Consider the following 72,089-nt stretch of genomic DNA (forward strand, 5'->3'; position numbering starts at 1 on the left):
AGAAACCTGGGAGGAAGCCTAAAGACCCTACCACCATACATGTGATGGGGAAATTATCTGAATTAATGTCTTCTTAGCCTCTTCTAACTAAGTATAATGATCCAAGAAATCCTATAGTTACTGTCTACATTAATGATCAGCCCATAGCTAACACGTTGATCGATCTTGGGGCTACCATTAATGTAATGACAAAGGACCTCTTTACCACTCTCAGGCTACAGGGACTTAGACATACTCCTACTGTACTTGAATTACTGGGCAGGTTCCATGTTAAAACCGAGGGGGTACTATAGGATATTGTGATTACGATAGCTTCCTGGAGGTATCCGTCTGACTTTCTTATCTTACAGCCCAAATCCAATTTGGGGGGACATCCTTTGATCTTAGGGAGACCTTGGTTGGCCACTGCGGATGCATTTATAGGTTGCAGATCTGGATCTATGGTGATCTTGGATGGCCAGGCGATAAAGAACCTTAATCTTTAGCCCCCAAAACCAAATGTGGATTTATGCAACCCTTGGTGGGATGAGTTTGAGCCTGAGTCAGATCTTTCCCTACCACTCCTCACTCTGGGGAAAGCCTGGTATTTCAAAGATGAGACAGAAAATGATGTCATTAATGGTTTTATTAGTAACTCGCTTTATGTCACTTCTGTTAAAAATGTGAATGAGGAAGAAGAGGTGGAAGATATAGATTTTGAAAAAATGAGAACCACTCTAAATATTGACAGCAATCCAATTGAAATAGAACCAAGAATTTTTTTTTATATTAACCCCAACCTGACTGCTGAGCAAAACCAACTGTTGTTACAGCTGTTATAGAGATACAAAAAGGAATTTGCATGGGACTATACAGATATGAAAGGGATCCAACCTAACCTATGAACTCACCATATTTATTTGAAGGATGGGTGCAAACCAGTCAGACGACCACAACACCGCATGAACCCTGCACTGAAGGTGGTGAAGGAAGAATTACAAAAACTCCTGAGTGCTAATTTTATTTATCCAATATCTGACACTCAATGGGTGTCGCCGCTTGTCATCATTCGTAAGAAAAATGGCAAGTGGAGAGTCTGTGTAGATTACAAAGAACTTAATAAGGCCACTCAAAAGGACCATTTTCCTTTACCATTTATAGATCAGGTCCTTGATACCCTTTTTGGAAAGAAATTCTTTTCATTTTTAGATGGATTTAGTGGCTACAATCAAATATAGATTTCCCCAGAGGATCAAGATAAAACAACCTTTACTTTCCCTTGGGGAACCTTTGCATACAAAGTACTCCCTTTTGGACTCTACAATGCGCCAGCAACCTTTCAAAGGGAAATACTGGGGATTTTTTCTAACTTGTTGAATGACTGCCTTGAAATCTTCATGGATGATTTTACACCTTATGGAGATGCTTTTGAAATAGCATTAGCTAATATGGAAAAAGTGTTAGAATGATGTGTATAGACTAATGTTGCTTTGAGCACTGAAAAATGTCACATGATGATGACTGAAGGGATTGTGCTCGGACACTACATTTCTGTTGAAGGAATCAAGGTAGACCCTGCAAAAATAGAGGTAATTATGAAAATTCCAACCCCCAAGATGCAAAAAGAGGTACATAGTTTCTTGGGGCATGCAGGGTATTACAGGAGATTTATAGAATTTTTTTCAAAAATTGCATGCCATTATTTTCCTTGCTCATGAAGGATGTCAAATTTTTGTGGACAGGAAAGTGTGAGTAGGCCTTTTTAAAGCTGAAATGTTGTGTATCAGCAGCTCTGGTCTTGCGAGGACCTAATTGGGAACTGTCGTTTCACATAGCTACAAATGCATCTGATATTGTTGTAGGTGTTGTTTTGGGCCAACTGGAGGATAAGAAACCTTATGCTATTTACTACATAAGAAAAAATCTAACCCTGACTGAGCTCAACTACATAGTGACTGAGAAGGAGTTCTTAGCAGTCGTGCATGCCATCAATAAATTCCGACATTATATCACCAGTATCAAGTATTTGTACACACTAACCACTCTGTCATTCATTTTTTAATGAATAAGCTAATTACCAATGGTAGAATCACACGTTGGTTATTGTTGTTACAAGAATTTGATATCACAATTATCGATAAACCTAGAAAAGATAATGTAGTAGCTGATTTTCTTTCTAGGTTAACTATTGATGAAAATTGCATTCCTACTGAGGATTCTTTCCCTGATGAATATCTCTTTGCTATTTCTACTTACTCACCTTGGTATGTAGATATAGCCAGTTATCTTGTTGCAAGGAAGTTTCCACAATATTTGTCCTCAAAGGAGAAAATAAAGATTATACAGCAAAGTGTTACCTATACCTGGATAGATGGGAATATCTATCACACTGGACCAGATTTCAACTGAGACGTTGTGTTAGAGAAGATGAGATCTTTGACATCCTTAAATCTTGTCACGAGGAACCTTGTGGAGGGCACTTTGTAGACAAGCATACATGATACAAAGTCCTTTCGACAAGGTATTATTGGCCAACAATATTTCAGGATGCCAAGAAGTTTGTGAAGGGATGTGATAGTTGCCAAAGGATGGGACAACCACTGCAATTAGATGAGATGTCGTTACAACCCAAAATCGTCTTAGAACCTTTTGAGAAATGGGCCCTAGATTTTGTGGGACCAAATAATCCTTCATCTAGACAGAAATATTACATCTTGGTTTGCGCTGACAATGTCACAAAATGGGTTGAGGCAAAGGCACTAACCAGAGGCACAAAGCAAGCTATTTTAGACTTTCTGTTTGAATACATCTTTTTCCAATTTGTCATACCTAGGGAGATAGTCACAAACGGAGGGCCCCAGTTTACATCCCATATGATCCAGAAGTTGGTTGAAAAATATAAAATCCATCATAGAATCACAACACCTTATCATCCACAAGAAAATGGCCAAGTGGAAAGCACTAACAAAGTCATTGAGGGGATCCTTACTAAGACTGTGGCCAGTCACCGAAGGAATTGGGCCGACAAACTTCCAGAAGTGTTGTGGGCATACAGGACTACATGGAGGAATACCACGAGATTCTCACCATATGAACTTGTGTATGGAAAAAATCCCTTATTCCCCATTGAGTTTGAAATCAAGACACTAAGAACAACATTGCAGGTAAATTTGGATCTGGCTACAACACAAAAGAAGAGATTGAACCAGCTCAATGAATTGGAGGAGAAACAGTTAGTTGCTATCCAGCAAACAGAGATTATCCAGCAATAGAGAGCTAAGTGACACGATAGATTCATCAAGAAGAAGAAGTTCTAGAAAGGAGATTGGGCTCTCTTATACGACTCAAGATTCAAAGACTTCAAGGGTAAGCTCTGCACCAGATGGCTAGGTCCCTATGAGGTAGATGCAGTCTTTGACAATGGGACTGTAAATTTGGTGACCATTGACAGTGCGAGGACACCATTGCTTGAAAATGGGCACCATCTTCAGTTATATCACAAACCTGCTTCAAGAGATTCATTCATCAACATTGTCACAAAATCGGATCTTCAGATTACAAGAATGGGGGAAAGCCACCTTGTGCTGCAAAATTCTAATTTTTCCAATAAGTGTAACAATTGAAAATCAACTATGGTTGGCGGCTGTTGCACCTTCAAACTTAAAATAATAATAATAATAATAAAACCTTTTCCGGGCATAGACAAACAATTTCTGTAGCAATTGAAAACCACCTTGTGGCGGCTGTTACACACTCTGTAACAACATTTGTTATTTCAAAGCATACTTTACGATAGTGTTGTTACATGATCTTTTCTTCTCTATTTTTGTAAAAATTAATAATATATAATAGTCATCTTGGCTGTTACACATGTAACAACCGACAATTTTTAGAAATAAGTGGAATAAGATATTTTATTGCAATAAACAACAGGCATCATTGTGGTTCTTGTCATCAAAGTTAAGTTCACGCATCTCGCCACCAAAGCTAGGTTCGCGCGTCTCACCACCCATGACTTATCCCCACGTCACCTAGGTACATCATACAAAGGTAATATTGTTATTCGCTTTATTTGGTAATTATGGAAACTTAACACGACATCCCTTTTGACGGTCGAGGACAGCTATCACATTTAAGCTAGGGAGGGGGCGAATCATATTGCGACATGACCTTTGCATGACCTGTGATTATTAAAAAAAACCTACAATTAAGGCATGGTGACCTGGTAATTATTGTTACTTAATGCTCGATCATACCAAAAAGGGAAGTGTACCTTCGATGAGACCTCCCATAACCCAACATTAATAAGGCAATATTACTGTGCAGTATGAACCATGATTGCAAAATCCTAATTTGAAATCCTCACCTATGCCACCCTACCATTTACCCCTGCTGGAGCATTGCATCCCCATTCAAAGTGCTCAGAGAGGTGGGAAAAGAACAGTTGTAGGCTGAAATAGCTAAGTAGTGTGCCGACTGCCCCGAAACTTCTGAAGGAAAGGAAAAGGAAGGAAAACAACACTGAATTTGCATAGCAATGGGTGGAGCAGCAATTTGGCATGAGCCAGGGTCAATAGAAGCCTTGGAGAATTGCCTCGAAGCATGCCAGATTTTCAAGGACGCAGGCTGGTTTGAGTTCTTCCAGAGGTTGGAGGGATCAAATGACGGAGTTGCCATGGAATTTGCAAAGAATTTAGAGAGAAATTAGACAGAGGTTAGGGGGTTGAAGTTGGAGGTTATAGAAGAGGTGATTTCTCAAGTGACGGGATTACCAGTGGAAGGAAAGAGGTGGTTTAATAGGAAGGTTAATGAACCCTCCTTGAAGGGGGATTTCCTCCAAGAGGAAGAGTCGTTGGTGAAGAAAGGGAGGGGGATTGACATGTTATCACTTCCCCAGCCATGGGATGATGTTGCCCTCTACCTCATCAAGTACATTACCTGTGAAGGAAGGGAAACAATTGTGTTTAATTACCACTTTCCATTGCTAAATCACCTTCAGCATCGATAGCTAATAAATCTTCCCTACTTCTTTCTGGGAAACATTAAGCATATGGCAGTAGCTGTGAAAATAGTTGTGCATACAGAAACATGCGTCACCAACCATGGCCTCATCAAGCTCATTGTGTTAGACGCCTTAAGCCACCAGGGCAAGAATTGGGAAGAATTCATGAGGAAGAAGGCCAGGACCACCTGTAGGAGGCAAACTGGGACGTCTAAGGAAGCTCCAATGGTGACAAAGGAGCAGCCCCAGCCTTCGACAGTAAGGGTTGGTAAGAGGCCAGTCGAAAAACCAATTGGTGATAGGTGGCCAAAGTAGAGGATAAGGGTTAGCAGGCACCCAGAGTCCCCATCCATGTCAAAGAAGAACAAAGAGGCAGTAGAGCAGAAGGACGAGGAGCAGGCTCAGCCAGAGGAACCTTCTTCACCTAGTAAGAGCGAAACTCAATCCTTGCTGTTAAAAATTGAAAATTTAGAAAAATAAAATAGAGATCTAAGGGAACAACTAGCAAAGGGGAAGGAAGAGGCAAGAGCCCTAGGGTTAGACACTTTGGCCGAGGCTGTGGAGAGGACCAGGATGGGAGATGTCCCAAGCATTGTGTGCATGGTCTGTGCTGAGAAGCTAGTGACATCGGCGTTTAGAGCCTGTGCAGTAAACACCATCTCGAGGGAAATGCAAACTGAAATCTGGGAGGCTGACACACAAAAACCCGTAGAGGACGTTGTTGTTACACAAGAACCAATAGTGGAGATAGAAGCCTACCTAGGGAAAAACAATATACAAAAGTCGGTGGATGACACTGATGTTACACAAGAACCAGTAGTGGAAATGGAAGCTGATCAAGGAGATAAGGAAATTGTAAAAAAATCCATTGACGAAGTTGTTGTTACACAAGAACCAGCAGCCGAAGTGGAGCAGATTCACCCTTGGGAGGTTGTTACACCCTCAATTGATAGTGCATGTGGGAGAACATTAGGTCCTGATGAAGGATGGTGTTCTAAAAAGATGTTGTTGTTACTAGAGCTACAGAAATGGAAGCAGCAAGCGCTCTCTCTACAAGAGGGGGTGATCTCGCTCAAGGCACACAAAAGGATGATGGATTCCCTTAGGGAGAAGTGGTTAAAGGAAGAATGGGAGAGAGAATGGGAAGCACAGAGGTATAAGGAATCCACGAAGAAGAAGGATGAACAGTTGCATCAGTTACAGCGATAGGTCTCGGACCTAACGAATGAAAAAACCAAGCTCTGTGATCTTGCCCTAAACCTGCTAGCATGTAGGCAGTCGTCCCCATCGTATCTAGTGTTCCTTTGGGAACAATATTATTTATTTCAATTGAAAGCAGTTTTTGAGAATAGGTCTTATTTGGGTTCTTCAACCCAGACTTTTCTTGAGATTTTTCACTCCTGCGATTTTGATGAGCAAAGCTTTCTTTGCGAGCTATTTTTTCATAATATCATCTGTGATTATGTCAGCACGAAAATGGTAGCAATTGTCTTCTCCTATATGGGAGATTTACAGTTGCAGGCCTTTCTTTCGTTTATGAGGAACGAGATTGAGTGGCATATGGCCATGAAATCAGTAGAAGTTAATGAAGAAAGGGAAACATTATGGGTCAAATAAGAACCAGGGATGGTTTATGAACTCAAGCGTGATTTTAAGCTATTCCTGAGCACTCCAGATATTAGGGAATAGTCAGCCATCTATAGGAAAAGGATTGTGAGGATTTGCCTCAATTTGCATGCACATATGAAAATCCGAGCGCTAGCAGGATGTCTTAAATGCACCGAGGCTTGTAGCGCTGAGTTGCAAGAAGGGGATCCTTTTGAATACAAAAATTTTGTGGCTGTTGTTACATGGGTGCTTGAGTATGCTCGGATCGTGCAGACATTGGGGGCGTTCTGGATTGGGCTCAGATTTAAATTTCCTTTGATTTGGTTGCCAGTAGAAGAGTATCAGCCGGATTACCACCTATGTGATTACGAAGAAGAATCCTGGCCACGTCAGTTGATGGCCATTCAAGGGTACAGAGCTCCGAGTGAAGACATTGCTGGTGCTTACAATTTTACAGACTTGCATCGGGGGTATAGCAGGAGAAGCTGAGATTCTGCATGGGGACATGCAGTTGCTTCAGTTGGGGGGAGATGTTGGGTGTGAATTTTTACCTATTTTCTACACCGTCTTTCCCTAGTTTTAATCCTCTTATCCTCTAGGCCTATGAACTTTACATGATTAACCACCATTTTTCTCACTTTTATAACCTATTCTATTGTCATATTATTTTGTCGTAGTTTACTGAATAATACGATACTTTATTCCTTTTTGTGGCTAACTAGGGTGAGCATTGGGGGAGTATTTTGGAAGCTCTTCTCCTTTTCAGGTGTTTCTTGTGGGAACAATGCTATCGAGTAAACAGGCAATGCTGATCAATTACATAATAGGGTAGAGCAGTTTGTTATTACACCCTAAATGATGTTACAGGTTGTTGTTACATTATGCTGTTACACTACGGGCTGATAAAAAGGTCTGCTGTTACACCAAGGGTGTTGTCGCCAATGATTGTCGTAACATCCCGAACCGCTATTCACTCGCAGGATGCTGTTGCACCAGAGCTGGCAAGTGTGGGTACTATTCCACATAACAGCTGTCGGCATTAGGAATTGTTTATTTTGGAAGCAACAGACCCAAGCGGTTGCAATCCTAACTAATGTATATTTGTATTTAGAAATAAGTTGTAACTACTTTTATTTTTTATCATCATGAGAATTGTGAGATTCTCATGACTAATTCGTTTCTAATTTTGAGCTTGTAATAACTATAAAAAAAACTTGATTTCCTATGTACAAGGATGACATATAGAAGAGTATTGTTACTCTACTTCTGTAACTCTAAATTATTTTTAATATTAATCACTACGGTGATGCTGTTATTGCTCTTCAGTTGATTCGTTAATTACTTTCGTGTTATTCCTGCACCCCTGCTAAGGAGGAAGGGCCCTCCTCTTTGGCAGGGACTGCAGTGGTAGAGGTAGTGTACATTCTGGTTTCGTTATTTGTTACATGGTTTCTTGTTTTTGTTGTACGAATTATGAATTACATTCGCTACTGTTCGAATTTATATTATGCTGCTACATTGAGTTAATCAACAAAATGGTAGTAACCAGCTGGAGTAGATATTAGTCACTATGTGGCGTGCCCTTACTTTGGTATTTGCGAAGTGTGATTTCAATTTTCTGGAGTGTTTTTATTTCTACATGAATGATTTGATTCAACAATTTGATTCCGCGACACTGTTTATTGTCCTTTCCATTTTTTTTCATTCTTGGTTGTAGTGTATCGACACAAACAATGCGAACTCCATTGAAACAACAAGACCTACCCTGGGTTGACAATTAAATGTTGCAGTCTCGGTCAATTAGGATTGATTAAAACAACAATACACATTGGATGCAAAATTGTGATGCAAATTTTCTACAAATTTTTCGATGCAAGTTTTCTACAAAATTCCATGTGATGGATTGGAGAGGGGCAAGGAGGGCGATGAAATGAACTTGAAGAGGTCTGTAGGTTTTCTGCAAAATTACCTGTGATGGATTGAAGAGGGGGAAGGAGGGTGGTGGAATGAACTTGAGGAGGGACAACAACATAGAACAGGTGATAGAAGAGGTGACAAGCGGCGAGAAGAAATGACAGGTGGCCTGCTACCAAACCGTGGCAGTTTCAAACATGAAAGTTTCAAAACTTTGGGTATGTATGGGTGAATGAATTCCCTTTAACAATAAATGATTTCAAATTACTGCTAGCTGCAAACTAGAATTAAACTAACATTGAGTTGAAATTTGGAACTTATTATCCTAAGTTTTAATAACAGTCCCAAAAATTATACCGTTTTCTCGCAATAAGAGGTGGAAATTGAAACTTTTTATAGAAATTTGTTTCATTGCATAATTCCTTTAAAACATTGATTTAAACCTTGAATAAGTGGTTGGTCAAAGCGAATTAATGTTGGGTCAACATCTATCGATCGTTGTAGTCCCTGCGCTGCCAAAGGCAGGGACTAATAAGAGTGCTATAACTTGAAGACATATCTGGGGTTTAATAAAAGCGCTAGAACTTGTAGCATAACACGTTTTTTGGTTGGTTAATCCTATTGTTATCGTTGATATGAGATATTCGAGATCAAGTTCTCCAATTTTGCAACTTTGTGTTATTGAGTGAACTCTTTGATTGTAATGTTATTTTCTATCGTTGATCTGAGATATTCAAGTTCTAGTTCTCCAACCTTCTAATTGTCTAGTTGTGTGAACAATGGAATCTTAGATTGTAATGTTGCTTTTTATCAACAACCTATGATTGAAATTTCATTCTTTGTTGAGATGTAGAGTATGAGAATGGAAAAATGTGCAAACCTCTCCATAAATCCCAAGGGACACCGGAACACCAAAACAGACCATCATAGCAATCTATCTGTAGTAAGAAAAAATACCTACAATTAAATTATAAAAAGTGTCTACCACATCATTGGGAAAATTCATGAGGTAAGCAACTTTGCTTACATATGTGAAGATTAAAGCAAGGTACACTATTCCAGTGAAGACAATTTTACGAACCACAAACCATCAACATTTTCAGTTTACTCACATTCATACCCTTAAATATTTTGTAATCTTAATTGTAGTAATTCAAACACATCACTGCCCAATACTTGAATTGAATGAACAAGAAAATGATCGATATCTACAAACATAGCTTCAGTTCCTGCAATTGAATCTATATGTAAAGTCATATAAAAATATTATTTAATTTTGATACAGTGTTTTTCTTTGAATAAACTTTCTATCCATCCTTTTGGAAAAAATACTATTGACTATTTTCATTATCTTGGGTGATGCAAGTTGTGTTGAAGCAACTTCAAATTCAAAGGAAAATGCGATATGTGCTAGTCACTTTAGAAGGGTTACAAACTCACTTATTCAGGTACCAAAGAAATTGAGAATTATTAATCAAGAAGTTGATGCCAAGAATGGTATTGGATCAATTTTCTCATTGATTGGATCTTCATCAAAATTTAGACAATCTTACCTCAGAAATTCATTTCATGTTCAAGATAACGTACCAGGTATTCATCTGCTTCTCTTCAGAGCTATTTTTTCTACATTGTGACTGTCAGAAAAAGCATGCAAACTTCACCACTTATGTATATTTACATCTAATAAGATACACTTGCAATTCTGTGGTGGTCTTAAGAACATAATTGGACTTTGATTTCCTTTACCTCATTTTCCCAAGAAATGTAATATATTTATTTTGAGATGAAAAGGTGATATTTCATTCAACAAGCATGTAAGGACACAAACTAGAAATGAGTTGGCTGCTCTGTTCAAACCATCCAGTCACTATAATATCAACTTAATATCAAGATAATTATGAAACATTATGTGACTTACAACAACGTCATTTAAGTTGGCCACAAAGACCTTCATATTCAGTCTATGTAACATCTTGACTCTCAATAATCCTATAAATAGAAACAATACAAGTCTATAAAGACCTTGCCATTTTTTTATGAATTGAAATGAGAAATTTTTCAATAAAAAAGGAAAAAAATACTTCTTATTTACAACTTTTCTATCAGATGGTCAATCATCTCTACTCTAAAAGGGTCTTTTGGATCAACTTGTTTCAAAATATTCACTAGTTTGGTAATCATTTCACATAGTATACTATACCTGAAATGACAAGGAAAAATATGAGACTCTTTGATGCTCCATTTTTTTAAAAACCTTGTGAGAAATCAAAATTTTCCATAACATTTTCACTCTTCTTTCCTTGGTTTAATCCCATCTCGAAGGAAGACCATAAATCAAAATTTTCCATAACATTTGCACTCTTCTTTCCTTGGTTTAATCCATGCCCGAGGAAAAACCATAATATTATTATGGTTTTCATATTAAGCATCCCCAAATTGCATAATATTGTGGAAATGATAAGGCTTTTGCATAATATTGTGGTAAAGATAGAAATTTCAAGATTTGAATTATCTGCCTTGGCATGACTTCTCCATTGGTGCCACAACAAGCTGGTGTTTGTAATCGCTATGGAGGCATGCAATAACCCCCACTAAAAAAAATATCAAACATAGAATCCATAAACATTGAATCCAACAAACACCTTTCTGTGAAACATAAAAAATAAAACAAGGATTTAAAATAAATGTTACATTCTCCAACTACTACTTACAATAACCATTCTCGCACAACAACAACGAGACTTCTTTTTTCAAGTGGTCATTATGCTCCAAGAAAAACATTTTCATGGCAGAAAGCCTTTTTTCATAGCCTAGAGATGCAAAGCTTCCTTGCGTTGTTTCTCCCTACACCTGCAACAACACCTAAGCTGCGGGCTAAGGCTAACACATACAAAGCAGTAAGTTGCATCTATTCTTCCCCTAGATCTGAGTGAATATATCATAAAGAGAACATGTGAGAAATTTGGGAATTTGGGCAGCTCCAATTACTTCACTATAACCCAGCACAAAGAGATGAGCCACCTTGAAAAAAATGGCACAAGATTTATTTATTGGAAAAGCCCCTAGAACTATCTTAAAGCACACCTCGTGTAACCATTAGGGCCACATTTTTCATTATAATAATTAAAATTAAAATTTAAAAAAAATCATAATAAAAAAAATGTTAAATAATATAAATATTAAATAACATTAAAAATGAAAATTTGTATGGCATAGATAGAGGCTATGAGCTTAACTTTTTGCTGGTCAGTCCTTTCTCTCTATTTGTCGGCTAAAGGCACTGTATACACCCCCAAAACACATATACTTCATCACAATTTTTTGTCTTCGGTCAATGACAAAATGTTGAGCTAGACCAAAGTGAAAAGGGATGAGTCTCCGGAGCAGGAGATCACTATTAGTAAATGATATTGTATCGAACTGCAGCATTCCATAATTCTGGAGAAGACTGGGCCTCTGAGCAATCCTCTGTTTCATATTACTCTCCAATACCCAGAGCTTCGGGACCGGACCAAAATGAGCTGGCAACGGTTAGGAGACTCGGACTCATGTACGAGGGCTACATCAAGCCTGGTTTAGATAGCAGAAAGGCCTCTGCTGCAATTTATGATGAAACGGCAAGTAATGCTGGCAATGTTGACACCTCACTTGGCAAACTTGAGCACAAAGTAAGAAAGAAAACAAGCAATGAGCTATTGGAAGACTCGGCAATGAAAGTCCAATGCGATGGGTCTCCTAGCTAGGAAGCAAAGCTAAGACGCGGCAAGCAAACGCAGCGGAGCCTCCGCGGCTGTTTTGCCGAATCTTAAATAAAATCTAGCTGTTATTGTCAAAAAAAAAAAAAAAAGAAAAAAAAGAAAAAAGATAAGTCTATTAAGTAGGTCCTCTGAAATTGGTTTTCGTTATTGGTTTTCGTTATTATGGAATTGGAGAAAATAAAGCCTATGGCCATGATATTGCTCAGAAATATGAGGACATGAAGACTTATGACCCATCTATTTTCTAGAACCAAATTTCCATCCAGGAGGATATAAATCCATTTAGGTAGAAGCAGAGACACTCGAATCCTTTGTCGCACCCAAATGGAGAATCTACGCACTTGACCTCAAAACTGGCGATACAATACCTAGACAGATCCTTATCCACTCAACAATTCTCGATCACTTATACCTTATTATATTTGGTTTATCAGGAAATATGAGCAAGCAAAAAACACATAGTGAGGAAAATGACAAAGCATAAATAACATAATGTGGCCTTCAACATAAGCTTTTGCAAGGCTACCTGTGTTGGAAAGGAGAAAGCTTATACAGGCTTCTTAGCTCGCAAACAACTTTATAAAGTGAATAAAATACTCTCATTCATCCAACGCCTACTTTGACGGTGGTCTCTCATTCACCCTACGCCTACCTTGATGATGGCCTTGATTAAGAGTTTCTGTGTCTCGAAGTGTCTTTAAGATTATGTAATGTATACACATGAGTGTATACATGTGTGTTCCATGCAAAGGTCAGACAATTTTTTTTATTAAATTTGCAACTCCTTCTTACAAGAAAAATAATAAAAGATAAAAACAAATATAATAACTAATATAAAGTTAAATATCAAAAAATAGAGTTAAATATCAAAAAATAAAACTTGTGGGTGGGCACGCAGGGTTTGCATGCAACCTATGTATCCCCTCTCGACACTAAATGTTTGGTATTTTAATCCTTTGTGCCAGCGATTTAATTTATTAAGAGATCTAATGGTTTTTTGATGGTGTAGAGGGAGAATGGATTAATGTTTTACTCCTGTAAAATGCAACATTTGAATTGACCGATTTGAAACAACATCAGATAAGGTGAAACATAGTACTTTCTTGTAGTAGGAAATGAAGGTATCAACACAGTGTTGGCCTCCCTGGAATCCCAGAAAAATCCCATTCCCTAACTCAATGATCTCTAAGGTATACCATTTGAGATGGAATCATTAGACTAGTGCCCATTCCTGAATTAGCTCGTCAATGCTCTTATGATATACTGTAATTGATTCTGGCCTTTATATGCATCAAATAGGGATTTGGGACTTGACATAGTTTTTATTGAGTCCAAAATCATATTAATTCATAAATTTAATCTCGATAGAGGTTGGAAATAATGCTTCCATGTTATGTGTAGGTGTTATTATGAGTCCCTAGGCTTTAGTCTAAAAGGTGTTAATTTTTATGTAATGAGTTGGAGTAATGATCTATATGTGTCTAAGTGAGTGCGTTAAGTACTATATATTGTAACTGTTGAAATCAATAATAAAATAATATGTGGTGTGCAACCATTGTCTCTCACTACTCTATTTAAATTTCTATCATGATATCAGAATAAGTTTTGGATTGACGTGATATCATAAGTTTTGGATTGACTCCCTCAAGGGAAGACCAGAAAGATGTGAAGGAGCCTGAGTGTTAATGTTTATGTACTGAGTGTTAATGTTTATGTACATATTAGATGTGAGAGAGCCTCAGTGTTAATGTTTATGTACATATTAGGATAGGTATGTGAGAGTTTATTTTTAATGTGTGAGTTTTTTTTGTGTGAGCCAATGTGTAGATCTAAATTGTTTTGTGGAGTATGATGTTTTGCTAAAGAGTTCTGTTGTGGCGGTTTCTAAGATCTATAGATCTGAATGTTGTGAAGACTGTGTGAGTTGTTGGGATCTTCTCGTTTGGTGGAAAACTTAAGGGGAGGTTTCCTTCATTAGGAGATCTACGGCTGGTGAGATCTGGAAGGTCTGTTTAACTACTGTCTGGCTTCCCTCCCGACGTTCTGTCAAAACTTTCCCTCTGCCTGTTCTGTCAAGTCAAACATTATGCATCTATTGCCATATTTCTGCATAATGGATCTATGCTCGTTCTGTCAAAACAAATGGATGGTATTTTCTATGGACCGGATCCATCCGTCTGACGATTATTCATCTCAGTGTCAGCAAGGCTTATCATCCAGATTTATTCAGGCTTGGTTTGATCTGCGCAAACACGATAAACTCCAGCAGGAGATGAGTTCCTCATGTTTTACCTGGGCATTATGTCTAGCTGCAGTGGAGAGCATCCTGCAGGGTGATTCAGCTTCTCATGGAAGCTCCAGATCGGAATGACTTCGTTGAAGCTCCTCAATGGCGATGGCAATGGCAATTAGAGCACTGCCATGATGTCATGTGGATGTCTGATCCGGGCACACAAAAGTATACGTGAGGAGTCGACCAAAACGGTGGAGTTGAAGCACGTAGGGCATATCAGTCAGATGCTCGTTGGTGATTTGGCCAAACGAGCTCATTTCATTTGTTGTAGATGGCGTAATAGAGTTTGGCAAATCTGAATCGCTTCCGTAGATCTGTATCTCAAGATGGCTCAATCTGTGTTGTGTCGCTTCCCCAACGCAGTAATTTTTATTTTTATTTTTTTATGCTATCGTTATTCAGTTTTCAGATTTGCGCAGTGAATATTAAAAAGTTGAGCATCGTATCATAGGAAGAGAATTACGCTGTCAGATATTCTCTCAACTCATAGTTATCGGAGGAGTGTCCATTGTGTTGAGGATCCCTCAGAAGCCAACTGATTCTAGCACAATTCCGGAGATCAACTCAAAAGGCCGCGGACCAAGTGGATCATGTAGATCTGTCATTAAATGGGCTCATGGGAACAAACTTATGGCTGCCGGAGATTGATTTGACTCAAAATTATCCAAGGATTCATCCATCAATTCCAATCACAATGGGCCTGCTTTTCTAAACAGATCCTTGGAGAGATGTGGTGTTTAGATGTTGATTTGCTCAACACTAATATATTTATGTCGATTTGATATTTAGAGGTGTGTAGTTTATTATGTGGTGTGTTATTATCAGTGTAATGTGAAAAATCAAATGAAGAACTAATTATAGAACATATTAGCATAATTTCAAATTGGTGGTTCTTGATGCATAAGGTGACACAAGAACAAATAACTAATTTGATTATGTATAATCTGTTATAAATTGGTGGCGTCATGTGGAGCCAGGAACATCAATTTATAGGTTAATTTGATTATGTGTTTAAAAGGTCATCTTGTATAATTGACTTCTGAATACATTCAGTACCCAGACAACCTTCCTAGATAACTGGGGAATATAGGGGAAGACCATGGGGAATATTGGAGAAGCGTCAATTTTGAAAACAATGTGAAAGATGGTCTGAAGCAATTATGATTTAAAAGGAGGTCAAGTGACAACTCGAAGATGTGGTGGTAAAGAAAGAGCGGTGTTTGCAAGATTCCAGAGTGGATGTGAGTGTTGATAAAGACCAGTGATACATATATCATAATACGTGTTTTTAATGTAAGAATTAAGGGAGGGTGTTGGAAGTAATGCTTCCATGTCATGTGTAGGTGTCACTGTGAGTCCCTAGGCGTCAGTCTAGAAGGTGTTGATTCTTATGTAATGAGTTGGAGTCATGATCTATAGGTGTCGAAGTCAGTGTGTTAAGTGCTATATATTGTAACTGTTGAGATCAATAATAAAATAATGTGTGTGTGATTGATTTGTGTGGTGTGTAACCATTGTCTCTCACTGATCTATTTAAATTTCTATCAAGAGAAAGTAGTAAAATCTAATAGAAGGCCCAAATGGCCTCTTAGGCAGTTTTCCTATCACCTCTGCTGCACAAACTATAACTAGAAGCTTAGCAAGAAGAGTTGTTATTGGATGTTTGCTTAATGGTGGTGGGCGTAGTGGTAGTGGGTAAGCTCAGGGATTCACCTCATTAACCCAAAGCTCCTTATTGTTATGGTTGTGACCCTCAATGACCAGCCTATCTGATGGTAAAAGATTGCCTCTAGAAGCTCTTCTCAGTTTTAGATTCAATATAAGAGAAGTCAAAATGGAACAAGAATGCGTTTAATTATGCACGATTCCAAGTATGTTTTAGCTAGGGTAATCAAATTTTGTATTAAACTATGCATCTAAAATTTCTTTCACGAATTTATATAGCATTAAGAATTACTTGTATTTGAGTATGCTCTGTAATACAACATATTTAAGCTAGACTAGTAAAAATGCTTAAAATATCATATGGTGTTGGGGTTTAAAAATTTATAGTTGGGTTTTTAGATTGATTTATATTTAGTGTTTTTTTTTTTTTTTTTTTAACTTATGGATTATCCATTGACTAACAATTTAAATTGTATCGATTATTTGTTGATTAACAACTTAAATTGTATGGAGTAGTTAAGATATTTTAATGGGTTTTGGCTATAGGATTTTATTCTTTATTACAAAGGTTCCTTGCTTCTAATATTAGCACTATATTCGACAATTCTCCCTTATTTTACGACGCATGGTAGCTTCCATATTTTCTTTTGGCTCATTTGATTTAACATTGTAATGATTCAGTGTGTGTTAATTTCGTTAGTCACGAGACAAACACAATATATGAGGGTTAAGATGAGTGTATTATAGATGGGTCCATGTTGGTTTCTTAGTTTTAAGGGGATGATATCATGCATCTGATACATGTTCTACAAATGGGATTTGAACAAAGCAAATAGATATGCCATTACATCAAAAAATCAGCTAAAGGGTTGGTCAGGGTGGGTAATCACATATAAAGGAATGTAACAATATGCCTAAGCTAATGGAGCCCTAAAATTCAATAAGTATTTAATATTTTGTGTGTACTGCAAACTCGTTTGAGCTTTTGAAATTTTGATATCTTGAACAATTATTGAAAATAAGATAAAATGTTGTGTTTACTGCAAACTCATAAATGAAAATTGACTGTGTAGGAAGTGATGACAAAGGATGTAGTTGCTTCTTACTTGTAGGACTTGTTTCTCCACTATTCTTCCCTCGGTCCCTAATCGACCACCTATAAATGCAAAGTAATGCATAATTGTTGTTTATGTTTTTCCTACTCCATAGGATTGACTTCATACTTGGCTTGGAGTTTCTCACGCAAGAAAAGGACTTTGTCGCACCTGTGTGTAATCTGCATACAAGGCAAGGAACCCAATGCAGATGGTACAACCAAAGGTGTGCAAAGTGGAGAGAATATTAGCTTTGCAGCTCAACAAAGGGTTGTAGCTTGGCTTCTTAATGGAGGGTTGCACAAGGAGAAAAGCCACTTTTAAATGAGCTTCAAACATGGGATTAGTAGTTGTGGGAAGCCTGACAGATGGCTAACATGCCCATAGTTGGTTACATGACAATGTTTGGGTTAGAGATGACTCCACAGAAATAAGATATATGTTTTGGGTTATCTTAAACATTAAATGCTTGAGAACTAATACTAACATTAAGCTAACATTACTTCTATGTTATAGAATTGATCTGGAATATATAAAATTTATCTAAAGTATGGCCTTGATATGAGGCCAAATAAGAAGGAAAAATTGTTCATTGGATCAGAACGAATATTCATTTGAATATTGAAAAAAAAATTACTTAAAAAGGGAAAAACTTCCTTGGTTTCTATGTCTCGCTAATAGCCACCCAAAAACGATTACTATAGTCCCTATAGTCTCGAAGGGGCAAGGACTAATAATATACATTACGATTATGATTATGTATAAATAAAAGGAGTCGTCTACAAAGGCAGAGGAATTTCCTGGACAGCCAAAAGTGGTCGGAATCCGAGCAAAAAAATTTCAAAAATCATGCAGTAGCAGTGCTTGAATAATGTTTTTCATGGTGGAAATGGATTCAGCGCCATCAAAAACCTATAGGGCACCCAAAATATTGAATATTGACAACTATAACTAGGATTTAGAAAACTTTTTATCAAAATATGGCCAGAATTTCTATGATTTTTAGGGAAAAAAGTAGTTTGGTTAGACTACAGCTAAATAAAACTTTTTTTGTGATTATTTAAAGTTATAATGAAGCTCACCTCATTTATAGGAACAAGTTTGTAATGGAAATATAATTGAAAATGTTATTTTTTTTTAAACATAAATATAAGATGAATATAAAATTATTTTATTTAGAGAAATAAATTATATATTTTTAAAATATATATTCATTTTTATAAATTAATAAAATATTATTAAAATTAAAAAAAGAAACTGATCAATATATATTAGAGATCATTTAAGGTACTAGAATAATTTCATCATTAAGTTATTATATTAAAAACACTAAAGTATAAAACACTTATTTATTTATTAATTAATTGAGTTTATTTAGGGTGGTTAGAAGGAATGATTGGTATCCTCCCCACCAAGGTTTCAATTCCTATAAGTGACAAGTTGAGCTCTTATCAGATATATTTTTGTAATGGCTTCTTGTTTGGTATGTTATGTCTCCTAACTTTTGGGAAGTTCTTTTAAAGAGTTCAACATTCATCCTTAATTCATATCTCCAAGGTCTCATCCATAGAAAAACTATATCTATAAAAAGTTATACTTGATCCTATCATGCATGACTTTAGGTGACCAACGATACCATGAAACATAGGGTGGCGCTCTCTAGTTAGTTGAGGCTTCTAATTGGATTACACATATATTCTTACTATAATTCTCTCTATTTGAGGGGAACTGTAGAAAAAACTTGTAGATTCACAAGCTCATGCAATCTACTAAAATAAGAGACAAGAATTTACTTATACTCTTTACAGTGGAAACCCATAAACATCGAGCAAACAATAATCAATAGAGGAAGAGAATCAAAGGCACATAACACAATAGATATCCGGGGAAAGCCATAGCTCAAAACCCCACTATCTGTTTTGTATTAATCCGGAAAATCAAGATGAAATACAATGCTTGTTCTCTCTAGAACAATCCCAACACTCAACAAATTCAATGTCCAACTCATAAGCAATCTCAAGGCCAAATATTAGCCAATTCACAAGCTCTCCAAGCGTCTATTCCAATGTGTAATTCCTATGAAGGATAGCTTGTATTTAAAGAGAAATAAAGCCTCGAAAAATAGTGAAATCCCTCAAGGATCAGTTCCTGATTGCATGCACTATCAGTGAAACTCAGAAAAATCTAAAACAAATAGTGAATTGTCCCTGTACTCTAGTCTCAACTGGGTCTTTCTTAGAATCAACATGCATGAGTTTCTAATGGTGGAATCTTCAGTTAACTAGAGTAGCACTAATTAGGTCACTAATGTCCCAATTAACCGTTTACTCACTATTAGTTCCTGAAACTGATTTGAACTAATTTAACTGGACTTAACTCAATAAAATGAGTTAACTAATTACAACTCATCTTGAACTCCTATAAGTTAGGGAGAACATATACATGTCTTCTAAAAGACTTCCAATTCGAATTTCCTAAATTAATTAAGTTAATTAAACTTAATTAATTATTTTCAAATTGCTATGAGAAAAGAATTATATTTTAATTCACAGTTTAATTCAAGGAAAAATTAAACTGGAATTTCTTGTTGCCATTTCTAAACACTCCTTCTCAACAAGAAAGGGATTACCCACTACCCTTGATCCTGTCTCTGTGAAACTCAAATTTACATCTTGGCAATGCCTTTTTCAAGATGTCAACATCTTGCTCCTCCGTGGGAATGTAATCTAACAACATGATCTGCCTCAATACACAATCTCTGAGATGATGATACCAGATATCTATATGCTTGGACTGATCATGAAAAACTGGATTTTTAGAGAGTTTGATACAACTCTGATTATCACAATAAATCATTGTCGGATCCATCTACTGACCAAACAAACCAACCAAGATCTTCCTCATCCAGATAGCCTCACATGCTGCTTGACTTGCAGCCATGTACTCTGCCTCTGCCGAACTGAGTGCAACCGATCTCTGTTTCCTGTTGTACCAAGAAACTGTCGTTGACCCAATACTAAAGATCCCTCCTTGCGTGCTTTTCCTGTTAGATGGACTCCCCACCCAATATGCATCGGTGAAACCTTGAAGCTTCACTCTCAATACATGCTTTGTCGCCTTACAATACAGGTTGATAGGCCTAACCATCGCTTGACTAAGCTGGTTAACTGCATAACACATATATGATCACGTGTTCACGAAATACATGAGTGAAACCACAAGCTGCTTGTAAACAATAGCTTCCATTACTTCTCCTGAAGTAACATCCTCCTTCCTCTAGTTACCAGCTAGTGGAGTCTCCATGGGTTTACTGCTCTCCACGCAGAATCTCCTGAGTATCTCATTGGCATACTTGCCTTGAGAAACAAAAAACTCCCCATCTACCTGCCATACCTTGATTCTAAGAAAGTAATGCATGAGCCCCATGTCCTTCATCTCAAACTCTCTTGAAAGGTCCTCCTTGCAAGATTTGACGAGATTCTCATCACCTGCCAGTATGAGATCATATACATAAAGGACAATGTTCAAAATATTACCTTCCACCACTATGTGATCCAGGTGGATATTGGTGGCTACCTGCCAATTCCACTTGGACCCTCACCATTGTTTCTTTCAGTTTTTTAGTTTCCTTATTTGTAGCACAATTTACTATTTTTGGCAGTTTTTTGGGTCCTGAACTTTCGGAGCCGTATTGGGGCCCAAAACAACATTTTTTGGGAAAAATGGGAGTAATGTTTCTCTCCCCAAAGTTGTAGTCCTCGGATATATCTTTCTAATGAGGTATTGTGCCTATCAAATGGAGATTGTATGCCAAAGTTACGACCCCAGGAAGTTGATGTACCAATTTACCCAAAACGGGGCCCATAGTTTGGTGCTTCATCTCGTAGGGTTAGGGTTTTAGATGTTTAGGGTTTTCTATTGTTTCTCAATAATAAATAGGCCTTCGAGCCTCATCGTAAGAGAGTTCAAAGGCACGTAGTCACCACATCTCTCCTCAGAGATAAGCTACCATCACCCGAGCTAGTTTATTTCCATTTCTGTTTGTAAGCATATTTCAGTATTTTACATTAATGAAATGAAGTATTATTTCTGTTGTATCTTTGTAGTTATGGTTATCTCTATAATTTTTTGCGTTCCTATTTAAATTCGGATCAGTGGTATCAGAGTGGTCTACTCTTTCTTTGTTTTTCTTTGCATGTCCCCAACGAGGTCGAGATACAAGGAGTTAGGGCTTGAACTAGTCAAACCTTTGCAAGACTAGCCTCACAAATCCCGACGGCCTCCCATGGCGGATGAAAAGAAAGATGAGGGGGCAGGAGATCCTATCAAAATCTTGCTTGAAGAGGCCCTCGAGCGACAAAGGAACGCGATGATGGACAACTTTGCCCAGATCCTTCAGTGGCTACCTAGGGGTGACACATCTACTTCCAGCAGCTACTCTGGAAGTGCCACACCCTTTAAGGTACAAGTTAACTTTGACATTCCCATATTTGAGGGTCAGATAGATGAAAACGTTGTAGATAAATGGTTAAATCTGCTAGAAGGGTATTTTTCTGTTCATGATTTTTCCGGCCGGGAAAATATTACTTTCACTCTTCTCAAAGCTGCCCCCCACATCAAGGACTGGTGGGAAACCTACTGCGAGCATAAGGATGAAAGTACGGCCTCACTTTTTTCAGCCGCACCCACTTGGAATTCATTCTGGAATGCCATCAAGGAGCAGTACTACCCTGTCAAAAGCTATGAGGATAAATACATAAAGTGGACCACACTGCGGTAGGGAAGGGACCAAGACGTGTCGGAGTTTACCAATATTTTTCATGCCCTTCGTACAAAGTTGGGTATCAAGGATTTTGAGTTGCATTTGGTACTCAAATGCCGCTGCTACCTACACAGGTACATCCAGGAGGAGATGGAGTTCCTCTACATCTCCTCGCTCGGCACGGCATACTGATACACTGTCAAGATCGAGTAGAAGTTTAAACAAAAGAAGTGAGACTTTGGATTTGCAAATCCAAAGCAAGGGAAAAGTGCCCCCAAACCGATGAACAAAGGACAAAGCCAAGGCCGGGTGGCCCAGGACAACCTGCCAAAGACATAAGAAAAGAATAACACCGTGATGCCAAAGAAGGACACAGGAAAGTGGTGTGAGTTCCATAAGAGCTCCACTCACAACACAAGTGAGTGTCGGGCCAAGCAGTCACTAGTGGCCGAGATAAAGCATTCAGAATCAGATGCATGTTTAGATTCTGAGTCAGAACCCAATAATGGGAATGACAAAGGGAAGCATATTATTGATGCGGAGCCCAACGCCATCGTTGCCACCATGAAGATCCAGAAGGAGGAACCTGAAGATCCAAAGGACGAGGAGCGCCTCTTCTACTCCCAGATGTGGGTAAAGGGCTCCTTGCTATAGTTCATTGTCGATAGCGGGAGTGAAAATAACCTCATTTCGGCAGAGGTTGTGAAGCGGCTAGGCTTACAACCACAACACATCCACAACCGTACACCATCAGGTGGCTTCACCAAGGATGGGATCTTCGCGTGAGCCATCAGTGTCGCCTTCCATACAACATCAAGCCCTTCATGGATGAGGTATTGTGTGACATTTCTCCCCTTGATGTTTATGATGTATTATTAGGCCAACCATACTTGTGGAAGTGACATACTGTATATGAGTCAAGGCCTCATGCTGTTATTGTTACTTTTGCAAATAAGTTGTATAGGATACCAGAGGTAGCACCGCCTACCGCCATCTCTTTGGTTACTACAAAACAATGCAGTAAGCTCATTTCCAAAATTGGAAAATTTGTTTTCTTGATGATATGCCCTCAAGGAAAGAAGAAGACGGTGGCCACGACCTCCAGACAGGGCCCCTTCGTACGACAACTACATATGGACAAGATCATGGAGGAGTACGAGGACATCTTCACCTCCCCCGCAGGGGTTCCTCTGAACTCTCAGGTCAAGCACTCCATCAATCCGACCCCAGGTGCGCCACTGGCCAATGGACTAATCTATCAGTGCTCCGTTTTGGAGAACAATGAAATCAAGAGGCAGATTTAGGAGCTGTTGTATAAAGGTCACATCCGACCAAGTTCATCGCCCTGTGGGAGCCCGATCGTGTTGGTACAGAAGAAGGATGGGACTTGGAGACTCTGTATTGACTATTGGGCACTGAACAAGATCACTGTCCAGAATAGGTACCTGATACCATGGATTGATGACCTTCTGGACCGATTGAAGGGGGAAAATATTTTAGTAAGATCGATTTGAAGTCAGGATATCACCAGGTACCAATCAAACCCTCCGATGTGTGGAAGACTGCCTTCAAAGCCAAGGAGGGCCTTTTCGAATGGTTAGTTATGCCTTTCAGGTTGATGAATGCTCCTACAACCTTCATGAGGCTAATGGATGACATCTTGTGGCCATTCACCAACTCATTTGTAGTGGTATACTTGGATGACATCCTGATCTTCAGCTAGAGTTGGGAAGAGCACCTCCACCACATCTGACAGGTTCTCCAAACACTGTGGCAACACAAATTATGTGCCAATTTGGAGAAATTCATTTTTGGCATGACCCAAGTTTAGTATCTGGGATACATTATTGATGAATAGGGGGTGCATGTGGATCCAACCAAGATCTAAGTCATTCAGGATTGGCCATCTCCAACCACTCTGACAGAGCTCCGCAGCTTTTGGGTCTTGCCAACTTCTACCGCATGTTTGTGTTGGGATTTCTCATATCACTTAGCCCTTGAGTCAAGTCACCAACGGAGGAGTGAAAGCAAAATTCTTTTGGTATGAATCTCAACAGAAGGCATTCACAGAGTTGAAACATCACCTCTGCTCGGCACCAGTGATTGCATTACCAGACTTGCAACAACCATTTGAGATCGAGACAGATGCCTCTAACTATTGTATTGGGGCAGTGCTTACTCAACACGGGCATCCAGTGGCATATCACAGTGAGACACTTTCAGAAACAGTCTAGAAGTATCCCACTTATGACAAAGAGATGTATTCCATTGTGTAGGCCTGTCGACAATGGAAGCATTACATTTTGGGGAAGGAAATGGTCATCCACACAGACCATTGGCCCCTGTAGTTCATACAGATGCAAGGGAAGTTGCAAAATGATCGCCATCAGAAGTGGTCCACATACCTGCAACAGTTCCATTTGAATATCAAGTATAAGAAGGGAAACACCAATAATGTTGCAGATTGCCTCAGTCGACCACTGATCATGGCGTTAACCACCATGCTAAACTCTTGTGGGCACGAGACTTCTGATTGGCCACTTCTCTACAAAAGCGACCCAGAATTCGGCCACACATACCAAACACTCTTGGAGGGTCAACATGTTCCATATTTTCACCTCCATGATGCCCTGTTATGACACCTAGGTCACCTTTGTGTTCCTTCAAGCGAGTGTGCCAAGATGATTTGGGAAGCACACTACAGTCAGGCTGCTGGGCATTTTAGGGTCAAGAAAATGGTGACAGTACTACAGAAGTATTTCTATTAGCTGAATCTTTGACAAGATGTTAGAAAGTACATCAGATCCTACACTGCCTTCGCCATTGCCAAACCGACCATCAAGAAGAAAGGCCTCTATACTCCGTTGCCTACCCCTAGTTGACCTTGGGAATCCATCTCCATGGATTGCATGTCTGGCCTTCCTTCTACTAAGCATGGAAACAACTGTGTTTTTATGGTCATCGACAGGTTCTCAAAGATGGCCATTATGGTTGCCTGCAAGAAGAATATCACAGCAGAAGCCACTGCTAAACTCTTCTTTGAACGAGTGTGGGTACACTTTGGGATCCCACAGTCTATCATCTCAGATCGGGACAGTAGGTTCCTTAGTACATTTTGGTCTAATCTTTGGTTGATGGTGGACACCAAACTCACTAGGTCCACAACCTTCCATCCCCAAACTGATGGCCAGACAGAGTTTGTCAACATGATGATCGTACACATTTTGCGCATGTACAAATCAAAGCATCCACGCACATGGGATGAGAGCCTCCCCTATGTTCAACACATCTATAACCAGGCTCTCCACAGCTCGACTGGCCACAACCCTTTTCAAGTGGGCTTAGGATTCCAGGCACAATGTCCCATTGATATGGCCATGTCATTTGCAGCTACTCAGGCAGATCCGACTCATGTCCAGTCCGAAATAGATAAGGCAAGCAACTTCATTGAGCACATCCAACATATCCACCAGCAGGTCCATGAAATTCTAGAGAAATCAAATGCCAATTACAAGCAACGACATGATCAACATTGGGTGCCACACAAGTTTCATGTGGGAGACAAAGTCTGGTTGCATTTGCAAAAGGAACACCTTACTGGAGCCTATCGGAAACTCAAACCACTCTGATATGGTCCTTACACCATTTCTAAGGCTGTGGGAGACAATGCATTTGAGCTCAACATTCCCCCATTCCTTGGCCTACACCCAGTGTTCAATGTGGACTGCCTTCAGCCATACTTTCCACCATTACTAGACACATCTGACATTGCAGAACAACTCACACCAACAAAGTTAAATCTAGATTGCATGGAACAAGCTTCAACTAATCAAACTATGGACACACAGATCAAGCACACTCGCCATCAGAAGATCCAACTGTATCGAGTTTCCAAAGTAGGTCAGCTCCTTCACCAAGGCAAGTGGCTCACCAGGGATCAAGTTCAACAGAAGTTTCCTCATCTCATGGAGGAACTCAATGCAATGGGCACCATTGATTCCTAAGGGGCGAGGAATGATCTAGGTAGATATTGGCGGTCACCCGCCAATTCCACTTGTACCCCCACCATTGTTTCTTTCATTTTTTTAGTTTCCTTATTTGTAACACATTTTACTATTTTTGGCAGTTTTTTGGGTCCTGAACTTCCGGAGTCGTTTTGAGGCCCTAAACAACATTTTTTTGGAAAAATGGGAGCAACATGGACACAAGGATGGATGTTTCTCTTCTCAAAGTTGTATTCCTTGGATAGATCTTTCTAACGAGGTATTGTGCACGTCAAATAGAGATCGTATGCCAAAGTTACGGCCCCGGGAAATTGATGTACCAATTTACCCAAAACGGGGCCCATAGTTTGGCACTTCATCTCCTAGGGTTAGGGTTTTGGATGTTTAGGGTTTTCCATTGTTTCTCAACAATAAATAGGCCTTCAAGCCTCATTGTAAGAGAGTTCAGAGGCATGTAGCCGCCGCATCTCTCCTCAGAGATAAACTACCATCACCTAAGCTAGTTTATTTCCATTTCTGTTTGTAATCATATTTCAGTATTTTACATTAATGAAATGAAGTATTATTTCTGTTGTATCTCTGTATTTATGGTTATCTCTATAATTTTTTGTGTTCTTGTTTAAATCCATATTACTATGTGATACAGGTTCGTATCTGCTTCACTCTTCGTGAAGCCCAACCCAGTGAAGGAGCTATCTATCCTGGCATACCAAGCACTATGTGCTTGCTTCAGCCCATACAACGCTCTCTTTAGTCGGCACGCATGTGACTCACGTCCAAGGTTTCAAAACCTTCAGGCTTCTCTATGTACACCTCTTCCTCAATCATGCCATTGAGGAAGGTAGTCTTCACATCCATCTGATGGATACTCCAACCCATCTATGTAGATAGTGCCAAAATAGATCTGATAGATGAGTACCTTGCAACAGGAGAAAAGGTCTCATCATAGTCAATCCCCTCTACTTGTGAAAAGCCATAGGCCACAAATCTGGCCTTATGCTTCTCCACACTACCATCTGCAGCTTGCTTTACCTTGTAAAGCCAACGGGAGCTCACAACTGACTTGTCCTCCGGTCTCGGGACCACATCCCAAACACTATTTCGAACTATGGAGTCATACTCCTCCACCATCGCATCAACCCAAACTGGCTGCTGCACTGCTTCCTAAAAGGAAGATGGCTTTGTCACAACACATGCACCCATAAGTGCCATGTATCCAGTGTACCTCTCTGGTGACCTCCTCTATCTGCACTGAGAAGAGGGTGCTCCCACATTCTCTCGTGCATCATCCAACAATCTATCAGCCTCTCTAGTGTGCTTTCTTCCCTCTTTGGAAGACTTTACCTAAGTGGATGTCTCCACTCCCAGAACCTCTGCATGTGGCTACTCCACATCAATCTGAGGCTCCTCAACCTTAGGAACTAAAATTTCCTCCTCTGCATGTAGCTCAAGCTCCCTCTCAAGGGATACTCACATGGCCTTCTCCTCATCAAAATTGACATCCCTACGAACCACTGTCATCTGACTGGTTTGCATGTACACCCGCTAATTGTGGGGAGTATCAGTGTACCCCACAAAGATCCCCAACTCTGTTGTTGGCTCAAGCTTCTTCCGTGCATCTTTGATCACATGGAAATAAGCCGATGACCCAAAAATCATGAAGTGACCAACATCTAGCCTCTTACCAGAATAAGCTTCCTCTGGTGTTTTACTCTCAAGTATCTGATGTGGACTGCGACTCTGAACATAAACCGCTATGTTGCATGCCTTAGCCCACAAGTGTAGTGGTAGGCCCTAATCATGCAACATCGCCCTTGCTACCCCTATTATGCTCCTATTCTTCCTTTCGACAACCCCATTTTGTTGAGGGTTATGAGGTGCTGTCAACTCTCATTTAATCCCTTCCGCTTTACAGAAGTTCTTAAACTCATTGGAGACATATTCTCCACCGTTATCACTCTGTAGAGCTTTAACCTTCTTTCCTGACTCTTTCTTGACCAATTCTTTGAATTCACTAAACTTTGTGAATGTTTGATCCTTTCTCTACATGAAAAATATCCAACATTTATGAGAATAGTCATCTACAAATATAACATAATACATGTGTTTGACGGTGGATACTATCGAGAATGGTCTACACACATATGAATGGAGTCTCTCCAAAATAGACTCTGCTCGACTGTCTTTATCTCCAAGGGAAGACTTGGTGTATTTTCCCAAAGTAAAACCCTTGCATGTATCAACTTTCTCAAGCGTACCTTTGGGAAGACCAGTAGAGATTTGCTACAATATCTTCAAAGCCCCATGATGCAAGTGGCCCAATCGCCTGTGCCACAACTCGCCGATGTCTCGGCTCAACATATTTTTCGCTTTTGAACTCAAAGCAACACAATCCTCTACCTCTATCTTATAGAGATTATGAACTCGAACCCCTATCTTCTTTACTTGACCCATGTCTATGTGTCGAAGTAACGCCTTTCCTTTCGAAAATATCACATCATAGCCTCTATCCTCAAGCATGGCAATGGATACCAAGTTCTTCATTAGTCCAGGTACATGCATAACATTCTTCAAGGTGAGTGGAGCTGCATGCTCCCTCTGAAAAGTAATAGTTCCCACACCAGTAACACTATACTTACTGTCATCACCCATCTCGATATGCATCTTGAGATCTTTCTCCTCTAGTTCGCTGAATGACTGTTTGCCGCCATTCATGTGGAAAGAAGCTCCATTGTATAAGTACCAGACACTTCCTATCATTGAAGACACCATGCATGCAATGAGGGAACAGTCCAATTTGAATTGGGATGCCAAACCCTCACCCGCCGCTCCTCCTGAGGACTTCTCCTTAGACTTATTCAATGGACAATTTGTAGCAAAGTGACCCATCTTGTGACAATGAAAGCATTTAACTTTTGTCATGTCCTTCTTCTTACCTCCATGATAAGAATCTGATTTGGAATGAGAAATTTTACCTTTCCCCTTCCTTGCCTTAATTGCTAAGGCACAATTCTCTTCATCATCAGTCTTTGATGAAGATCCATCCCTGGTGTTCCTCCTGATCTCATCCTGCATCAAATCCGACCATATTCGTTCCCAATCTGGCAGCTTCTCCCGACCATTGACAGAGTCCTAATAACTATGCCAACTCTTTGGAAGTCCAAGAAGAGCAAGGCTCACCATATCCTCCTCGGAAAATGTGATTCCAACACTTCCAAGTTCATCTCGACATTGAGTGAACTTGGTCAAGTACTTTGGAATCATCTCGCCTTTCTCCATCTTGATTTTACGAAGTTTATCCTTCAGTGCCAACTTCCTTTGATCACTGCTATTCTGATACAAGTCTGTCAATGTTTTCCACATAACATGTGGAGTTTCCTTGCCATGGAGACTCGAGACAATGTGGTCTCGAAATCCATCAAGGATTATCTACCTTGTCTTTGCCACACAATGCTTCCATTCGGCCAAGTTCTGTGCATCCGTAGCTGCTGGCTTGGGGACTTATTGATCAATGAATTCCTTCAAGCCATTATCTTCTAGCACAACCTCCATCCTGTCCCTCCAGGCTATAAAATTTGAGCTCCTTTCCAAGGCATACTCAAGCCTCAACCAATGGAATGTCATCTGCCGATCTTGAAGTATGTATGCAAATTCAACTTTCACTTGTAACCAAAAAACTCAAAACTTCGAAATCTCCTCTAGGGAGCTGATTTTAAATCAACGATATCTCCCTCATCCAAACTCCGATTCGGCTGATTTTTTTTGACTTTGGGTATCTTTTCCCAAAGAATCCAAATCTGCAATTTGTTTCTGAAAAAATTTCATAGAAATTATCAGAAATTCTCTACAAACTCTCGGCCCAAAAAAAAACCTTACTTTGATACCATGTAGAAAAACCTGTAGATTCACAAGCTCATTTAATCTACTAAAACAAGAGACAAGAATCTACTTCTACTCTTTACAACAGAAGCCATAAAAATCGAGCAAACAATAATCAATAGAGGAAGAGAATCAAAGGCACATAACACAATAAATATCCATGGAAAGCCACAACTCAAAACCCCACTATTTGTTTTGCATTAATCTGAAAAATCAAGATGAAAGTACAATGCTTGTTCTTTGTAGAACAATCCCAGCACTTAGAAAATTCAATCTCCAACTCATAAGCAAGCTCAAAGCCAAATCTTAGCCAATTCACAAGCTCTCGAAGTCTCTATTCCAATATGTAATTCCTATGAAGGATAGCTTGTATTTAAAGGGAAATAAAGCCTCTAAAAATAGTGCAATCCCTCAAGGATCAGTTCCTGATTGCATGCACTATCAATGCAACTCAGAAAAATCTAAAACAAATAGTACATTGTCCCTGCACTCTAGTCTCAACTAGGTCTTTCTCATAATCAACAGGCATGAGTATTTGATGGTGGAATCTTCAGTTAACTAGAGTAGCACTAATTAGGTCACTAGTGTCCCAACTAACTGTTTACTCACTATTAGTTCCTGAAACTGATTAGGACTAATTTAACTGAACTTAACTCGATAAACTGAGTTAACTAATTACAACTCATTCATAACTCATCCTAAACTCCTATAAGCTAGGGAGAACATATACATGTCTTCTAAAAGACTTCCAATTCGAATTTCCTAAATTAATTAAGTTAATTAAACTTAATTAATTATTTTCAAATTGCTATGAGAAAAGAATTATATTTTAATTCACAGTTTAATTCAAGGACAAATTAAACTGGAATTTCTTGTTGCCATTTCTCAACAGAAACCATAGAGTCGTGTCAATATTTCCAAGCAATCTTCAGGAAGAAATGATCTCTTTGTAGTTAAGGCATAACTAATTGGTATCTATTATGACTACCATTATGGACTTTCTAACGAAACATTGCACCATGATGCTCTGAAATGAGGAAAAACACTCTAACCTTTGACAACAAATAGAAAATATCTAATCTGATCTCAACAAGAAAACATTTGAACCCTCTTCCTTAAGAAATGAACTCACTAATAGAGTCCAAAACCCACTTGATCTTAATGTAGTTTTGTCCCCTAAGAAAAGGATTAGGAATTGGCGACTAACAAACTAAGTATATGTTTGCAAGTTGACATCAGTTGGATGCATTTTTTCCTATAAAAGAAACTCATCCATGTAGAAGGAATTATCTCCTTCAAGTTTGTGTAGTTATTTCTGAGCCAAGTGACCAGTGTGAGGTGGGAATTCACATGTGTTGAAGCACTAGACCCCAGGAAAAGCTGCACAAGGAAATAGGAGGCTTGGAGGGCAGAGGAGAAGGTTTGTGAGAAGCCTTTGACTGTCTATGAGCAACAGAGGGATTGAAGAGAGAGCAGGATAGCTTGTGAGCTGATTCTTTTTGTAATCCGACTATATTTCCACTTGTATGATAATACAGAGTTGGGGTTTTAGGTTGAGGCTTTCCCTGGGTTATTTCTTCTGTGTTATGTGTGATTGATTTCTCCTTATCAGTTATATGTGTTCTATTGATCTTGCTCATATTCGATTAAGCTTCCGCATAATTGTTTGTAGAAGTAGATCAAGTATTTTGCTTTAATATATTACATAATTTGTTGATCTACAACGAAAATTTCTACATGGTATCAGAGCTTGTTGATCTATAGAGAAATTTCTACAACTGATCCATCCTTGTGATCATTAATTCTATTTGAGCATTGATTAAGGCATGGATAAACCTTTCCATCTTGACTTATATTCCTAAGGGAATACCAACTAATCAACATTTAACCAGCCCTCTCTCCAAATGATAGTGGATCCTAGATCTCCTGTTTTGAAAAAGTAGATTGTCCATGTTGTTATAGAAAGAAAACCATTTCTTCGAAAAGAAAAATATCAACAATACAACCCATAATAACATAAACATCTATCATCATAAAAGTACCCATCCCAAAACTCTAAGCTAGAAATATATAATTATGTAGAAAAGAAGGCAAGAGAGTTCTCCATTGATTAGACAACCCCCAAATATTCTCGTAATTTTTTGGTTTGATAACGAAATCACAATAATTGATTCCATCTTGTATACCCCTTACACAAAATTAAATCATATAAGCGAGCCATAAATTAATTATCAAGAGCATTTGCAAACGACACTAACATCTATCTGTTTACATCAATATTAGTCCCCGAACCAAAAAGACTTAAAATATCATCACTTTTTGAATTTCCCATTCACTTATAAAATATCATTCATAAGCTAACACGTTCATCACCCTTTTAGCAAACACCCGTGAATAGAGAAAAGAAAAGAAGAGGTGATCCTTTAATTAAAACAACTATGTGACATAAGCCAATGTCTTGTTACAACTCATAAACACATAATCATGTTACAAGTTATATTTTAAAATGACTTGGTTTAAAATTTAAAATAATATTTTTGTTTGCATGTTTATGGGGGTGGTTATTATATGAAGAGGGTGATATTGGACATTGAACCAAGGTTTCCAATTTAAAGTCAAATTTTTAAATCCAAAACAAGAGCCATTATGACGACAGATTAATTGCATATAATATAATATGAAGTGAAGATTTTGTAAAAAATGAGTTTTAATAAATTTTGAAATAAAATTTATTTAGTTATTGTTTGATAAGTTTTAAAATTATAATGTTAATAACTAACATTAGTTTATAGTCTTAAAAACTAATATACAAATTATAAAAAGTATAAATTTAAAATATATATATATATATATATATAAAACAATATTTTGATATAGTTTTAAATGTTAGAATCACGACTTTGTTACATTCTCAATGTGTATTTTTACAAAGAAGATATTTTTTAACAATTAAATCATTTTGTCTAAAAGATTTTCATTAAGATCTATCTTAACACAAACTTAAGCATGTATGCACAAACTTGGGATCTGATTATATGTATGTGTCCAAAGCATTTTTAGCGTCCTCAACAACTAATAAACACTAGAAATGTAATGGGAAATTGGGAAGACTAACATAAACTGACATTCTAGTAATCAATATATTTTTGGGATCAAATTTAGGTAACCGAGTTATGAAAAATATCTTACTTCCCCAAAACAAAGGATCCTCCTCGAATCCTTGCTAATAATCAACAAGAACAATAAAAGAATCCCTTTGAGAGTAAAGAAATCGCACATTTCTTTGTCCACATTGATCACATCTAATGAACAATGCTAATGTAAGAGGCCAATACTCATTAAGGATGTTGATAATTGAATGTTTTTCATATATCACATGTAAATAACTTATTTTGTTTCATGATCTCTACCATCAATACAAAATCCTTAATGTTATAGATTTGGAAGTTGTAGGTGTCCCCAAACCTACAACTCCTCTAAGTAATTGCAATATCAAATTGATAATGGAATATTTGCTTGTAACATTAATAGCCCCATATATCAAATGTTGTTGATCTATATAAATCCCTTGTCTACACTCAAATTTCAACTTTATATTAAAATACAATCTACATGATGCACGCATAAGTAGATTTTTTTCTAAAGAGGGTCATAACCATAATTTCAAATTTTGCCTTCTTTTCTTCAAAACACCAAGCACCTTGTTGAATTATTTTTTTGTGGAACATTTTACTTGGAAACATTTCATAAAAAACATGCTAGTTACCTATAATAGATTGACATTGATTATGCATAAAAATTTTAGAAAAAATATTGTAAATTCTTAATAATTTGATTATAACACAACCCCTCCTAACCCACCACAAAGAAAGGATTAGATGGAGGTGGTTACTATGCTGACCATGGATCCAATGTAGTGTTATGGAAATGGGGTCTAAAAATTTCTATATTTTTCAACTTCCATAAAAATATCAAACATATGACATTAATGTGTTTGTCTCGTCAAAAAGATTCTGACGATATAAATTTTGTCCCGACCTGACCTCTACATCAAAAGTTATAGCCATTTAAAATTTGGATAATCGGTTATCACCACATCTTCAACCCTCCACGTAGCGCCCTCACGGTACCCATGTGATTATCCTAGAAATCCTCACACAACCTCTTGGCATTGGTGTGTTAGTTGTTGACCTGTTCATGTCCGGGGTCATAACACATAAATATGTCTATGTATAAATGAAAGTAGGTAGATGGCCTAATGTTATCTTCAATGAAGGCATGAGTGAAAGAAAGAAAACATGGATGAAACAAAACTACACATGGATGCAAAAATAGAATATCTACCTTAATGCCTATCCCACAAATAGCAAGGAGCTAAAGGATTTTGTTATGGAGAAGTTTCATAAAAAGGTATGAGGAAAAGAGTTGGGTAGAAAGAATAAATATTACATTGAGGAATTCAACCCTACGTGTGATCTAAAACAAAAAGAGTTCATTGGAGCTAGCATTTCGTGGAGGGCAAAGGTTCTTATAGCTCAATTAAGGACCAACTCACATCAATTTCGGTGTGAAACAGGACGGTGGAGAAGGCCTAAAGAAGCTTGGGAAGAACGGGACTTCGGTGTGAAACAAGACGGTGGAAAATGCCTAAAGAAGCTTGGGAAGAGCGGGTGTGTACATTTTGTACCTCCAGGGCCATGGAATCAGAAAAACATTTCATTTTGGAATGTGTTGCATTCAAAGACATCAGAGAAAGTTATGAGAAAATGTTAGCATCAGTTTCTTGGCATTGTCTTTTTAGCGAGGGGATTGTTGGAAGGTTGGGACAACTCATCATCAATTTGAATCAAAAAAAGATTGAATTGTAAAAAGCGAAAAACAGAGAACTAATGGTCTCATAGACTATTTTTAGTCTCATGGACCTTAAAATATCATTTCATTTCATTTCCTCCCACACAATAATCGTAAGCAGGTGCAGGATCAAACCCTATATATGTTTCTAGTCACAGGTTGAACAATGTTATAGTTGGTGGTTAGGCTCAGACCCTATGTATTGTTCAACTCCCTTCTGTTCATTTAACTTTGACCAATTATTTTATGCATTAAGCTCATAATATGAGAAGTTCAACACTTACAATGAATACACACACATATGTTCTCTATAGGTTAAATGTGTGTTTTTGCATCACAATAACTAGCATGACAAATTCCATGCACTCATTCATTCATTTTTTGAGGTCGACACATCTCATTAAACCAGTTATACCATTGAACTCACTAGTATCGTGAGGATGACACAAAATTCCTGTACATGTTTATTGTGCCTCGAGATCACCATGATCTCAGCTCAAACATTAAATTTAAAATTTAATTAAGTTGACAGAAGTCCTCATATATATGCACGATAATTAACCATACCAACATACAATGGTATTACCGAGTGCATACAACACTCACATATATGGTTATATATGTGTATTTCCTACTTAAGGAACATTAGTGCAAAACCACAACAACAAGGCACCAATTATCATAATCTCATTCCTTTAGCCATAGGAAACCATGCACCTTTCATGCAAATAACATATAATTAACTTTACAATATATACATACATTTCATGGAATATGTTACAAATGAAGAGACTTAGCTTGAATTTAAAATTGAAGTGGGAAACTAAGTTAGGGACAAAAACTCTCCACCCAACTATAAATAAGCTGCAACTAGTCCTCACTTGCAATTGTCACCCCCAATTCAGATTCTGGAGATTGGTATGGTTTGCTCAAGGGATTGAATACCAATTGTTGGTTGAAACAGGGACTCCAAGTGTCCTCCCATTTCCACCCACCAACCAAATAACAATAAACTAAATATACAGGGAATTGAGAGGCCTACTACCTCCACCCTCAAGCAGTTCAACAACCGGTACACTTCAAGGAGTCTAGAGGCTTCACCTTCATCTTGACGACTTGTAGAACATGGTTCCACCCACCAAATAGAATCTAGAACCCACTACCAAAACAAGATGAAACCAAGCAAAGGAGACTCCATAACTTCCCTTACCAAGAGTCCAAGGACTAAGACTTCAACCTAGGTTGCGAAGGGTATCTAGAGAAGCCCATCTCCACCCTCCATCCCCCCCGAGGCACCTTGAGTGTTATCCTCATTTGGAAAAAATCCTTCTCATTCTCCTATTACTCAACCAAGTTGTAGATCTTCTCTGAGTGATGTAGATATTCCATAACTCCTCCATGCTACAAATGTCTTCAAAAAAATGCCTCTTGACCACCGATGTGCACCACTTTTCTCAACTGTCCAAATAATTTCCCTCCTCCCTCACGGTGGTGTTGTTCTCAGTGATTGTGTCTGCTTTTGTGTGCTTATTGTTCTCGATATGATGTATGAGCTTACTTCCTGTCCTTTTTTTTTGTTCAGATGATCACCCTTGTAGTTATGAGTGTGTTCTCTTCTCGTCGAGACAATTCTCTTTTGCAGTTGACATTGACCTTCATGTCCCTTACCATCAACACAACTTAAAACCATAATACATTTTGTCCTTCTCTATCTTGCCACTTCTTCCAAGAAAGTATGGGCCCGCATCCTTCTATTCCAATTCCATAAATTCTGAACACCAATCCATTAAAAGAACAACAACAAGCCTTCAATGGTTGTCCAAAATAGTCCAGTTTTTCTTGCAACAAGTAAATTGAACATCCCAAGCAAGTAACCATCCTCAGTCCCTAGAATATATGTCTCTCACTCAACCCATTTTAATTTAGAAATCAAAATACATGAAAATGTTTACATGGCATTCATAAGCAAAATATAACCAGGGTTATCACAAACCCCTCCCCCTTGGGGGAACATAATCCTCAATGTTCTTTGTCCATATACAACACAAAAAAAATGTTTAAAACTAAACGTACTACTTCAAGGATATTTATATACACAACTCTATACAATATTTATATGTGTATGTGTGTGTGTGTGTGTGTTTTCTTCAACCAACAAACAAAAATGGATATGGTTCCCACATTAGGCATTTTCCAAGTGGCTTCCTTAGGCCCAAAGTGCCTCCACTGCACTTTAACTTGCTCTATTGCTTGATTTTAGAGCGTGAGGCTCCTCTGGTCTAGAATGCATAGTGACTCTAGTTGTAACGCTCATTCTAGTTCCACCTGTAGCACAAACCATTCAATCACATGATTAGAATAATGTACATATATTTTAAGAAAATAAACATGGAAAACATCATGGAATTTTACTGATGGAGGTAAGGCCGACCTATAGGCCATTGGTCCAATTCTTTCAAGTATTTCAAAAGGCCAAAAAAACCATGGTACCAATAGTTGGTACATGACCCAATCTTCAAAGAACTTTTCTTGGGTATAACTCTCAAGTAAACATTTTCCCCAACTTGTAACTGCTTATGCACCCTATTCTGATCTGCATAGCTTTTATGCTTGTCATTTTCCACCTTTAAATTCTTCCTAATGATCCAAAATAGATCCAAAAAACCTTCTAGTATTCAAAAATAAAAAACTATTGTAAGGGATGAACTTTTAAAAATGGCAGATTACACTATCAGGTAAGAAAAATGTGAAGAAACAGCGAAAAATAGACCTATAGGAGGCTTGAACCATGATGCATAGGAGCCGTCAGATTTGGCTGATCAACGGTCCAGATCCGATCAGCATATCACAATCGAAGATGGAAAGTGGAGGCTATTGGAGGCTACCATATGAAAGTTGCGACAGCGATTAGCACGAGTCAACGAGGACCGTCGATCAAGTGCGCAGATCGACGACCCAGGTTAACTCACAATATCGCATCGGCAACGTACAAGGGAGCGCTTACCAAAGGCCCGGGGACTATGCGATATGCGATTGCGATATCGCAATATCACATCGGAGCGATATAAAGGAGTAAGGCTAATACAAATGCGACGTACGATAGCCGAACCCGATGGGATTATAGATGAAGTTTAATATATTTTGAGTTCCGGAAAAAGGGGTTTTTCTATGTATTTTGCATTTTCATTAAATAAACGAAATACAAAGGAAATGTGCCCAATGCGATGAAGTCGGACCCGAAAGGGTTTATAAATGTAGCTTTATATTATTTGAAGTCCGACATAAAGCCATTCATCGGGATTTTCATTGTTTTAATGTATTTTTCAAATACAAAGGAAACCACAGCACACGTGCACTTGCGACTTGCAATAGCGATCAAAGGCAGACCCGATAGGAATCGAGGGCAGAGTTAATGATATTTCAGGTCCGATAAACGGTAGATTGGCAGACTTTCCCATGTTTTTGTGTATTTCTTTGTGTAAACATAGAATGACTATTTTTTGGATTTTCAAGTGTCGATGGTCCGTTCCATTGTAGAACAAGTGGCCACCGTCCCTGAATACGTTTAGCAATGATTGCTTAACACTCAGAGGAGATTTGAGCAGACAGAGGCCAGGAGCCAGAGAGCCGAGAAGAGGAAACAAACGGACAGTGCCGATTGGCTTAAAAGCCACAGAATGACAGAGATAGAGGCAAGGAGTGTTGAGACAGAGAAGAAGACAGAGACAGAAAGCGAGAGGGAGAGTCTGTGTACTCAGAGAGACTTGATGGATTCAAGTAAAGTCGTGTTGTTTTGTATCTATTGTGTTGAGACTCAAATCGAGCTCATTTTTGTAAAACTCTGCTCTTGAAGACATAATAGAGAGGTCACCACTGAAGGCTGGAATAGGAGACGTAGCCGAGGAGTTTTGGGTGAACTCCATGATTATTTTTTTGTGTTATGTGTGTGTGTCTATTATGTTTCTTTAACTTCTCATTGTCTATATTATTCGCAATCTTATCAATCCGTTGCACTAAGTAATATAGGAAAATCCATGCACATGAGTTTGTAATACCTTAATAATAATCTAAGATCTCATTTTCAGATCAAGTGGTATCAAAGCTTTTGGTTTTTGGTTTGTTAAGGTTAAACAAGCTTGTGCTGGACCTTTTTGAATGCTAACCAGGTCAAAGCTCAAACTGGGAAAAGGAGAACTTATTGAGGCCAACCCAGAAATTGGAAGAGTCCATCCAAGGAGGAGAATGGCATAAGAAACTTCATTGAAATCAGAATCTTAGTTCATGGACAGTTTTATGGCCATGAGGGCCATGGTGGAAGAGATGTATCGGGAATTTAAGAAGGATCGAGGTGAGAGCACTTCAACACCCAAAAAAGACAAAGGAGCAGAGGAACCTTCTCTAGATGCCCCTCCAGAGGGCAAAGGGAAAGGGGAAATGCCTCCTCCATCATCTCCTCCACAATCTCCTTCATCATCCTCATCTCCTAGCCCTGATAAGAAAAAGAAGAAGACTTCTTTGATTAAATTAGATGTAAAATTTGATTTGTCAATTTATGATGGGGAATTAAATGCAGAAAAGCTAGATAATTAGATTAGACAGATTGATGTATATTGCAGGGTGCAGAACATTGATTCAGAAAGGAGAAAGATTCAGCTGGTTAGCCTTCGCCTTGGAGGAACTGCACTAGTGTGGTGGGAAGGCAGGACACAAGTTGATTTGAAGAAGCATGGTAAAATTCTTTCTACCTGGAATGAATTTGTTTCTGCCATTAAAAAACAATTCTATCCACTAGCTTATATGCAACAAGCAATGATGAGTTGGCAAACTCTTTGCCAATTAAAGGGCCAAAGTGTACAATGTTAGAGAATTATATATTACAGAGCAATGGAACACATAAAATATTGCAGAAATATAAACACAGAAAATGCATAAAACAAGGGAGACACAGATATACGTGGTTCACCCAGTTTGGACTACGTCCACGAAGAAATAGCCAGTCCTTCTTTTTATATTATCCATCAAACTGAAGAGATACAACCTACAACAAATTTGTTGTAATTCCCTCTTCGCTCTCAATCTCCTCTCTCTTCCTCACTCAGAATACAAATATACATAGACGCAATACAATTCCATCATATATAGCGAGGGGTTGCCTTCTAGGGCAAAAAACCCTAAATTAAACATAACTTCTGCCATCAAATCTCTGCTTAATGAACGGCCCATATTGACTACTAAATTACAACATTTTACAAGGCAATTTTACATCTATTCTTAGCTTCAGGGGCGCTGCCCCCAATACCCCTATCAGGGGGGGGGGGGCGCTCCCAAAGTTCGTAGCTGCCCCCCTTGGACCCCCCCTGCAGCGAATATTTTACAGGCGGTGTTGCTGCCCCATTACGAGCTGGGGTCCAATGCGGCGATACCTTTGAATACAAAAGATAATCAAGCTCCAAACACAACAATCTCCCACTTGGAGACTGATTATAGCAACTCCACCGCTGCTTCATTTGCTGGACAATGACTCCACTTTGGACCTGCCTGTTTCTCATCTTCTTCATCATACTTGAAGACCAATTGAAACTGAGAAAATTCTCAGTTTCTCCCTGGTTACAACTTTTGTTAACATATTTGCAGGATTCTGGCTAGTGTGTATCTTTTCCAGCTTCAACTGTCCATCTTCCAACGCTGACTGTATGAAATGGTACTTGAGTTGTATATGTTTAGTCTTGGAATGAAATGCAGAGTTCTTTGCAAGATGTATGGCACTCTGGCTGTCACTGTATAACTTGCCCAACTCCTGCTTCTTACCCAATTCATCCAGAAACCTTTGTAACCAAATCATTTCTTTACTAGCCTCTGTAGCAGCAACATACTCTGCTTCTATTGTTGAGAGTGCAACAATACTTTGTAGTTTTGAGACTCAACTGACAGTTGTTCCACCTATAGTAAACACATACCCTGTTGTGCTCATCCTGTTATCTCTATCACCCACCATATCTGTATCAACATATCCCTGTAGAGCAATGTTTGAACCACCAAAGAATAATGCTTGATTTTTGGTACCTCTCAAATACCTGAGAATCCACTTCACCGCCATCCAATGTTCTTTTCCTAGATTATTCATGTACCTGCTTACAACTCCCACTGCATGTGCAATATCAGGCCTTGTGCAGACCATTGCATACATTAAGCTTCCAACTGCTAATGCATATGGAACTTTAGACATATGAGCCATTTCTTCCTGAGTTTTGGGAGACTCCTCCTTACTTAATTTGAAATGGCTGGCCGTAGGTATACTAACTGGTTTTGCATTCTACATATTAAACCTTTTCAACACCTTTTCTATGTACTCACTTTGAGACAATGTTAATTTGTGATTCCTGTCTCTAGTTATTCTCATACCAAGGATTTGTTTTGCAGCACCCAAATCCTTCATTGCAAATGAGTTTGCCAATTTTGTTTTGAGCACATTTATTTCCTGCATGTTAGAACCTGCAACAAGCATGTCATCTACATACAATAACAATATAATATAACTGCCATCATTTTGCCTTTTGAGATAAACACAATGATCAGAGTGACATCTACTATAACCTTGTTCAGACATAAACCGGTCAAATTTTAGATACCACTGCCTTGGAGCCTGTTTTAAGCCATGCAAGCTCTTCTTTAACCTGCACACTAGTTTCTCCTTCCCTTTTACCTCGTATCCTTGTGGCTGCTGCATATATATCTCTTCCTCCAAATCCCCATGGAAAAAGGTTGTCTTTACATCTAACTGCTCAAGATGCAAATCTTCAACTGCTACTAGACCTAAAATAGTTCTGATTGAAGTCATTTTAACAACAGGAGAAAATATCTCATCAAAGTCTATACCCTTTTTCTATGCAAACCCTTTCACCACAAGTCTAGCTTTATACCTTTTTCTACCTCCATCTTCTTCCTTCAACTTGTAAACCCATTTATTCTGCAATGTTGTTTTACCTGCAGGCAACCTGACTAAGTCCCAAGTCTGGTTATGTGCTAAGGAGTCCATCTCTTCTTTCATGGCTTGCTCCCACTTCTTCCTAGTTTCTACCTGTATTGCTTCTTCATAACATTCTGGTTCACCAGAATCAGTCAACAATACATAATATAATGAAGGAGAGTATCGTTCAGGGGGTCTACTTATCCTGGTAGATCTTCTAACACCACTTTCAGGTGTTTGAGGTGCTTGTTGTTGTTGTGGTTGTTGTTCTGGCTGTTGATCATTATGATTTTCAGGCACCATCACTTTTTATGTGATCTCGTCAAGCACTGTGTATTCTTTGTTTTCTTTTTCCTGTTTCTTTTCCTGCAGTTGATCCTTATACAAAACCTTTTCATTAAATATGACATCTCTGCTCCTAATGATTTTGTGTTTTTCATAATCATAAAAGCAATAACCAAAATCATTAACACCATATCCAATAAAGGCACTTTTCTTTGATTTTTCCTCAAGCTTTGTTCTATTTTCCTTATTAAAGTGGACAAAGGCTTCACAACCAAAAGTCTTTAAAAAAGAGTAGTTTACCTTTTTACTTGTCCATGCCTCCTCTGGAATACCACCATCCAAGGAACTTGAAGGCCCTCTGTTTATTAGATAAACAACAGTATCTACAATATCTGCCCAAAATTGTAAAGGCAATCCTGCATGCAATCTCATGCACCTTGCACGCTCCATGATTGTCATGTTCATCCTTTCTGACACACCATTTTCTTGTGGTGTTCCTGGAACTTTCTTCTCTCTGCGAATTCCATTCTCTGAACAGTACCTATCAAACTCTTTGCTACAATATTCACCTCCATTGTCTAATCTGAGACACTTCAACCTTTTTCCTGTCTCATTTTCAACCAAAGCTTTCCATTTCTTGAAAGTATCAAATACATTAGATTTATTTCGAATACAATAAATCTAGGTTTTTCTAGTTGCATCATCAATAAAAGTAACATAATAACGAGAGCCACCAAGAGATGATACCTGAGCAGGTCCCCATACATTTGTATGCACAAGCTCTAATTTTTTGCTCTTCTTTTCTTTCCCAACTCTAAGGAATCTGACTCTCTTCTATTTTCCATAAACACAATTCTCAAATAATTTTAAATCATCATGCTCCAAACCTGGAAACAAATTTCTTAAGTGAAGAATCTACATCTCCTACTCACCCATGTGCCTGAGCCTATGATGCCACAATGCCGTATCTTCTCCTGTAGAGGTTAAATCATTAACAGAATTAGAAATACCATTGCATAAATACAATTTACCAACCTTTCCTCCTTTCGCTATTACTAGGGATCCTTTAGTGACCTTCCAGGTTTTATCTGTGACAGTAGTTACGTAACCTTCACCTCCCAACTGCCCTGTTGAAATAAGATTTTTCTTTAGATATGGAACATGCCTTACCTCCTTCAATAGCCATGGATTTCGATTTTTCTATTTTATGAAAACTATACCCATTCCAATGATTTTACGGGGTTTATCATCACCCAATCGAACCTGTCCAAAATCTCCTTGAACATAATCATAAAAATGTTTCCTATCAGGTGTGGCATGGAATGAGGCCCTTGAATCTACCACCCAGGCATCAATAATATTTTCTAATGAAATAATCAAAGCATCTTGCAACACATCACCTGTTACATTCGCTTCATGAATATTTTCTTGCTGCGCATCTCCTTCTTTTCCCTTTCAAGACTTGAAGTCGTTCTTCAGGTGTCCTTTCTTCCCACATTTCCAGCACACTATCCCCAATCTGGACTTGGATCTGCCTTTTCTTGACTTACTGCGATATCCAGGGCTATTTCCTCTTTCCATTTTTCTTCCCCTAGTCTTTGCAGTCAAAGCATTACCTGATGTCTCACTGGAGCTTTTCCGTCACATTTCCTTGCTAAGGATTGCACCGAAAACATCATCAAACTTTAAAGTACTAGATCTAGAGACAGAGTTACTAATGGCCATAACTAAACCATTCCAACTTTCTGGCAATGAGCACAGAAATAACATAGCCCTAACTTCATCATCAAAAGTTACCCCTACAAAACTTAACTGACTCGTAACTATATTAAACTCATTTAAATGATCAGCAACAGATCCACCTTCTAACATCTTCATATTAAATAAACACTTCATAAGAAATACCTTATTTGAGGCTGAGGGTTTTTCATATAGTTTGGCCAATGTAGACATTAAACCCTCTGTTTTCGTTTCCTTTGAAATATTAAATGCTACCGACGCCGCTAGGCACAGCCATATTGTTCCAAGTGCTTTTTTGTCTAGAATATCCCATTCTGTCCCTATCATACTCATAGGCTTCTTTGTCTTTTCACTCAATGGTTGGTACAGATCTCTCTGTTACAAATAATCTTCCATCTACATATTCCACAGCTAGTAGTTTTCGCCGTTATATTTTTCGACCCTAAACCTACCATCTTCCACCATTGCTCCCACTCGAACCAGGAACCCTTCTCTCGTGCGAGTTTATCAGTCAAAAAAGACCTCCGGCTCTGATATGAGTTGTTAGAGAATTATATATTACAGAGCAATGGAACACATAAAATATTGCAGAAATATAAACACAGAAGACACATAAAACAAGAGAGACATAGATATACATGGTTCACCCAGTTTGGGCTACATCCACGGAGAAACAGCCAGTCCTTCTTTTTATATTATCCAGCAAACTGAAGAGATACAACCTACAGAGGATCCTTTGTAATTCCCTCTTCGCTCTCAATCTCCTCTCTCTTCCTCACTCAGAATACAGATATACATAGACGCAATACAATTCCCTCATATATAGTGAGGGGTTGCCTTCTAGGGCAAAAAACCCTAAATTAAGCATAACTTCTACCGTCAAATCTCTGCCCCCCCGGACCCCCCTGCAGCAAATATTTTACGGGCGGCGTTGCCACCCCATTTCGAACTGGGGTCCAATGCGGCGATACATTTGAATACAAAAGATAATAAGGCTCCACACCCAACATACAAAGCTATACCTAGGAATTTTGAAAAAGAGCTTTAACTCTAGGCATTTCTCTAGACTCACCTGAAACTTTGCTGAAGTATATAGGTGGTCTGCATAACTATTTGAGCCACACCATTCTCATGTTTAATCCCACTAGCCTAGATGATGTATCAGTTCAGGCTACACATCTAGAGGCTAGAGGCAAGAATGTGAACCCAGAAATTAGGGGATCATCAAAACCCTCTGCAAGCAAGAACAAGGAAAAGAAGAAGCAGAAATGGAAGGAGAGGAAGACAAATGTTGTACAGAAAGACAAACCTTCATGCACTCACTGCAATAAGGATGGGCATGATGATGCACACTACTAGTCTTTGCATCTGGAGTTGAAACCCAAGAATTTCGGTGGTAAGAAGAAGAAGATTGTTGCTGCTATTCAGAAAGACTTGGGGTCAGACTCACGGGATGAAACAACAGTCATAGCCACAGGTATAAAAGGTAGAAATTTTGAAGCATCTACAAGTAATTCTGCACAATCTATTGATAATGAAGAAAATGAGAAGAAAAGACATGAGCTTTTTCATATTAGAGTTATTTCCAAGCACCAAAAGATTGATACTTTATTTGATAGTGGATCACAAGTAAACTTGATTTCTGAAGCAATTGTAAAGAAGTTGGGATTACTAACCACACCTCACAAGAAGCCATATCCATTAGGTTGGGTATGTGATAAAGCAAAGCTACAAGTGACAAGACAATGTAAACTTAGGTTTGCTATTGGGTCAACATTTGTAGATGAGGTTGAGTTAGATATAGTTCCCTTGGATATATGTGGTATTGTTTTAGGAAGTCCTTACTTGTATGATAGAAAAGCCATTTTTTATAGAGCTAAAAATAAGTATCAACTCACTAAAGATGGAATAGAATATATTGTAAGAGCTCATAAACTCAAAAATAACTATTCTCTCATAAACTCAGGGTAGATGAAAAGAATTGTAAATTCATGCAAGCAATTTTTACTAATGGTTGTAAAGGAAAAGAACCCTGATAAAACCAATATATTTGAAGGCTGTGATGCTAAACAGAAAGCTGATTTAGATAAAGTTGTTTCAGAATATGATATCCTATTTCAAGAACCTAAAGGCCTGCCACCTAAAAGGGAAATAGTACATGATATTCATTTGCAGCAAGATGCTCCATTGCCTAACATCGGAATGTACAGGTTATCTGCTTTAGAGAATGCAGATATCAAGAGGCGGGTATAGGAGCCGCTTGATAAAGGGTTCATAAGACCAAGCACATCACCATGTGGATCTCCAATCGTGTTGGTGAGAAAGAAAGATGGTTCATGGAGGATGCGAATTGATTACAGAGCACTGAATAAAATAATGATCAAGAATCGTTGTCCTCTTCCTCGCATTGATGATCTATTAGATCAGCCGAAAGAAGCAGTTTACTTTTCCAAGTTAGACTTGCATGGTGGCTATCATCAAGTCAGAGTAGCAGAACAAGATGCATCGAAGACTGCTTTCAAAACAAAGCAAGGGCTATATGAATGGCTGGTTATGCCTTTTGGCTTAATAAATTCTCCTGCCACTTTCATGAGAGTTATGAATGATGTACTGAGACCTTTTATTGATGATTTTGTAATTGTATATTTAGATGACATTCTTGTTTCTAGTAAAACATGGGAAGAACATTTGAAGCATGTACAACAGACTTTAGATGTTTTGAAAAGAGAAAATATCTATGAGAAGTTATCAAAATGTGAATTTGGCAAAACATCTTTAAATTATTTGGGTCATATTGTAGGGGGTGGTGAATTGAAGATAGATCCCTCTAACGTTGAAGTCATTGTGAACTAGCCTAAACTCAAATCTGCTACAGAAGTCAGGAGTTTCCTAGGAGTAGCACAATATTAGAGAAAGTTTATTGCTAACTTTTCCTTGATTGCAGCTCCCTTACATGCTTTACCAAGATTGAACAAGGTGTTTCAGTGGGGAGGCAAACAACAGAAAGCCTTCGACACCATAAAAGAAAAAATTAGTACAACACCAATACTAGCACTGCCAGATCTTCAATGTCCATTTGATATTGAAACAAATGCCAGTGACGATGCCATGGGAGCAGTGTTGATGCAACACGGTACACCCATATGCTATCATTCTGAGACATTTAATTCTGCAGTAGTTAATTATCCCACATATGATAAAGAATTGTATGCATTAGTACAGAGTGTGAAAAAGTGGAAACATTACCTAATGGGCAAAGAAACAATCATCCATACAGATCATCAGCCACTCCAATATTTGCACTCACAAACTAAATTGCAGCAATCAAGACACTATAGGTGGATGGGTTTTCTACAGCAATTTCATCTTGTCATTAGATATAAGAAGGGCATACACAATAAGGTTGCAGATATGTTATCCAAACCAATCATAAATGCATCTACTATACTTAAGCATAACTCAGTAATGCATGAAAGCTACATTGAACAATATGCTCAAGATATAGATTTTAAAGATGTATATGCAACTTTAAGTCATGGAAAACAAGTAGAAGAATTGGATTATTATGTTAAGGACCAACTCTTGTATCATTTGTGAAATTTATGCATTCCACAAATTGAAAGAGTTAACATAATCTGAGAAGCACATACTTCTCTTATATCAGGTCATTTTGGTGTAAGTAAAACAGTTGCACAGCTGCAAAGGTTTTGTTATTGGCCAAGAATGCATGAAACAGTTTCTAGATATATTAAAGGGTGTACCATGTGTGCTAAAAGCAAGCCCAACAATAGAAAAATAAGCTTGTACACTCCACTTCCAGTTCCTTCTTGTCCTTGGGAAAGTGTTTCCATGGACTTTGTTGGGGGATTGCCCAAATCTAGAAAAGGTCATAATTATTTATATGTTATTGTGGACAAGTTCATCAAAATGTGTATTTTAATACCTTGTAACAAGTAGATTACAGCTGAACAAACAACGAAGTTGTTCTTTCAACATGTATGGGTTCATTTTGGGTTACCCACTTCCATTGTATCTAATCAAGATTCCCGATTTATTGGGAATTTTTGGTCAAGTTTGTGGGAATTGATGGATACCAGATTGAAGAAGAGCACAACATTTCATCCACAAATAGATGGCCAAACAGAGGTGGTCAACAGGACAATGATCCAGTTTCTCATGGGATATTGCAGCAAGCATCCCAAGCTTTGGGATGAACATTTATGTTATGTGCAACATGCTTACAACCGTGCTAAGCACTCTTCTACTCAGAGATCTCCTTTTGAGACTTGTTTTGGTTTTACACGAAAGTCTCCCTTGGATTTTGTCTTTGGAAAAGACACAACAGTTGATGGACACAGTGATGTGGACAAAGCAACCAAGTTCATTAAACAGATCCAAGAAATTCACCAGGCAATACAGGAACAGCTGGAAAGAAGCCAGGCCAAGTACAAGGCAAGGCATGACAAGCATCGAATTGAGCATAGCTTCCAAGTTGGTGTTCAAGCCTGGCTGTACATCAGCAAAGACAGAATGCAAGGTGAAGGTAAGAATCTGAAGCCAATAAGGTATGGGCCTTTCAAGATACTTGAGAAAATTGGTGAAAACGCTTTTTGCCTTGATTTTCCAGCTTACATGCACATCTATTCAGTAGTTAATGCAAAAAACTTGAGACTGTTTGAACCTTCATTGATTGAAGATCTTGAAGAGCAAAGTCAGTTGCCTTCTATTGATGATCTATTGCCTGAATATCTCAATGAGTTGCAAGAAGACACAGTTTTAGACAGGAAGGTGAGAACTACGTGCAGAGGGGATGTTGAATATCTTAGAATTGTACTCAAAGGTTCAAAACCAAGCCATGCATGATGGATAGAAATTGGACAAGTGAGGAGTTGTATCCTCACTTGATTGATGCTTAAAAACCAACTTTTCATGGTCCAAAATCTTTTCAGTGGGAAGACGTGATCCAAAATAGATCCAAAAAAAACCTTCTAAGTCTTCAAAAATAAAAAACTATCGCAAGGGATGAACTTTTAAAAATGGTGGATGTTATGAAACCAGCTCAAGAAAAGATAGAAAAGATAGATCAACGCTTTAGAATTTAGCCTCTTCGAGGGGGCAACCTCCTTTACATTACATAAATGAACAATTCTTTGATGATACAAATGACAAAACCTCCTTTCTATATATAGGAGTCTAAGGAGTCACAATATAATCCAGCCGACCTAACAATAATAATATAAAGCCACAAAAATAACAAAAGAGGGATTCTATGGGGCACAGAAATAACAACATGGGGGTAATAGGGGCACAACAATATAAATAAGGGGTATAACTACAATAGTAATGGGGTAATCACTAATATTATAGGGACCCAACATGCCCCTCTCCTTCAAAAAAGTGTTGTCCTCAACGCTTGAGTAGTTCTGGATACTTCTGCATAAATTCTCATCCTCCCATGTGGAATCTTCAGCGGATAAGTTCTTCCACTTGATAAGATACTCCGAAATTGATCGATTTCGTAGTTGTCGAGTTCTTTTTTCTGTGACTGCTTCCGATTCCAATATAATTTTTCCTTCCTCGTCAAGTTCTGGCAATATTGTTTGAACTGGGAGCTTGTCGCCTATAACCTTCTTTAAACATGAAACATGGAAAACTGGGTGCAATCGAGAAGCTGCAGGAAGCTCCAATTTGTATGCCATAGTACCAATCTTTTGCAACACCTTGTACGGACCATAATACTTTGGTGATAATTTATTATCCTTCTTATCTTGCTTTAGGGACATTTGCTTATATGGTTGTAGCTGTAGGAATACCCAATCACCTACATCAAAACTTCTTTCACTGTGATGTTGATCTGCCTGTTGTTTCATTCTATTTTGTGCCAACACGAGGTTATCCTTTAAGAGTTGGAGGACTTGTTGTTGATGTTCGATGTGATGTTCCACTGCCTGAACCTTAGAATTTTCTCTTAAATATGATGTGATGGATGGTGGTTGATACCCATAAAGTGCCATAAATGGGGTCATTTTTGTTGCTGTATGGAAGGAAGTGTTATACCACCATTCAGCCAGAGGCAACCATTTGACCCATTGTGTCTGTTTATCAGATACAAAGCAACGAAGATATCCTTCCAAACATTTGTTTACTATCTCAGTTTGCCCATCAGATTGAGGATGATAAGATGAGCTATGAGCTAACTGAGTACCAAGACAAGAAAATAATTATGTCCAAAAATTTCCAGTGAAAATGGGATCTCTGTCACTTACAATAATCTTTGGGTTTCCATGTAGCTTTTGAATTGTTTCCATAAATGCAGTAGAAATTGTACTGGCTTTAAATGGATGTGATAATGCACAAAAGTGTGCATACTTGGTAAGTCTGTCAACTACCACCATGATGACACTCTTTCCCTCAGACTTGGGTAAACCTATGATAAAATCCATTGAAACCTCCTCCCAACGTTGGCTTGGAATGGATAAAGGTTGTAATAGACCCGGTGTCTTAATTGTTTCAACTTTATTTTGTTGGCAAACCAAACATTCCGCCACAAACTTTTGAATATCTGATTTAAGGCCATCCCAAAAAAATTCCTTCTTAACCCTGTGGTAAGTTTTTAAAAATCCTGAGTGCCCTCCTAAGGGAGAAGTGTGCAATTCCATAAGAATCTTTTGTTTTAGCTGGGAATTCTTACAGAGGTATAAGCGATCTTTGTACCATAACGAATCATTTTTCCAGCTAAATGTATCAGACGTACTGGAATCTTGTTGTAGCTTTCGAATAAGTGCCCACACTTCTTCATCATTCTTCCATTCCTCCCTTGCTTCGTTTATCCAATCTGGTTGGATAATAGAAATGGCGCACAACAATGCTTCCACATCCTCATCCTTTCTTGAGAGTGCATCTGCCACCACATTTTGCTTCCCTTTTTTGTAGATGATTTCAAAGTCATAACCCAACATCTTTGTGACCCACTTTTGTTGCTCTTCAGAGGATAATCTTTGTTCTAAAAAGTATTTAAGGCTATCATGATCTGTTTTTACCTTGAAGTGTCTTCCCATTAGGTAGGGTCGCCATTTCTTAAGTGCATGGAGTATTGCCAACATTTCCTTCTCATAAATAGCTTTGCTTAAAAACTTTCCCTTGATTGGACGACTTTCAAAAGCAATGGGTCTTTCATCTTGCATTAGAACAGCACCAATTCCATTTCCTGAAGCATCACATTCCACAATAAAGGTTTTTGTGAAGTCCGGTGTAGCTAAGACCGGTGCTTGGCACATTGCCTCTTTAAGATGTTCAAAGGCCTTTGTTGCTTCCGGAGTCCATGAAAATGCATCTTTCTTCAATAATGTTGTTAGAGGTGCTGCTATTCTCCCATAATTCTTAACAAACTTGCGATAATACCCTGTCAACCCAAGAAATCCTCGCAGATGCTTTATGGATGTGGGGATTTTCCATTCCTTAATGGCTTTAATTTTGCTAGGGTCTACCTTAACTCCTTCATGAGATACAATATGACCCAAATATTCCACCTCCTGGACTCCAAAGAAACATTTGGATCTTTTTGCATATAATTGTTTCTCCTCCAATAGTTGTAGCACCTTGTCAACATGTTCAACATGATCCTTCCAAGACTTGCTGTAGATTAGTATATCATCAAAAAATACTAACACAAATTTTCTAAGGAATGGTTTGAAAATTGAATTCATCAAACCTTGAAATGTTGAAGGTGCATTGGTAAGGCCAAAAGGCATGACCAAAAATTCATAATGACCCTCATGAGTTCTAAATGCCGTTTTCAGAATGTCTTCAATCTTCATTCTGATTTGATGATATCCCGAACGAAGATCCAACTTGGTGAAGTAAATTGATCCATGCAATTCATCCAGTAATTCATCAATGACAGGAATGGGGAACTTATCTTTAATAGTGAGCTTGTTGAGCTCCCTATAATTCGGACACATGCGCCATGATCCATCCTTCTTGTGCACCAATACTACTGGAGCAGAGAAAGAACTTTGACTTGGTTGAATTATACCAGCCTCTAGCATTTCTGCAACCATACGTTCAATTTCACTTTTTTGGACATATGGATATCTGTACGGCCTGATGTTTGGAGGAACACTTCCTGGAATCAGATGAATAGCATGATCATGATCACGCATAGGTGGGAGACCTTTGGGAGTCTCAAATACCTTGGAATGATTGTCCAGGACTTTTTGGAGATCTGGAGAAATAGATGATTCCAATGTGGAAACATCTAGCGAACATAATTGTGCAATTACACCTCTTTGCTCCTTTTTTAGAAGCTTTGTCATACCATTAGAGCTGATTATCTTTCCTGGTTTCCCTGCAATACCCCTTAATTCAACTTCCTTTCCTTCCGTAGAAAATTTGATGAAAAGTTCTTGAAAATTAAAAGCTATTGTACCCAAGGATTGTAGCCATTGGACTCCTAGTACAACATCAGCACCTCCCATTGGAATGGAAAGCATTGGGCTAGTCAATACATATTCTCCCATGGATAGCTTGATATTATGGCACTTTCCAGAGCAATTTATTGTTCCTCCATTTGCAATCATCACTTGACACTCTGGTGCTGGATATAGGAAGCAATTCAATTCTTTTGCTACCTACAATGAATAAAATTGTGGGTGCTTCCTGAATCAATCAACACTATTACCTTTTTCTTCTTGATTTGTCCTTCTATCTTGATGGTTTGAGGAGTGGTAATTCCTGCCAATGCATTACAAGATATGGTTGGATTTATTTGTTCTTCATCTAGGCTTTGTTCCTGGAGCATATCCTCTTCTTTTGACCTTTCTTGCTCCCTTTCTTCTTCCTCTTCACAATCTATGTAGAATAATTTCTTCTCAGCACACTTATGGCCTTTAGTGTATTTGCTATCACAACTGTAACAAATCCCTTTTGCTCTTTTTTCTTCCAATTGTTGTGGTGTCAACCTTATAGGTTGTGGAAGACTAGGGGCAACAACACTTCCTTCTTTATAGTTGTGAGTGGTATGCTTCCTGGTTGCCATAATTTTGCTTTCCATTTTTCTTGCTAACCTGAATGCCTTCTCTAATGAATCAGGTTCCCAAAGGCGAACATCATGTTGGATATTATCCTTTAAAGACCCTATGAACACATCAATCCTATGCTCCTCTGGAATATCTTTTACCCTTATGTTCAATTTTTGGAACTCCTCAATGTGCTCCATTATTGAACCCTTTTGTTTGAGACTTATCAATTGGCTAAAAAAAGTGTTGCTTTTTGTATCCTCATAATGTGCTATCAATTCTTCCGTAAAAATTGCCCAAGTGATAAATTGTTTACGAGAGCAAAGCCATTGATACCATACAAACTGATTTGGTTCCAAATATAAAGTTGCCATACGTACCTTTTGTGTGTTTTGCACATTATTGAGATCGAAGAATTGCTCCATCTGTAATATCCATGTGGCAGGATCCTTGCCATCAAACTTCCTCATATCGATTTTTGGAATATGGTGAGTCTTCAATCCAACATTAGCGTCTATGGAATCATGATTAACATTTCTTTTATTCTCATCATGAGTTTCCTTTAGTACCCTTTCGCCCTTAGTGCCCATTTCTTGTAGCAACTTATTCATATTTATCTTTAATTCGTCCATGTCTGTCTTCAAATCTGTCTTCAAATCTGCCATGTCTCTCTTCAGTTCTGTCTTCGAATCATCCATCTTAGCTTCCATGCCCTTTATCTTAGCTTCTGTTAGCTTTTGTGAGCGTGACATTTGTTGCATTTGTTCTTGTAATTTTGATATATCATATAGCATTTCTTCCTCTTCTTCATGAGTCATGCTAGAGCTTCCAGGTTCCTTACTAGGTGTTTGCATTTTCTTTCGGGGCATCAGTTACCGATAATAATGCTTTACTATGCCCTTTGAATTCCTTCAAACCAAGCTTACACAAAAATTTAAAAAAAAACTACACACCTTTTTTCACTTTCTAGAAGCCTGATATTGAATCTGATGTATCTCTGTAATTTCGGATCATCCAGTTCTAAAATTGAGACCTGTAGTAGCCTTCTGCGTCCTCTTTCCAATGCCACAAGTCTGCCCCAAATTGGATTCTCCAAGGAAGAGTTATGTGAAATCTCCCACAGTGACTTGCTTTTAGACTAATTCAGTAGAGCGAACTTGTACGACGTGCCACGAGTCACTGTTTCAACCTTTGGATCTGAAACATGCATACAAGAAACTACAGTCCATCCTCTTTCTGTACCTTCTGACAAAATTTTAATCCAATCCCCAGAGAGAAATTTATGACGATTTTCCCCAGGTCACCTGTTTTGAATGTAATTCAGGAGTCTGCAAAAAGACCAACTTCCTCAGATCATATCTCCGCAAATATCGCACGAAAAGCTCTGAAATTCAAACCCAAGGTTCAGTGCGATTTCTTCTCAAATGGGTTTTTTTTGCGACTTCTGAAACGTCACAGAAAAAAAGTTATAGCGAAAATTCCACGATGATCTGTTTGGAGCAGCGAAACCCTAGAATCCAAACCTCTGATACCAAATGTTATGAAACCAGCTCAAGAAAAGATAGAAAAGATAGATCAATGCCTTAGAATTCAGCCTCTTCGAGGGGGCAACCTCCTTTACATTACATAAATGAACAATTCTTTGATGATACAAATGACAAAACCTCCTTTCTATATATAGGAGTCTAAGGAGTCACAATATAATCCAGCCGACCTAACAATAATAATATAAAGCCACAAAAATAACAAAAGAGGGATTCTATGGGGCACAAAAATAACAACATGGGGGTAATAGGGGCACAACAATATAAATAAGGGGTATAACTACAATAGTAATGGGGTAATCACTAATATTATAGGGACCCAACAGTGGATTACACTATTGGGCAAGAAAAATGTGAAGAAATAGTGAAAAACAGAGCTATCGCAGGCTTGAATAGCGATGCACAGGAGCCGTCGGATCTGGCCGATCAACGGTCTAGATCCAATCGGCATATCGCAATCGAAGATGGCAAGCGGAGGCTATCAGAGGCTACCATATGAAAGTTGCAACCATGATTAGCGCGAGTCAATGAGGATCGTCGATCAAGCGTGCAGATCGACGGCCCAGGTTAACTCACAATATCGCATCGGCAACATACAAGGGAGTGCTTACCGAAGGCCTGGGGACTATGCGATATGCGATTGTGATATCGTAATATCGCATCGGAGCAATACAAAGGAGTGGGGCCAATACAAATGCGACGTACGATAGCCGGACCCGATGGGATTATAGATGAAATTTAATATATTTTGAGTTCTAGAAAAAGGGGTTTTTCTATGTATTTCGCATTTTTGTTAAATAAACAAAATACAAAGGAAATGTGCCTGATGCGATGAAGCCATACCTGAAAGGGTTTATAAATGCAGCTGTATATTATTTGAAGTCTGCCATAAATCCATTCGTCGGGATTTTCAGTGTTTTAATGTATTTTGCAAATACAAAGGAAACCACGGCACATGGGCACTTGCGACTTGTGATAGTGATCAAAGGGGGACCTGATAGGAGTCCAGGGCAAAGTTAATGATATTTCAGGTCTGATAAACGATAGATTGGTGGATTTTCCTATGTTTTTGTGTATTTCTCTGTGTAAACAAAGAACGACTATTTTTTGGATTTTCAAGCGTTAATGGTCCCTTCCGTTGCAGAACAGGTGACCATCATTCCTGAAGATGTTTAGCAATGATTGCTTAACGCTCAGAGAAGAGTTGAGTGGACAGAGGCCGGGAGCCAGAGAGCCCAGAAGAGGAAACGAACGGATAGCGCCGATTGGCTTAAAAGCCACAGAATGACAGAGATAGAGGCAAGCAGTGCTGAGAGAAAGAAGAAGACAGAGACAAAAAGTGAGAGGGAGAGTCTATGTACTCAAAGAGACTTGAGGGATTCAAGTAAACTCCTGATGTTTTGTACCTGTTGTGTTGAGACTCAAATTGAGCTCATTTTTGTAAAACTCTGCTCTTGAAGACATAATAGAGAGGTCACCACTGAAGGCTAGACCAGGAGACGTAGCCCAAGAGTTTTGGGTGAAATCCTTTATTATTTTTTTGTGTTATGTGTGTGTGTCTATTATGTTTCTTTAACTGCTCATTGTCTATATTGTTTGCAATCTTATCAATCCGTTGCACTAAGTAATATAGGCAAATCCATGCACATGAGTCTGTAATACCTTAATAATAATCTAAGATCTCATTTTTAGATCACCTAATGACCTACATTTTCTTCTCCATCTCTTTTAACATATTAGTCTTAATAAGGACCATGTTCATCGGATCACTTTAGCTGATAGGAGTATTGCAAATCCTTCCATAAAGTGCCTCGAATGGGCTCATATTTATATTTTCTTGGCACCCATTATTGTTTGCAAACTCTACAAGTGGAAGATACTCTTCCCACTTCCTTGGCTGGTGCATCACATAAATCCTCAACATGTATTTGAGGATTCTATTTGTACTCTATATTTTCCCATCTGTTTTTGGGCGATAAGTTGTATTGAAGGCCATTTTTTCCCCTAAGCTTGAAAATAGTTCCTTCCAAAACCTTGAAGTGAACTTGGCATCTTTGTTTGAAATGATTTTCTTGGGAACTCCATGCAACCTCACAATCTCCTTTATGAATATTTGAGCCACCTCACTAGCTAAATTGATGGACTTGAATACTACATAATGAGTCACCTTTCTCAACTTTTCAATTACTACCATAATTAAATCATCTTTTCTAGATGTTTTTGGCAAGCTGGCAATGAAATCCATGGAGATCACCTCCCACTTCCCTTCCGGAATGGGAATAAGCTGTAATAAAGCTGTTGGATGTTTACATTCAGCCTTCACCTACTACCATTCTATGCACTTATCAACAAAATCAACCACTTATCTTTTCAAATTAGGCCAATAATAAAGCTTTTGATGGCCATGAGAGTATTTTGGTATCTTGGGTGGTTGGAATACAACTTAGTATGGAATTATCTCAATATGAACCTATTCAATTCATCATTGTTTGGCACATAGATTTTATTCTTAAGTTTAACCAATCCATCATTTGTGATATGATATTCTTCATCTTTTCCACCCTCACTGTCTTGTTGTAGCATTTCCTTTATCTATTGATACTTCTCATCTTGTTTCCCTATATTCTTGACCCACTCTACTAGGTTCATTCCATAAGAACTTATGGCTGCCAGATGATTCAATTGAATCCTTCTATTGAGTACATCAACAACTTTATTTTATTTTCCATTGATATACTTGATTTCAAAGTTGAACTCGCTAAGTGTGGCCAACTATCTAGCTTGTCTTGCACTTAAATAAGGTTGATCAAACAAATACTTTAGTCCTCCATGATCTATCATGAGTGTGAATCTCCTATCGAGGAGGTAATGCCTCCACATTTTCAATGCATGGATGATGGCAACTAACTCCAAATCATGAGTTACATAGTTTTCCTTATGTTCATTTAGCTTCTGTGACTCATAAAAAACTACCTTTCCTTTCTGCATCAAGACTCCATTGAGCCCTTCCTTGTTGACATCTACACAAACCACAAAATCTTTGTCTGGATCTGCAATCCTCAACACTGATGCATTGGTAAGCAACTGCTTCAACTATTCAAAGCTCGTTGCACATTCAACTGTCCACACAAATTTCTTTCCTTTCCTATGTAAGGATGTGATAGGGTGGCCTATCTTGGAGAATTTTCTGATGAACCTCTTATAGTAGCCTGCCAACTGCATGAATGATCTATTCTCATTTACATTCTTCGATGTTGTCCACTCCATTGCAACCTTGATATTTTCTAGATAAACTGATTTCCCTTCCTTGGAGATGATGTGCCCTAAATAATGTATCTGTGATTGGAAAACATCACATTTACTAAGATTTACATAAAGTTTGTGTTCCCTTAGCAATAGTAGCACAACAATGAGGTGTTTTTCATGTTCTTGTTCAATCCTAAAGTACACAAATATATCATCAATGAAGATAATCACAATTTTTTCCAAATAAGGAAACAACACACCATTCATCATATGCATGAATGTGGCAGGGGCATTAGTAAGTCCAAAGGGTACCAACACAAACTTGAAATTCCTATATCTGGTTTGAAAAGTCTCATGGATGTCTTCTTCCTTGATGTGTACTTGATGATACCCTGACCTGAAATCGATCTTGGAGAAAACTTTTGCTCTCCTCAACTGCTCAAATAAATCATCAATCTATGGCAATGGATATGAGTTCTTGATGGTCACTTTATTTAGTTTCCTATAATCAATGCAAAGTCTGAGTGTACCATCCTTTTTCTTTACGAATAGAATTGGTGGTCCCCATGGAGACACACTTTGTCATATATAGCCCTTATCAACCATCTCTTTCAGCTGTAATTTTAATCAACTAATTCAATAGTACTCATCTTGTATGGTGCCTTGGATGTCGGTGTTTCTCCAGGAATCAATTTGATAGAGAAATTGACCTCTATGTGAGGAGGTAATCTGGGAACATTTTTTGGAAATACACCCTCATACAACTATAAGACAATATATTTATTCACCAACTCACTCTCCTCTTCATCAGCATTGTTGTTATCCTTTTCATTGCTGGAAATTTGTACAACAAGTAAATAAAAACCTTTTTGGTAATTGTGTTTAGCTTGCATGGTTGTGATCAACCTCACTGAAGTAGGTTTTTTCTTCCCTTGCAATATCTTCCTCTTTCCAACTTCGTCTAGGCATTCAATGGCCTTCTCAAAACAATCAACTTTGGTGTGGTTCTTGTACAACCAATCCATGCCTAACAACACGTTGTACACACCCAATGGTAATAAATTTAAGTGTGTTTTTGTTGGCATATTGTTTAGTTCAAACACACATGATTTCATCCAGTGGCTTACTTTTCTCTTTACCCCTGTTGTTGATTGAACCAACCATGGTTCTACATGCATTTCTTTGGCCAATTGACATTTTCCCACAATATCTAGGCTAGCGTAGTTGTAGTTAGAACCAAGATAAATAAAAAAATAAATAATTTGATTCCACAACTTACCTTCCATCTCAATGATGTACGTCTAGTGATCTTCCTATCGATTGTCCAAAATTGCATAAATTATGGGCATGCTCTTCACTATGTCTCCCACAGTCTGAGCTTCCTGTGTGTTGTAAATTTTTTGTCTTGCATTTTTTTGGTGTGGGAAGTCCCTTTATCAATGATTTTCTCCACATGTCTAACATTTCAATGGCTCTTTTATCTCATATTTTCACTTCTCTCTTGTAGGCTAATGCACGTGACCTTTGTTAACTGGACCAAATTCCTGTTGAAGTCAACTTACATTGGTTTTGGTTGTGCTTTCCTTCTTGTCTACAATTTTATTGTGCCATTTATTTTTGTCTTCAATGTTTCTCTTTGATTTCCAATCACCCTTGAACTTTGACTTGTGTTTTGATTTCTCATAACAATGATTTAATTTTTAATGGCTTCATCCAAGTTTTGAGGTTCATGAAACTCAATTTGGTCTCTGAATGATATGGGAAACCCACTAATGAACCCATGAACCTTTGTCTTCTCATCTCTAAGATATCACACATATCTCAAAAATTCCAGGAACCTAATGATGTATTATTTATTTGACATTTGCCCCATTTTGAGCTCATAAAATTATTTTACCTCGCTGTCATAGTACTTATCTAATAGATACTTATCTATGAAGATCCTTTCAAATTCACTTCAAGTCGACTCCTACTTATTTATGCCTTTGACATTCTTTAAATATTCCCACCATATGCCTGCTCTTCCCTTCAACCACCTTTGCTTTCATGTTCTTAGAATAGTCATGTATTCTAAAGAATTTCTTCATGCCAAGAAATAAAGCTTCTGCTTCTTCATATTTCTTCATTTCTCCATCAAATGTGGGTGGTTTGGATTTCTTGAACTCCTTGGGAATATAGTTCCTTTCTCCCTTTCTTTGATGATAATGGTGGTGATGATAATGATGATGGTGTCTCCTAGTAATGGAACTAGAATGTCCACCAGAGTGATGCCCATAAGTGTTGTTCTTCTCTCCGAGGTACTCAATGGTGCATTTCCTCTCACATCATCGTCATTTTCTCATAAGTGCCTCTTCCTGGACCTTCTACCATCTGCCCCATTTATTATTTATTCTAGTTCCAAAGGACTTTGCTTGTCTCTCTGACTAACCCCCAGCTCATGTTGCCTCTGTCTCTATAAGTCTAAGAGGATTTGCAGTATTACTGCGTTTACCTCAACTTGCCTCTCCTTACAGTCAGGAGAGTTTTCTCCTCCCCTATTCTCCAATGAAGCTTCTTCATGCCCATGTTGTGACCTCTCAAAATTGTATTGAACCATACTACTACTCATTCCCTTACTTCTCTCTGTCCTTTGTTGCTTGTGATGTGTTGTCTTTCACACACAATTTTTAGACACATTATAACATAAATAAATAATAATATCTTGACATTGAGCTTACTTTTTTGGAGTTTCTATGGTAAGCTAGTTGTAACAAAAAATCATATGTTGCTACATCAATGTCATTCAATCATCAAATCATTAGCATCAATACATATGCACGCATAATTAGCAACATATATCAGTCATACAAATTGTTAGCTTCCTCAATAATAATGAAATCACATCAATCGTTAATCCATTCTACGTAATAAAATCACAAGGTAAACATATCAACCATGCATGCTATAAATCAATTACAAACCGAATTTTAACATCTAATATTTTTTTCATTAATTTTCTAAAAATCAATATGAAACCCCTTGCAGGTACCTTGTTGTTACTTTCCCATGATAAATCTCATCCAGTCCAAGTGTTAAACCTGGATTCTCTGATACCACTCTGTAACACACCCCCTCCTAACCCACCATAAGGCAAGGATTAGATGGAGGTGGTTATTATCCAAGGTAGCGTTATGGAAATGGGGTCTAAACATTTTGATCTTTTCCAACTTCCACAAAAACTTCAAACACATGGAATCAATGTATTTGTCTCATCAAGATAGTTCTGATGATATATAATTTGTCCTGATAGTGCCACTCATCAACCTGCCACGTGGTCCCATTGTTGTGCCCACATGGTTATCGCAGTTAGCCTCCACGCTGCCACTTGGCATTGGTGTGTTAGCTTCTGACTTGTTCATGTCTGGGTTCATAAATATGTTTATGTATAAGTTGTCAACCAACTCATCCACCCAGTATGGCCATGCAATAACTGTAAGTAGGTGCAGGCCCCTCAAAGCCACGTCACCCTAGAGATAACCATCTCATAGGTCATACATTGGTAGTTTCTCTTAGCCCGTCATGTCGTTTCCTTAGAGAAGTGTTATTGCCGAGATCCATTTTCTTCGCAGAATATCTCCTTCAAGAACCTTTACCTCTGACACCATCTCTTTCGAGAACCTTTCCCTTAAATTTTATTAACCCAATTCTTTGTTTTGAAATTTGGGCCATTGACATTGTTAGTCCCTTCTAAATTAGAGAAAAATGAAAAGGCACTAAATACATTATAATTGTAGTCTAGTATTTAACTGAATGGGTTGAGGTAGAAGTAGTTGAATCATGCACTAAAAAAGTTACAACATATTTTATTTATAAAAAATTTATAAAAACATTTGGATTCCCCCTAGAACTCATCAACGATAGGAGCACACACTTTTTCAATGCAACCATACAAGTATTACTGCAAAGATTCATGATTGACCATTAGAAGATAATAACATACAATATGAAAGATGATGGGGTGATTAATTCCTTCAATAAACAATTCATAAAGGACTCACTAATATTTGTGTATTCAACTGAAATGACTGGGATGACAAGGTACCAACAATTCTATGGGTTCATATAACAACATATACAAATTTTACTAGTCATGTGCCATTTAAACTATGCCAAACACATGACAACACTTACAAGACAAAATCTCTCAGGAAGGATTATCAATACTTAATAGTTGTATGTTGTCAGATCTATGGCTAAAGAAGTATTGAGACCTTTGTAGAAGGTTGGGAATTATTGCTTAATCAGTTTGTAAATGAAGGAAAAACATTCATCTAGGCAGATTTTTTGGCTCAACAATCGAGGACCCATCTAAATAATGTTAAAAACCCTCCCAAGGGTAAGAAATCCAGGGTCTAAATGTCTTCTTATTTTCTGAATGAAATCTATGCTCAGAACTCTTTTCCTGGCATGAGTTATACCTAGTCACCAAAAGAACCTACCATGCACATTTAATGCAAGTTGATTTCAAAAAGAAGTTGAAAAGGAGTAATTGAGAAGTTGACTGCTCACTTCCTCATTCCATTTTATAGGTTAATCTTTTAGGAATAGCCACCTTGCATGTCTCATTAGGAAATGGAAACAGTGTCAGAATTAGCAGATTGGTTTACCTCACCGAATGGCACTTTCCTCAGAGTGTTTGGTGGTCAGAAGTCTCTAAGTCTTCTTCCAAGGTAGGCCACTGAAAATTTGGTCATGTAAGAAGTTTCTTAACATCTTTCCACAACATTATCAAGAGTTTTGAATAGGAAGAAGAAGACACCTTGGCCTATTCTTCCTTTGCAAATTGTTGTTGGAAATAATACTGAGAGGGGGGGGTGAATCAGTATTATCAGATCAGTAAAACCTTTCCAATTTCATACTCAGAAACATATACGCTACTTCAATTAAGTGAACCCGCGTGTACACGCTACTGTGTCTAAAGCAACTAGCGTATATCCAGAGATCTTATGATTTAGTTAGGTTATCTTCAGTAAATGCATCAGAACATTATTAACCATATTAACAGTAAACAGGTGCAGTATAACAGAACAGATCATCACACAAAAGCCACACACATGAACACCATGATATAAGGTGGAAACCCAATGTGGGTGAAAACCACCTGCTGCAATTCGTCTCTTTCTTCTTTAATAAGAAACTTCTTTTACAATGTACTGGTGCAGTCATTTACCAGCACGCAGGCTACAACCTGCAGAGGGCTACAACCCTCATAGCTCTTGTACTAGCCGATCCATTTACTAGTACGTAGGTGCCAACCCTACAGAAGGCTACAACCTTCACTCGTTTTCCAGCTGCTCCTGGAAGGGAGCTACAACCCCCTGGCTCTTGTACTGGCTGATATGTTTACCAGTACGTAGGTGCCGGCCTACGATCTTCCCGGGACCACGTTTCATACATTTTCATACTGGATCCATAAGTCAATCACCATTGTAGTACAACCTGCATCATCAATCACTGAAACACCCAATGCTGAATCACTGTAACCCTGTCAACAACAACCAGACAACATAACAACTACCAGATCCAACTCCATCTTCAAATATCATACTTCACATTGTATACGCTACTTGGATGAACCCAACCTGCGTGTATACGCTCTTTTACCAAAACCAACCCGCGTACAGATCTGCAAACTCTAACTTATAACTCTGCAGCTATATCAGACATCAAAACATACCCAGATCATAACAATAAACATGCGTCAGTAGATCTGATCTATCCACAGTCATACCATATGAAGATAATCATTCCAAGCCTTGAGATCTCGTTCCATCATTCGTCATCCTCCACATGAGTGAAACCTTGGTTCAGATCACCAACCCATAACCAGCACTTGGATCTTACACTTCCTCAGATCTTCATCACTCACAGACTCTTGCACCTTGCTTGCTCTTATTTGCCTAATGATCTTCTCCTTATATAGCCTTAGGCCCTTTACAATACCACGGTCCAAAACCATAGTAACACAATACCATCAACTTCAAAACTAGGGATCAACACGTCCGTCGAGACACCATGGTCCAAAACCATAGGCACAACTTCCAAGGACTAACCGCCACGGACCAAAGGTACGTTTTCACATGTACGCGCTTTTCCTGAAGCCAACCTGCGTGTACACGCTGATTTTCCTTACTGAACCTGCGTATATCGCTTTCTTGTCCTGCTGTACTGAGATCTGTCCTCTGATCAAGTTGCCATCACTTGTACCTGTCTCTGAGTGAGTTGCCATCAAGGACAACACTTGTATCATAATGCCAACAATCTCCCCCTTTGGACTTGATGGCAACCACCACACCAAGTCACTCTCCCCCTTTGACATCAAGGGCAAAGGGCGAACCAAGATATTCTCTTCTTTGGTATACCTTCTGCTGTCCATACTCCCCCTGAGTACCTGCTGCAATCTCCAAATGTGCTCCCCCTTTGTGTATGCCAAAGTGTACCAATCTATCCATCCTGCTCTTGCTAAATTGTGTTGTTCATGCTCCCCTTGACTGTAGGCAAGATCTGCGAAAGATGTTCTTCAAGAAGAACAAAGACTTATACACCATAGAAGACCTTCCTATCACCAAAAGACTCAATACATACATTCATCACCCAACCTAGTGGGGATATACCAATATTGACTCATCCACCTAACCATGTGGAGATACATTAAGAGTTTACTCATGATAAGACATGAACATTACATCATTCATCCCAAGCATAGTGGGGAAACCAACATAGGCCGTTACATGACCTTGACATCATAAAAGAGATATCACAAAAGAGATACATGACATAGTGATGAAATATCTAGACCAAGACTTATGAAGGCCACCAGCAGCATCATGATCTGTACCATAAGCATCTGCCTGCAATACCATTCCTTTGATCAAACAGCAAGATGTATCATTTAGCTTCATAGACTTTATCAACAACTTCTAACCATAATGCCAACAATGCATTATTTGAAGTATATGCTCCCCCTGAGCCTGTGCCATAAGTATCAAGACATTTCCAGACATCCTCAGCAGACTGTAATTGTTAACCAATAGAGCATATACTGGACTGGATCATATCAGACCCCTTTTCTGAGTCTGTCCCCACTGCTTTTTCACAAACTGACATATACGCGACTTTGCAGTGTGAAACTCGCGTATATACGCGACTTCCCTTCATTAAACTTGCGTATGAGAATTAGAACACTGAAGTTTTACACCTTCAGCTCCCCCTGAGTCTGTTATGTCTGTGCTGTGCTGAGTACCCTGTGCTGTGCCACATTTTTCTGACTGAACTTCCTTCTTCTTCCATATCTTCAAGCATGTTGATGATTTCTTCTTATCATGAGCTTTGTTCCTGCAATCTCTTGCTTTATGTCCAAACTTGTTACATGCATAGCATCTTACATGTTTCATATTCCTCTTATAGCAATCTGCAGCTTTGTGGCCAAATATATTGCAAGAAAAGCAATATCCATTAAAGTACCTTGAATGTGATGATCTTTCTGCATGATGGTCTTGAAACCTTCTTCTTCTACATATGGCTGCAACATGTCCAAGATTATGACATACATAACATTCAACATTATTCATGGGAGGAGTAAAAGATTTTCTTTGAGGAGTCTCTTTCCTTGATTGTTGATGAGGTTGACCTTTCATCTCCTTGTAGAGCCTTTCAGATTTTGCATTAGAGATTCTTGTCTTACTTTGTGAACCAGATTCACCTTCAATAGACTCATGAAAACCAAGACCAGTTTTGATAGCAGGGGACCTTTGACTACTAAGAATATCATCCAAGATCTTAGTACTATCTTGAAATCGTAATAGTTTATCCTTTTCTTCTAATTTACTTTTCAAGATATTTACCTCAACTTGATGTTGTTCTTCTTTGTCCAGACATTGCTTCTTCAAGGTCTCTTCAGCTTTCCTTCCTTCATCCAACTGATGTCTTAGTTCAAGGATCTCGTTTTCTTGCTATTTATTCAGTGCTAGCAGCATTTGTCGAATTCTGGAGGCACATTCCAACAGATCTTCTAATCTGATGATTTCTTCTTTGAGGGCATTATCCTTTTTGCTAGGTAGATCTTGCTGATCTATGGTTTGATCTGATGCTTCATTTGTTTGTCCATCTTCATTCTGAGGTGATTCAGGATCTGAATTCTTGCTTCCACTCAACGACAGGTTGTCATTGTTCCTTTGAGCTGTCTTCTTCTTCTGACGTGCTTTCTTCCCCATTGTTCTACGAATCTCCTTCAAGCGATCAAGCTTCTCTGAAGGACCTGCTCTGATACCAATTGTTGGAAATAATACTGAGAGGGGGGGGTGAATCAGTATTATCAGATCAGTAAAACCTTTCCAATTTCATACTCAGAAACATATACGCTACTTCAGTTAAGTGAACCCGCGTGTACACGCTACTGTGTCTAAAGAAACTAGCGTATATCCAGAGATCTTATGATTTAGTTAGCTTATCTTCAGTAAATGCATCAGAACATTATTAACCATATTAACAGTAAACAGGTGCAGTATAACAGAACAGATCATCACACAAAAGCCACACACATGAACACCATGATATAAGGTGGAAACCCAATGTGGGTGAAAACCACCTGCTGCAATTCGTCTCTTTCTTCTTTAATAAGAAACTTTTTTTACAATGTACTGGTGCAGTCATTTACCAGCACGCAGGCTACAACCTGCAGAGGGCTACAACCCTCATAGCTCTTGTACTAGCCGATCCATTTACTAGTACGTAGGTGCCAACCCTACAGAAGGCTACAACCTTCACTCGTTTTCCAGCTGCTCCTGGAAGGGAGCTACAACCCCCTGGCTCTTGTACTGGCTGATATGTTTACCAGTACGTAGGTGCCGGCCTACGATCTTCCCGGGACCACGTTTCATACATTTTCATACTGGATCCATAAGTCAATCACCATTGTAGTACAACCTGCATCATCAATCACTGAAACACCCAATGCTGAATCACTGTAACCCTGTCAACAACAACCAGACAACATAACAACTACCAGATCCAACTCCATCTTCAAATATCATACTTCACATTGTATACGCTACTTGGATGAACCCAACCTGCGTGTATACGCTCTTTTACCAAAACCAACCCGCGTACAGATCTGCAAACTCTAACTTATAACTCTGCAGCTATATCAGACATCAAAACATACCCAGATCATAACAATAAACATGCGTCAGTAGATCTGATCTATCCACAGTCATACCATATGAAGATAATCATTCCAAGCCTTGAGATCTCGTTCCATCATTCGTCATCCTCCACATGAGTGAAACCTTGGTTCAGATCACCAACCCATAACCAGCACTTGGATCTTACACTTCCTCAGATCTTCATCACTCACAGACTCTTGCACCTTGCTTGCTCTTATTTGCCTAATGATCTTCTCCTTATATAGCCTTAGGCCCTTTACAATACCACGGTCCAAAACCATAGTAACACAATACCATCAACTTCAAAACTAGGGATCAACACGTCCGTCGAGACACCATGGTCCAAAACCATAGGCACAACTTCCAAGGACTAACCGCCACGGACCAAAGGTACGTTTTCACATGTACGCGCTTTTCCTGAAGCCAACCTGCGTGTACACGCTGATTTTCCTTACTGAACCTGCGTATATCGCTTTCTTGTCCTGTTGTACTGAGATCTGTCCTCTGATCAAGTTGCCATCACTTGTACCTATCTCTGAGTGAGTTGCCATCAAGGACAACACTTGTATCATAATGCCAACAATTGTATTGTACGAAATCAATATTTTTAAGGTTGTATAAATCGAAGGCAAGAAGATAGAGAAATTTGCATTTGGTCATTTGGACTTGTGCTATGTGAGGATTCATTACCAATGGCCAAGTGGGAAGGGATCAAGAATTGTTACAATTCCTCCAAGTCCCGTGAACTAATCATCTTTGTAGGAACATAATAGTTTACTCCTAAAAAATAAGTCACCCCAGAGGTAGATTCAATAGAAAGGTGCAACTCAGTGTGAGAAAAGGGCAAGAGGAAAGTTGCACATAGTCCAATGGAAGAGCAGAGTACAAGATGAAAGTAGATCCAATCATCCTAAAAGTGGCCATATCAGCAAAAAAGAGGAGGAAATAGACGAAGCATGAAGAAGAAATGAAGCAGAGGGAAGAACAAGAGTAGGGAAGATTGGAAGAAGATAGGCATAAACAAGAAGAATAAGAAAGGCGGAGAATAGAAGAAGAAGAAGCAAAATGAAAATAGGGTGAAGAACAAGAGCATAATCGACTACTAAAAGAGGAGAGAAAACAGTTGTAGGAGAAGGAACTTGCTCAAGAAATCAAAGAAATGATTGTGATTCAAGGCATGGAGGTGGAATCGGAAACCCTAAACCAAGATTTTGATCTTATGCCGAGCACTCAGCAAGTCACCATTCAGTTTCCCCCTCCTCCGACAACTGAGCAAGCTCTAATCGAAGAAGAGGAAATTGTTCCTCTTGATGATGGTCTAGTCATGGATACGTACAATCTAACTTATGATGAGCTTCAGAAGAAGTACAAGAAATAAATAAACATTTCCTGGATTATCTTACATCTCCTGCATTCATTACAGAAAGGGTGATTATAACAGATACTAGGAGAAATCCAGAGGCCATTGCTGCAGCCAGCTTGGCCTTCGCAAGTGCTACCAAGTGAAATATGGAGTATCTCATGGCCGAGAATAGCCAAATGGAAAATAAATTCCAAGTCGCAAGGCAACCAATTAAGCAACTCCATGTAGAGTTCCAAAAAGCAGCTCCCACACAGGTATATCTTGAAGAACTTAAGGCAATCATACTTGGTGAAGTATCGACATTGAGAGAAACCATGTGGAGCCTTTATGAGGAGCTTTTCACCATGCACAAAACATTTTTCTGCTTGCACGACATGTAACATAAGTGAAAATATAATGTTAAAACCATCAAGGTTTTCCATACAACCATCATTTTCATGCATGAGTGGTCAATGCAACACAAAGGGGGACCGTCCGAATTGGCAAAGAAAACAAGGTAACAAGCAGAGTTGGAGAAACTGCAAGTTTTGATTATCATCCAGAGTAACAAACAACTCGCCTCATTCATCGCCGACATTCAATTCTCATATGCACGATTATAGAATAATGTGGATTTCATGGTAAAATCACATAATATCCCTGCAGTTGGATCACTCATCGAAGCCAAGTGCAGGAATCAAGTGAGGAAGGAGGTTGAAGAATACTTGAACCAGCTTAGGCAGATCATCATAGAGGAAGATCTGGAGGTGAACGTGAACAATATGGAGAAGTACATTGGTGGCCATGTCCATATCAACACCATGTTTCTCCTATTGAATAAGGAAATTTAAATGGGTTCCAAATTAGTCTACCCGGATGAAATGGAGGCTAGAGTTTGGTTCCACCATGATCTGATCACCCAGTGTGGGGAAGTCGTCACACAGTATAAGACTTGGCACCACTATGTGCTTGAGAAACTACAAGTTGAAGTGGTTGAGCTAGAGCTTCCCCAAACTCAAGCTTAACTTGTTTTTTATTATTAGGTTGTCTAGTTGACTCTACCCAATTTTGTCTAACATGGATATGAGCGATATTGTAATATTTTTTTGTAATTAATTGTAAGTGAAATTCAAAGTGTCAATTGTGGAATGTGAAGAGTCATTTTTTAATGAATTCCAAAGGTCATGGTTGAAGGAAGTCAAACTATCATAAGGGAAGTTAAAAGGTCACAAAGGGAGATGAATAACCACTATAACACCCCTGGTTAAAAATCCATGTAAAAAATATAAGACCACGATGATGGGACACATATTCCAAGTTGAATGGTGGGTAAGACATCCTAGTATGGGTGTTGATTTGGTTTATTATGGATAAGGAAATTGGCAGAGGAAATGGAAAAGGATTTGGAAAGGCATGAGGCATTAATTGACATTTTATTTAAGAAAATAATGGAAATTAAGAGAAAAAGGAGGTGAAAGGTCACAGGTTGCATGTGAGGAGGAAATTGAAGAAAAATAATGGAAAATGAAGAAAATAGAGGCCTCATTGATAAAAAGGCTTCTGAGGATCAGAGTGTAAGCTTGAACAGTTCAGTTTTGGAGCTCTCTCTCTATTCTCTCTCTCTCATACTCTTGGATGCTTAGAGTTTTCTTGGAGCGTTCTTAGAGGGTGTGGCATAATTGGAGTTTTTGAGAAAGAAGGAAAATGAAGAGCAGGAAAGCGCAAGAGGACATCGGAATCATCAGCTACAGGGGGTTTTCCTTGCAGGTATTGATTTGCATGTATGTTTTTCTCACTAGTTTTGGCATACGTGGCACATGCATGTGGTTTCTTAGTTATGATTTGTCACTAAAATGGGGGATTTCTTGGACTGACAATGGATTTGGCTAGCCTTGCCATTTCTTGGATAGCATTGGAGATTTTGGGTTTATTTCCTTGTTTTGTTTTGGTTGGTTCTCATGTTTCCTTAGCTTGGGTTGAGTTACTAGTTCCTAGAAGCCCTGGTTGGAAAATCACTCTAGAAGCCTTGTAATAACTTGGGTTGAGTTACTAGTCCTAGAAGCCTTGGTTGGAAAAATGCTCTGGAAGCCCTTTGTGGGTTGAGTTACTAGTCCTGGAAGCCCGGGTTGGAAAAATACTCTAGAAACCTGGCGACAACTGTGGGTTGAGTTATTAGTCTTGGAAGCCCTGGTTGGAACAAACACTCTGGAGCCCTGGAAGGCTTGGGTAGAGACCAATCTTGTGATGGTTTTGTGATGTCCGACCGTGAGGTGGAATCACTATTTGATGGGTGGAGGTGGATGGCCTCTAGAAGCCCTGGATGGTTTTTTATTGATGTGTTTTATGAGATCCCACATTCATGCTTGGAATATGGCATGAGGGTGAATGGCTGAAAAGAGATTTGGCTCATTCATTCTACAGTCGGGTGGAACATGGTAGTCCCATACCAAGTTGGATTTTGCATCATTAATATGAGGTTATTTCTCCTTGTTATCTCATGAGTATTATATTGGTTTATATGTGGATTCTATGGCTATTGTATCCTTGGTATTTCTTTTGCTATTATGTTGGTTATGAATATGTATTATGACAGTGGCTATGTATGGCTTCCATCATGTTTTTACTTGTATATGAATGAACAATGTATCTATGGCCTAATGGATGAAACTGCAGCTAAAGTGATAAGGAAACAATGCCTCATAGTGAATCTTAGATAAGTATGAGACCCCTATGCTCAAATTTGTTATTTACACCTGTAGATTACATATTTGTGATATGTTTGATGAAATGCCTATCATGGATAGTAGGGGTCCAGTCAAGGAATTATTTAAGTAATTTCTTTAGTACTATTATTTCCATGTTATCAAACTGATTCTGAAAGTGTCATTTAATTTTAAGCAATGACTTGGGATCTGGGCCTAAAAATGTGGCTTAAATCCCAGGGACGCTGGCATAGAACTAAAAAAAATAGTCCCTGAACACTGGCTTGCAAGCCCGTGAGAGCGTCCAAAGGTCCCTGGATGCTAGCATGCCCATAGCATGGGAGCGCCCAGAGGTCAAGTGGTCCAAAATCTCAGTGGGACCTAGGGGCTGGTTGGCAGAAAGGTTGGATTATTTATTGAGGATCCTAATGATGAGGTTGAATGTTTGTATGGTGTGTTTTCTTTGGTTCCACTTACTTAACGTGAATTAGGAGGTTGAATCCTATCATAGTAACTTCTTGTCACATGTTTACCCCGGTTGGCTGGTTACTTGGGTAGATGTGGGAGGGTGTTACAAAGTGATATCAGAGAGGGTTTCACTCTCTTTGGGTCATATCTGATACTACAGAGTGGTATCAGAGCATGCTTCACCCCTCGGACTGGATGGGTGGTGTGTTGGTCATGCATTCATGTCGGTTGCATATGTGTTGCTTATTCTTGTAGTCCATGTGATTGTTGCATTTGCATTGTGTTGATCATGGTTGTAGTGATGTCGCCATGTGAAGGTTGATGGTGTTGTTGTGGGATGTGTCATCATGAGTGTATGGTTGTATATGCATTTATTATGCATGTTGATGTCTATATGTTTCTATGCATGCATTTTCATGGTTATAGTTATGCATGTATGGTAGGTTAGACATGCATTGTGAAGTCATGGTATGCAATTAGGTCATTATGATGATATTGGTATGTTATGATGCTAATGTGTTGGCTGAGATAGAGCAGGAGATGTAGATCATTAAAGTGAAGTTGCAACAATGGACTTCAGGGTAATATTAGATCGTCATACAGATATTGTATGTTTGGCATGCAGGTATGTTAGTTAATGGATGTTATATGCATTAGGGTTACATATGTTAGGTTTATATACATGTCTATCGATGTTATGGTTACATACATGATAGATGTTAGTTGATTAGTATAGTCATATGCACATGTATTAGATAGTCATGAA

Source organism: Pinus tabuliformis, chromosome 3_1, assembly GCF_031772625.1.
Source record: "Pinus tabuliformis cultivar Carrire ecotype Pingquan chromosome 3_1, CPIR1, whole genome shotgun sequence".
NCBI classification, from domain to species: domain Eukaryota; kingdom Viridiplantae; phylum Streptophyta; class Pinopsida; order Pinales; family Pinaceae; genus Pinus; species Pinus tabuliformis.